The 72,089-nt window shown below is 31.4% G+C and overlaps 6 protein-coding genes and 2 non-coding genes across 9 annotated transcripts; 6 read left to right on the plus strand and 2 right to left on the minus strand.

Moving 5' to 3' along the window:
* The first annotated feature begins 6,017 nt into the window (after positions 1–6,017).
* Positions 6,018–8,933, plus strand: LOC129309382 (uncharacterized). Its single transcript, XM_054950946.1, has 3 exons — positions 6,018–6,837; positions 8,020–8,130; positions 8,367–8,933. The coding sequence occupies exons 1-3, from the start codon at positions 6,193–6,195 to the stop codon at positions 8,520–8,522; spliced, it is 912 nt and encodes a 303-aa protein (XP_054806921.1). The 5' UTR covers positions 6,018–6,192; the 3' UTR covers positions 8,523–8,933.
* Positions 8,934–15,026: 6,093 nt separating this feature from the next.
* On the plus strand, positions 15,027–20,581 carry LOC129309248 (uncharacterized). The gene is made up of 14 exons (XM_054950731.1): positions 15,027–15,262; positions 15,433–15,498; positions 15,601–15,673; positions 16,296–16,441; positions 16,829–16,930; positions 17,960–18,031; positions 18,121–18,212; positions 18,301–18,382; positions 18,464–18,556; positions 19,020–19,084; positions 19,528–19,540; positions 19,619–19,699; positions 20,012–20,120; positions 20,219–20,581. Exons 1-14 carry the CDS (start codon positions 15,131–15,133, stop codon positions 20,335–20,337), a joined length of 1,245 nt encoding a protein of 414 aa, XP_054806706.1. The 5' UTR covers positions 15,027–15,130; the 3' UTR covers positions 20,338–20,581.
* Positions 20,582–28,025: 7,444 nt separating this feature from the next.
* On the plus strand, positions 28,026–32,656 carry LOC129308029 (linamarin synthase 2-like). Of its 2 annotated transcripts, none has more exons than XM_054948993.1 (3): positions 28,026–28,736; positions 31,419–32,161; positions 32,239–32,382. In XM_054948993.1, exons 1-3 carry the CDS (start codon positions 28,235–28,237, stop codon positions 32,245–32,247), a joined length of 1,254 nt encoding a protein of 417 aa, XP_054804968.1. In that variant the 5' UTR covers positions 28,026–28,234; the 3' UTR covers positions 32,248–32,382. The 2 variants fall into 2 exon arrangements, with proteins under 2 accessions (XP_054804968.1, XP_054804967.1); XM_054948992.1 differs by having other exon boundaries at positions 28,027–28,736; positions 32,244–32,656.
* Positions 32,657–32,986: 330 nt separating this feature from the next.
* TRNAM-CAU (transfer RNA methionine (anticodon CAU)) lies at positions 32,987–33,072 on the plus strand. Its single transcript is given in 2 exon segments — positions 32,987–33,024; positions 33,037–33,072. It is a non-coding gene; the product is annotated as a tRNA-Met (tRNA).
* A 2,816-nt stretch (positions 33,073–35,888) lies between these two features.
* LOC129309110 (chaperone protein dnaJ A6, chloroplastic-like) lies at positions 35,889–42,564 on the minus strand. The gene is made up of 8 exons (XM_054950493.1): positions 42,312–42,564; positions 40,670–40,785; positions 39,865–40,006; positions 39,666–39,723; positions 38,994–39,036; positions 37,420–37,468; positions 37,244–37,324; positions 35,889–37,162 (listed from the first exon to the last, which is right to left on the minus strand). The coding sequence occupies exons 2-8, from the start codon at positions 40,774–40,776 to the stop codon at positions 36,317–36,319; spliced, it is 1,326 nt and encodes a 441-aa protein (XP_054806468.1). The 5' UTR covers positions 40,777–40,785; positions 42,312–42,564; the 3' UTR covers positions 35,889–36,316.
* Positions 42,565–46,876: 4,312 nt separating this feature from the next.
* Positions 46,877–46,968, plus strand: TRNAY-GUA (transfer RNA tyrosine (anticodon GUA)). Its single transcript is given in 2 exon segments — positions 46,877–46,913; positions 46,933–46,968. It is a non-coding gene; the product is annotated as a tRNA-Tyr (tRNA).
* A 3,806-nt stretch (positions 46,969–50,774) lies between these two features.
* Positions 50,775–52,698, plus strand: LOC129309963 (wall-associated receptor kinase-like 20). Its single transcript, XM_054951757.1, has 2 exons — positions 50,775–51,678; positions 52,330–52,698. The coding sequence occupies exons 1-2, from the start codon at positions 50,802–50,804 to the stop codon at positions 52,401–52,403; spliced, it is 951 nt and encodes a 316-aa protein (XP_054807732.1). The 5' UTR covers positions 50,775–50,801; the 3' UTR covers positions 52,404–52,698.
* Positions 52,699–56,668: 3,970 nt separating this feature from the next.
* LOC129309353 (uncharacterized) lies at positions 56,669–59,600 on the minus strand. The gene is made up of 4 exons (XM_054950916.1): positions 58,764–59,600; positions 57,653–57,745; positions 57,478–57,545; positions 56,669–57,150 (listed from the first exon to the last, which is right to left on the minus strand). Exons 1-4 carry the CDS (start codon positions 59,385–59,387, stop codon positions 56,988–56,990), a joined length of 948 nt encoding a protein of 315 aa, XP_054806891.1. The 5' UTR covers positions 59,388–59,600; the 3' UTR covers positions 56,669–56,987.
* Positions 59,601–72,089: the final 12,489 nt, after the last annotated feature.

The raw sequence follows: 72,089 nt of genomic DNA on the forward strand, positions 1-72,089 counted from the left end.
TACAATCTACAAATAACATATTATTTATAAATATTAGTTTCAATTTTTGAAACTAATAAAATAATTCTAATAATAGAATTAAAAATATAACATAATTCCTAATCTCAATCTTAATACAAATCTAGAGTCAACACTATTAAGTAAAATTTTTAACTCCTCTTTTAATTATCAATAAACATTAATAATCTAAAAATCAGCTTCTAAACTAATTTCTATTATCAAAATTTTCTTTTTATTTCATAAATTCGTACATAAAATACTCAAAAATTAAAAATTGAGTCTCTAGCTTAGAATCATAATCCTATAGCCATAATAATTCATTTCTCATCCCAAATAATCATCTAAATCTCAATAAATCAACATATATTTTTAGATCTAGTTTAGAATTTGATCCATAAGCCACAAATTCAAAGATCATCAATAAATTTATACTCTAGAACATTTATTATACTACTGACAACCTCAAAAATCATATTTATTCAACATAAATTCATCCCTCTTCCAGATCCTAAATTTTCTACCACCATAAAATCAGAAACCAAAGAGGAAGGATGACTAAAAAAATTTTTTAGAACACTTACTTAGTCTTGAAAAGCTTAAAATCACACCCTAAATATCCTATTAAAAACTCTTACCTTAAAAATTCAGATCTTCCGCACCGGCGACTCACGCTCACAGACGCTCTCTCTGATCGCACACGAAAGAGGAAGGAAATGAAGGAAAATGAGAAGAGAACAGTGGCTTTTAAAAACGAATGTGGGTCCCACAAAATTTTTTTTATTTTTCCCTTTCCTCTCTCTTCTTTCCTTTTCTTTTTTTATTATTTTACATGTAATCATTGCGACCGCCGAAAGCAAACTCATTTTTCTTCTTCTTCTTCCTTTTTTTTAAATACCTTTTCTTTTTTTATTATAATAATAATTTAATAATATTTTTTTTTATTATTTTTTTAATTTTTTTAATTAATTTTTTTTAAATTTTAATTTAGAATTATATCCTAAGTTAGATTTAATAATCATCTCCTACTAATTTGCTTACCTTTAAATATATTTTTTAAAAAATTTTTATTAACCCAAATTAACTATTAAAATTTAAATTGGGATGTTACAATATGAGTTAGGTATGAGTTGAGAGATTGATTTTCAGTCCATGAGAGCTTTGAGTCCAAACCTTTTGACTAAAATAGATATAATAAGAGTGGTTTAGAGTATTTTAACCCTATATTGATGATTTTGTGTATAGTTAGTTAGGTGGAGTAATTAATATCTAAAAATTGCCATTAATATGGTTGTTGGGAGAGTTAAGGCTCATTAATGATGGTTTAATGACTTAATGGTGATGATGTAGGTCAATGAAACCTAATAAACCCATTAAGTATGAATGGATAGTAAATTTTAGGATTGACTAAATAGGAAATGTGGAGTTATGGTATTAGAATTTACTATAAATGGGATAATGATGATGCCATCATTATATAATTGTAAAGAATTCATTTTTGGTACCATTAATGCTTGGGAGAAGCTTTGGAAGTAATTTACGAGAGGGATAAACCTTTGACATCTTAAATGTTTGAGGCAACCGGAAAAAACCTAATTTATATAGTTGAATATTAGTTGGTTATTTGTTAAAATTAGATTAATTTAAGTTATGATTTATATTTTAAACCCTTGATACAAATTTGACATATTTGATGATGTGACATTGTGAAAATGCTATGTGTGTTCATGTGTGTGTGTGTGTGAATAATGATGATGATTGAGAATATATGAGCATGCATTAATAGATATGTGGTGTATAATGGTGAAAAAGAGTTTTATATGCTTGATGTGATGAGAGGATTGTATTAATAACATTAATTGGCATAAGTACATAATATGTGTCAAATATGCATCTAATGATCATTGGCGAGAGTTTGCCTAAGGAGAGGAGTAGATAGTTAAATTCACATGGTATTGACAGTGACCGTTGAAATTAGAAACTTGCCTTAGCATCGACCGTTGAAATTGGGGGATAGCCCTTGTCTCATGGTTGATTAGGGACTGTCTCAATTGTTCTATAGTGACTCAAACCTAACTAATCTCTACTAGTTTATGAGGAGGCTAGATTAAAGATATGACACCCCATGATTGTTAGTATTGGAGGAAATCAAATTACATAAGTAAGTTAACCCTAGCCTAATAGCTCCTTATAAGTAAGAGGCTAGGTTAGTCCATGAAGGATGCAACCACATGATAGCCACCAGTTTCATGTCGAAGGTAACAGAAGGGTAAAATATTGATATTTGATCATGCATATAAATCTAGGCACATGTTTATTAATATTGAGGTCCAGCATATGTTAGTGGTACATGATTAGTATTATTGTGACCCTATGTTGTTCATTATCATTTAATATGAATATATGTGCCTTTAGGCCTAGTCACATGATTGTTAATATTGTAAACTGTAGCTAAGTTCATCATATGTGTTGTAATTGTGTTTTCTTACCTATTTGCATATGTTTACAATTGATATGCAATTGTATTGATTAGATAAAACTTTGTTACTGAATAATTATACTCACCCCTCAATTCTCATTATTTTTAGGGCCTAGCTCATCGAATCTAAGTTAGGGGAAATACATAGAGGCTTAAGATTTGTAAAGTAATCCTTTTCATGCCTCTCCTTGTTGTTTTATGTGTATAAATGTTGATACAAGTGCCAATTAGGAATCACATGATATTTTTGTACTACTTGCATTATTATAGCATACAACTTGTGTATTTTGTGTCCTAAATTAGTGAGTTTTAGTTGTAAACTTGTGGATAGGACCAAAATACTTGTACAAGTAGGAATATGTGTAAATTGACTGATTTGTAATGAAAATGGTTTTGTGCAAAGTTTTCTTCCCTCTTATATTTTTTATAAAAGTTGGGGTTGATTAGTAATTTTGTGTTATATATATAAATATATATTTGGTTGTGTATGGTGCGTTGCATAAGTTCACTAGAGTCCATTGAGTGTGATCATAAGGTCAGTGTTGGCTTTTAACACCCGTGGTTGAGTTGGGACACCATTTTCATGGGATTTTTATGATAAAGTGATAAAATGAGTTTTGCTGTCATAACTTTTTATAGAAAATAAATTTGAGTTTGAAATTATGCTATTAGCTAGAGCTTGGAGAAAACTCCATGTAGACACCAAAATCACCTCAATCGAACGTTGGATGAAGATTTGGGATGTGTTTGAAGTTCGCTTTTTGTGCTGTCAAATTGATAGCTCATTACTATCATATTTGTGCAATGTACTGCGGCACATATATCTTTAGTTGCGGTACATGCCACATTTTCTGCACAAAACATAATTTTAAGTTTTAAAACTCAATGTTTTGGGGCTCAATTGATTTCATAGCTTCCGCATTGTTTTAACACTTTGATTTGAGCATAATAAGTGTTTATTAGAGATTGAAAATGTTGCATTTTGGGATCCCAATGTAATGATTTGAGAGTTGCTCCCATTTACATAATTTTACAAATTTGGTAATCCTTTGAGGGGTTTAGTCCTTTAATTATCTCGATTTTAGAGTTAATTGTGGTTTAAATAAGGGAAAACTTACAAGCATCTCTAAAATTTTGTTTTCCTCCTTAAAGGCATAATAGACTTTGAACAAATTATTAAATAAAGTACTAATGACAATATGTCTTCATAACTTATTTACATAGACATGGGCTTGCTCAACATTTGTAAGGGGTTTGGTTTCAGTTAGTACAATAACAATGTTATGCATGTCAAGGACAACAAAAATTCACTCCTGCCATCTCTTGAAGTTCTTCCAATCAAATACCTAAATCTTTGAGATATTTAATAACAACTTGGGAAGTGGCATTACAATTGGGATATAGGTACCAATACCAATGCCTACACTAGAACCAATAGCAATAGTAATACCCTTGAGAATTATAACATGATTTGTGTATGGTTCTATCACTCTTAAAATTGTTAGTAGTAGTGATATAGAATTTAATGTGAATTGTGCTCAAGAACGATGTCCTTAAGAGCTATTTTATCACATCAGTAGAATGTGGCAGCTACCAAGATTAAACAAACCCATCCTACAAATGTACATGAAATAGACCAACAAAAATAACAAGCGAGGAAAAATGTAACTCGAGAGCATAACATAAGAGATAGAGAGAGATGTTCAAAAACTCAAAGGCAACGTACTATTGCACTAGACTCATTCAGGCACCACTATATATATGTTATGAATCAAACAAAGTCATTGTCCAAGTTAAATACCATTAAGCCATTAGTTCAACAAAAATAATTCACCATTAAGATAAACATTATTTAACGTTGGGAAACATTTGAGCAATTTAACGAAGGCATTTTTTTTTATCATCCTTTAATATAAGGATCAAAATTAAAAGCCCAACATTTCATATTTTATGATGTGTTTCAAATTAAAACTAGCTAGTTCAATCAAAACTTTTCTAGTAAGCTTTTTTAAATTAAGAATTTTGATTTATAGCTAAAATATTTTTGCGAAAAGCGCCCAACACTGGATTTCCTTCACAAGTAGAGGAAAAATTAAGTTGTTAGATTTTAACTAAAGTGGCTGATTTTGGCCTACTATTGTGCTTGTGTGACCTCTCCTCTCCTTGGCCTATGTACTAGCCCATTTCACTCTTTAGTATTTATATATTTGAAATTCCTCTCACTTAAGCAATGTGAGACTTGTTCTTTTGACACTTCTATACAAAACCAACATTAACAAATGGAAGTACCAACAACTTAACTATTTGAATCTTGACAAGCCAGTTCCTTAAGAAATAAACTTCAAGGATTTTGATCACAATGACTGAAGCTACAACTACTAAAATTTTATTTTCTTTCAATTCATGTTCATAAAGTTGCATAAAAGTTTTTGACTGTAATACCATAATTTTTTCAATTTATACTCAACTTTTATTATAAATCTCTACACTTTTTTCAGTGTTCATATTTCTATACTTTTTTTCATGTACAACATTAATCTCTATAATTTTAAAGGGACATTGATGTGGTACAAATGATGTTAATATTGTTGACGTGTCCACAAACTATAGGGACCAATGTTGTAGATAGAGTAAAGCATAAGGACCTAACATAATAAAAAAAAAGTGCAAGGATATATAATAAAATTATATCAAAATATAGGGATAAAAATAATATTTTCTCAAATTAAAATAAAATATTTATTCCCAAGATTAAAATGGAAAGGTTACTCTATATATATATATATATATTATTAAAAGAAGTTTAGGTAAGTTAGGTTCTATGACTCATTAATGTTATGACATGCCTCCAAGCTCATAGCACTTATATAGATACTTGCAAATTGCCCACTAATAATTTTCTCATATCTATAGTGATAATTAATTCTATGACTTTGTGTGTTCGTGCAATATTATATGGACTCAACTGCAATTAGTCTACTAGTAGTCAACTACGACTTTCATCATCGTATTATTCAATCTTAATTATAATACAAAATCAATTAATTTCACAGTTTTTAGAGAGCAGTAATTGATATTTTAAACTTGTAGAAAAATATGTGATTTTTTGATTTTATCCTTCACTAAAATTAAAGACTATAATAAAGTGCAGTATATGGTTAAACTTGTTATAATTAAGGAGGGGTAAGGTTAGACAAAAAATTAACTATCACATCCTAAATGTAGGGCAAAGAATCCAGATTAAAATTGATCATGGATTTTAGAAAATTACCCAAATGGTACAACATAATCACTTATATGGGTTCAAACGAGAATATATAGGATTTCACTTCTAAACCAAACACGCATTTATATGTTGGATCAAGTAAAGTTTTAAAATTTTTATCCTCTAATTAGGACTGCATGGAGTATTAACTATGAATTAACTAACGATTAACGATTAACTAATCAATATCTAATTTAACCGAAGACGACAAGAAAAGGAGAAAGGGTAAAAAAAGGAGTTGGCGAAACGAACGTCAACATGGTTTACTCACGGGAGCCACGAAATTGAATGTTTTCGGGAAGTGTAGCCAAGGCGGATTTGGATATCACCCGCGCGACCCCTCGAGCCCATCGCCTTCAAATTGGCCGAAATGCTCGAAACCTAAACATAATTCTAATATGCTTCCTTCTTCCTCCACCTCTCTCAATCTGTATCTCTGATTCTCTTCACAATGTTACTCACTTCTCAACGCCTCTTCGCAGATTCACCTTCCATCCTTTCTTTCTCCAATCTTTACTTCACTAGAAACTCAGCCCTATCCCTCTCGATAACCGTACGCCACCACCTCTCCAATCCCGCTCATCTTCGGATTCTGAAGCTTGGATCATTTAAACCTTACAATTTCAATTCCTTCAGGACTTCCGCTGACCCTTTCCTTCTTAGAGCCTATGATTCCGAAGGTTCTGTGCAGAAGGATGTTGTCGGGGATTTCAATTTGGACTCTCTGCTTGCTCTGGCTGAATTCTTGTGTCTGCTTTCGTCGGCAGTTTTATCCGTTGGTTACGCGGTGAACAGTGTGATTGTTAGCTCAAAGAAGGAGTTCTTGGCAATGGGGAATAAGGCTATTGTTTGGGGTGTTTTGATGTTGGTTGGTGGAGTTGTGATTGGTGCGTGGATTCGGAGACGACAATGGAGGCGAATTTGTAGGGAGACGCACAAGGAAGGCTTGGAGGTTAATTTGCTCCACCGGATTGAGAAATTGGAGGAGGATTTGAAGAGCTCAGTGACTATTGCCAGGGTTTTGTCAAGACAGCTGGAGAAGTTGGGAATAAGATTTCGGGTGACCCGGAAGGGGTTGAAGGAACCCTTAAACGAGGTGAATAGTTCTTTCTTCTTTCTTTTCTTACCTTGCAAGATTACTTTGGATACTGATATTGAACCTTGTAGCTTAGTTTATAATAGTATCTTAATATGTGGAAGATAGAGTAGAAGAGGGATTTTTTTTTTTAATCTGCAGTTAATGTACAAAATATAAATTTTGCTGATACCATCCGGACCCTGGAGACTAATTACGTCATAAGGAAGTTTTTGAGGTTATTGGGGATAGAGAAAATTATTTCACGTAATGAGTAATTATATATATATATATATATATATAATGCATGCTGAAGGTAGTGTATTTTTGTCTTTTCAAATAAGGGAGCTTTATGGAGACATGGCACTTGTAAACTTAATAAACAGAGTTATGTGGGGAGGACGTAAGATGCACAATTTATTAATTGAGGCCATACAAATCATTGTAGCTGTATTTTGATTTTATAGTTGGGTGGTGTCAGTTTATGACTACAGACGCTGAGTTGAGATAACATTTTTGGAAAGTTGCGTAGCTGCATGCTTTTCATTAGGCTTGTTTTAGTTTATACGAAAAGAAAGCAATCTATGAGAATGGGCATATTAGTTATTTGAATTAGAGAAGTGTTTAACGTGTTGGAACCAAATAAAGAGTTATTGTCATTTTCTGATAGGAGTTGATGGTTAATTACTTTTCACTTGAACGTGTAACATGGGGATGTTTTCTTTGTAAGTGCAGAGTTTAATTTTCAGAGTTATTTGGCCAAAATTTGTGAAGTAAAGCTTCATTACTCTTATATTTCTGTTGGATTGCAAGACATGTTTACACCAAAAGGAGATTGTCTTGATGTGGCGTTGTGGTTTTAATTTGGTGGCTATATTCTAGGAGTAGCAATATTTCTTTTCAAAGAAGTTTGAAGTATCTTATTCTCAAGTCTGAGCAGACTGGCTGGTAACTGAAACCTGTATCATGTTAGGTCAATGACCATTGCTCCTGATCTCAATCAATAATCACAAGATGGTACCTGTTTGTCAATGAGACAATGTAGGGATCAAGTTATCATGGAAGTAAACATAATGAGGATTTTTCTTTTCTTCAAATGCAAATACACGTTAATTAATCATTTAGAGCACCTTATTCTCATTTTGAATGACTTGTTATCCAACAAAGGAATTAAAAAACTAATTATACATTGATTTCTTAAAGACTGCAGCTCTGGCACAGAAGAATTCTGAGGCCACAAGAGCATTAGTAGTTCGGTCAGACATTTTGGAGAAGGAGCTAGGTGAAATTCAAAAGGTTTTGTTGGCGATGCAGGTAATAATCATTTCTTAAATAGATTATTTAAACTCTGAAGAGCCAGCATCATGTCCGAGATAAGTTTCATGGTCGTGGTTTGTGTATCTTTGACATTGTAACTGTGTTCTATCTGCTCCCTTAGTCATCAATGTATACTCTAGAGGCTCTAGGCTGGTACATTTTTTGGACCATGTTGCTTGCTTAGTCCACCACGTTTGAGTGGTCTCTTAACTGCGTTTGACTGTTATATGTAGGAACAACAGCAAAAACAACTTGATCTAATTCTTGCCATTGGGAAGACCACAAAACTATGGGAAGGCAGACGGGAAACTAGTGAGGTACAGAGCAAATTGGTAGTATCTAAGTCAGACGAGGATGAGGTAAATAAGAAGGAAATTCACCAAATTTGAATCTAGGGTAGAATTAAGGGAGGAAAAATCTGGGATTTTCGATGAAGAAAATCTGTTGTTATTACAACATTCTTCCTTTCACGCTGTGTATACTGAACCATCAATCATGACACATTGAAATTCCTGGAATTCTGTCCGCACGGAATCATGGTGTCTCATTTTTCATTGTCTCGAGTTTGCTGAGAACGTTGTTACTGACGAAGTGAAGTTGCTCAAGACAAACTAATCCGGGATCATTCATATGCAGAAGTATGTTTGTTTCAACTCATAATTATATCAGTAAATGGTTCATTATGCTAGAGCTCATTCCTTTGATTCAAGTTTGTAATTTTCTCGTAATCCATTTACTTCATGATCTAATGGTTGCGCAATTGATCGACTCTATTGAATAAAATTCCATTTTCACTTGTTTTTTCGCTCTTAAGTCTTTCTGATTTGATCTTCGTACCAAAATATATTTTCCTTAGGTACGTGAAATTTTTGCATACAACCCTTTTTATATATACATTTTCTGACACCCAGAAAACATGCCTTGTGAAAGAAAATGGGCAGGATGATCATATATTTTTTTCAATGGAAGTCTGTACTGTTTGGGTCAATATCCAAACAAAATGGCAAGTACATTTGAATTGTATGTAAAACTTGGAGTTCTTGGAGCTCAACTTACTTAAATTTTTCTCTACAAAGGAAAAAAAAATAAAAAAGAATTTGACAGATCGACTGGTTTGACTATTGTTTATTTTAATAGACAGCTTGTTTTATGTTAAAAACCATTTTGACGGTTGAATTGTTTTGGACTAGGGATTAAACAGGAACCGAGACAGTTTTACGAGCACTTTCATATCATTTTCTTTCGTCGTCTTCTTTTTTTTTTTTTTCCTTTCTTGCCAACAACTTTCCTATCTATTTCATAATAAAAAATCCAAATTCATGTGAGGATAATCTAAAATTCTATAAGAAGTTCTTGAAGTCTTTTACCAGAAACAGAAATAGTTGTGGCCTTTGCTCGTTCCGGACAATACAGTTTATTAGTCTTTTATACTTGCTCTGTTTTTGGGACAGAATTCGTACATTAACTTTAAAAATTTATGACTCATTCTACAGAATTGCTTTTGATCTGATTCTTGACGTATTTTAAACCTTGACAACTCCTCTATAAGAGAAAAATAAGAAACATGACTTTAATTGAGCCAAGTGATATAGTAAATACATTTCCTAAAGTTGCTTTGTTTCCAACATTAAATGTCTGAATTAAATCCTTCACTTAAAAAGTTAATAACTCAAGCTACAGAGTACCAATTGATTCCGTTGCTAAACAGACTTTTCCTACCACTTCCATAATAAAAAATGCTTGTCCTCTCTGCCAAAAAATGTCCTTTCTCTCTCTTATTCCTTTTTCTCAACTGATTGGTTCTCATATCACTCATTTCTTAATATGATTACGAGTTTTAAAATTTTAACATCATTAACAGGCATTTTTACAATTTTTCAGCGCTCTAATATGATAAAAAATTTATCTCATTTTCCTTAAGTACTAATAGAAATATTTGAGTTTATTTCATGTTAACTAACAATTTGATATTTTATTTTTTTATACATATATTGTTGTATAAAATACTATTTTTTAATTTAATTATTATATCATTGATCAAACCGATTAAACTATTAAACTAGTGATTGATCAAATCGATTGAACTATTAAACTAGTGGCATAGCAATATTTTTAGTTTGATGTTCAGTTTAAGTTTTAAAACATTAAACAGGTTGGGTACTTTCCCAAGGATATCTTTGATTTGTTCCGGTTCATATGCTTCCTATAGTTTTGCATTTTTAACATAATTTTTAAATTGTTTTGGAGACAACTACAACTGAATACAAACCCACACATGTACACCTTCCCCCTACGAAATAATTTTCCTTTATTTTTTTCTATGAATAATGGTACGTTTGGAATGAACAAGTTTAACATTTTGCATTCTTAATATTTAATTAGAGGAGTTTATAAGGGCTTTGAGGCTTTTTTAATTAGAATTTTGCATTTAATCTTTTATTGAGAAAGATAGTTAAAGATTGTTGTTGTTGTTGTTATTCGATAGGTGAAGTGTTTAAATAATCTCAAGAGAAGGTAAATTGGACTAATTAAAAAATTAAAATAAATTTGCAAAAATAAAGAGAAAAGTGTAGAAATGATATCACTAAACATAGGAGATGATAGAGAAGAGCTTTATACAAATGATTTATCCTAATTCGAGTCCTAATACCTAAGTCTACATTCATTCCTCAGGAACCTCTTAAGATTTTTAATTATATCGCCAAGATTAAATTGGGCTCTTGATTGCTTCAGTACATTAACAGACTTCTCAATAAGTCTGAGTCTCTTCCTCTTACAAAAGTAATGCCAATTCTCCTTAAGCTTCCCGAGCTTAGATTCCTCTGTTTTGATGAAGTAAAATATGGATAAATAAAATAAGTTCAAGAATGAACTACTGCTATTATAAACTCTCTTTGAGAGTAGACATGTAATCAATGAAGCTCACAAACGATAATGTTTCATAAGAAGTTGGTAAAAATTGAATTCACAATAATGATAGAATTTCATTCTTATTATCTCTTCGGTTCCCTTCCTTGTTCTTTATAAATGACTCTATTTATAGTTGAGAGTTATAAATGATCCGTTAAACTTATAAATCTTTCCATTGAAAGTTAGTTACACTTCATCTTCTGCTTTTATCTAAGCTTTTTTGGATATCCAAGCTTTTTTGAGTTTTTCCCATGATTGAAGTAATGTAACAATACTTTACGGTGAATGTTTCACTTTACACAAGGTAACAGCTACAGACATTAAATGCTCTGACAGAAATAGGTGAAGGTTTTATATCGATGTAGCATTTTAGCACGAGTGTTATGAATAAAAAAAGAATCACAAAAAGATTGATCCAAATAATAATTGTGTTTAGAACGATTTTAGAAAAATAATAGAGTGAACACAATTGGTTACAGATGAAAAGAATAGTAAATGAATTAGTTTCGAAGAGTTTAGGATTGACAACATAAAACAAAGCATGAAATAACAATTTATACCGATGATATGGAGGTTAGTACTGGTGCTGTAATGAACAATAATGATATCTCAAATGAAAATAGTACAAGTGTTATTTTGATAGTACTAGTATAAAGTTTTTTGAAAATGACAATGATCATTTTCAATTTATGGAGATAAAGAGATTTTCTCCAAGAAGGATCGCTAGTACAGGTGCTACAAAACAGCATAGGCATTAATGAGCTGTTTGAAAGAGAATACAGAGATACATCACTAGTGCTATCAAATAGCACAGGTGTTAAAATGGCTTAGAAGAACTCTTTCAAAGTGCAAACAATACATGTGTTGAATAATAGTACCGATGCTATCAAACAGCACAAGTGTTAAACAAGGAAGCCTTGGACACAAGACAATGATAGGTTTTGAAGAAATTGGAATAGCTTAGGTGTTGAAAGATAACATAGGTGCTAACACAAACATAGCACGGTGCTAAAAGAACTGTATTGAATCCATAAGCACTTGAGTGAAAAACCAGAAAACGAGTTTAGACAAGATAGACATATAGCATCGATGTTAAGAGCACAATACCAATGCTAAAGACACTTGGACAAAAACTGAAATTCCAGAAAGTGAAATTTGACAAGAACAAAGCTGAAAATCTTTCACAAGGATTTTTAAGGATCCAAAATGCACATAGTTAAGTCAAATACTTAATTAAATCAAAAATTTACAAAGAATAAGTATTTTAGAGACAGGAGGACAAAAAAGATTGAGTATATGATTCAAGGGTAGAAGTGCTAAGGTATTTAGGTCAAATTCATGTGGAATGCTTGGCCAATTATCTTATTCTTATATAATCATGATTAATTAATCTATAAAATATAAACTTTTCTTTATTTTATAATCATCAAAACTAAGGTTCAACAAAGTGCCCTATTATTATATTCTCTCCGTTCTAGTTACAATGCCAAACTAATTGAATTTAAATAAAGTTTGATATATTTAATTGAATTTTGTTGGATTTATACAATATTAATTTATTTTTTTTATTAGGTTAAATAAATGAGCAACTTCTAAGATTGAGGAAGAGAATTTTATGTGACAATGGATGTGAATAAGTGTTCTTACCTATTATAGTTTTTAGCTAAACAGGTAGCCACCTGCCTATGCCCACATGTACTCATTTTCACCCATTCTATAACAATTTAAAATGGGTCTAGGAGGATATGGGCGAGTTTTGGCTACCAATTTAGCTTGTAGCACCTTTTTTTAATAAAAAAATAAAAAGAAATTCATCTCATTCCAACTAGCACCATGCATATATAGAATGATTCTAAAAGTTTAGACCTATAAATAATATGAGGATAAATAATTTAACCCATTGTACACCAACAAATGATAATAAAATAATACTAAATCACCAACTAAACAATAAATAAATAGGATCAATAATTTCATACAGTAATAATCTTGGTGCATTAGCTTTATCATTTAATCATTCCTCACACTACAACCCATCAAGCCGACAAATCTAGAAATTCAAAGAGCACTATAACTTCATGAGTAAGATCATTCTAAAAGTTTAAACACTAATACTAAGTTCCAACTTCAAATAAGTTTGAAATTGAAACTGCATTATAAAAGTTAAGAAACATAATGAAGTTTAAATAGCACAATAATATCCAAGCACATACAAACATAAAAGATTAGTGATTGGTATATACGGGTGGGTACAAGCCATTTGTAGCCTTATCCATTACCTGCCCGTATTTAATGCCTACCCATCGCTTTACCTATGACCTATTTCCCCCTTCTAATATGGATATGGGTTGACTTGTTTGGCAATAGGCTGGGCAAGCATGAGTAAGTTAGTGAGAAAAATGCTTACCCTTAAATGTGAATTAATTACAAATCATGACTAAATAAATATGAAAATGCTTTGCAGGCTATTGAGATTAACATGACAAAAATTTTATAAGGCAAATGATTAAAGTATCCTTAATAGAAATGAAGAAAGATAATGTGAATCACTGCCTAACATGATTTGTTAAGTTTTTTATATTAATTGATGAATTTTGAACATTTCTCGTAAATTTATTTGGCCCCAATTAAATCTTTAACTCATTAAATCATTTTCTTAATTTGTATTTGTTAAAAACGTTACATTACCTTATTAATACCCCCACATTACTTGATATTAACATGACAAAAATTTTATAAGGCATTTTCTTAATTTGTAAATTACTTGATTTTGAACATTACTTGTAAATTCATTTGGCCCCAATTAAATCTTTAACTCATTAAATCATTTTCTTAATTTGTATTTGTCAAAAACGTTACATTACCTTATTGAGATTAACATGACAAAAATTTTATAAGGAAAATGATTAAAGTATCCTTAATAGAAATGAAGAAAGATAATGTGAATCACTGCCTAACATAATTTGTTAAGTTCTTTATATTACTTGATAAATTTTGAACATTACTTGTAAATTTATTTGGCCCCAATTAAATCGTTAACTCATTAAATCATTTTCTTAATTTGTATTTGTTAAAAACGTTACATTACCTTATTAATCCCCCTACGTTACTTGATTGTTAATTATATTGATTGTTAATTATCTAATTTGTGTTAAATCTATTACAGACTTGTTAAATTATTAATTTGTAAAATCCATTATGTTACTTGTTAAAAAATACTCCTTCCATTTAAAAATACAAGGCATTTTTTAAGAAATTAAATGTTAAAAATTATAAGATATTTTTAGTCTTTTGAGGTATAATCATTACTCTTTTTTCAAAAATGACCCTACTGATAATGATTTTATATTTATTATAGAGTGTTTAATAGGAATAAATATGAAAAGATAAAATTAGTTTGAAAGTATGTAACTACTTTATTGAGGGATAAGATTTAATTGAAAATATTTTATATTTTTTAATGGAAGGAGCATAGCATTGCATTATGTTGCAAAAATAGCATTATATGAGTAGTCAAGAATTTATCAAGTAATGTAAAGGATTTAACTAATCATGTTATGCATTCAACAAATCATATTAAGCAATATTAAGCCATGATTCATATTCTATTTCCATATTTTTATTAAGGGTACTTTAATAATTTGTTTTACAAAATTATTTTCATTTCAGTCTCAACAGCCTACATATTTTCAAATTTTTTGGTCTTGATTTTTAATTAAATTACATTCATGCTCTTAATATGAAATTCTCCCTTTTTTATAAATGAATAAAATAAATTACTAAAATTCATGCACGTGGAAAAAGGATTACTTATTTAGTTCTGTTCATAATATGAGCATGATGATAATAGGCTTAGAGTTCTGGCTTGATCATTAACAGGTTTTGGTTAACAACCCAGAATTTCAACCCGGAAGCCCAGAACTTAAAAAAAAAAAAAAGTAAAAAGGGGTTTGCTGCTTCGCGTTTTGTGGAGTTTGTACTGCTTTGAGCTCGTGAATAAAAATGAGGTGTCCATGAATGTTCATGAGAAGAAGAGCATGAGCAGCGAAGCAGGGCGATAGGCCAAGTCGGACTCTTCGTAGTTGCAATGGATGAATTAATGCAACTAGAACAAGTACAGAGTATGCTAGATTTTATGGGATCTCGGGGCTTAGCGAAATGCCCAACCAGCTCCGATCACCCGTCAAATCGCTTCCTCGCTAATCTCATGATCTTCTTGGTAAATGCTCCTTAGAGATGGGAACAAAGTTCCCTATCGTATTTCACCCAATTATGTTCTGATAATAATGCTTCTTCGTCGACAATAATAAGCTTTACTACGTGTTCGTGTAGTATTGTTATTGTTATTATTAATTTGCCTTTTGTGCTTGGAAATGGTATGGGAATTAGATACAACCTTGTGGAAAGCTTGACTTGGACGAGAAATGCAGCTTGGTTTGTGAGTTTGTGCCTAGAGTGAGTTACAGAAGCTGATTTCTTTGCTTTCTTATCTCTGCATGGCATCACTGTATCAGTAGTCACTGGATGATATTTGATTCTAGTTCTATCCTTTTGTAGCTCTCAGCTACTCTTTTGGAGGAGGCGTCTCTTTGGCTTTGTCGAGGTGGTGCTATGAAAGAAGAAAATAGCGGTAAAGGCCATAATCTTTGCGCTCCTTTAGGTCTATACTTTCTTGATATCTTGACTATTTAATTTCTTGCTACTCATTATTGGCGTGCTCATCTCATGGATTTTTGACTTCTCTGGTATTTGGTTTCTTGAAAAGGAGGGAAGAGAAAGAAAATTGCTGCCAAAAAAAAAAGAAAGAAAAAAAAGGAGTTGGCATATAAATCATTTGAAAAATTTTAGGGTTAAATAAATGTAACTACAGGCACCATGTTTGTCCTGTTCTCTTTCATGTTATAAGGAGCAAACCACTACAACTAGAAGCAATTTTCTTCTTTCTCATCCCGTGTTGTTTCCAAAAACCAGGATGCTAGATAAAATTGGCACTATGTAGTATAATGGTAAGCATCTGCAGTGATAGGCTAGAATTATATATCTTCCATATCATGGAGTTTCATATCTGCTGAAGTTTAGTAACAGCTTCAAGATGTTGAGAACCTTGTGAATGATGTTTACAAGTATTTCTCTTACCATGTTTCTAACGTTTTTCTTTTATTTACCCCCTTGATATGCTTTGTTGCTTCTCGATTTGACTTTGAACTTATATATTTTTCAGGATTGTTCTTGAACTTTAGCTGTTTTTGCAGGTTGTCAACAAAATCTATTTGGAAAGTCCTTGCAGCTTAGTTGTGATCAGATGACATATGATAATCTGTTGCAAAATGATGATAAAAACCTGGCCATGGTTAGGCTGGATTCTATGCAAGATGCTAATTCCACTCTTGAGGATTTTGTAAGCACTGTATTCAGAAAATTTTCTCTGCTAATCCTGCTGTATTGATTTATGTTTTAGATTTACTACTTGTTGATTGATTGAGCAAATGCCCAAAAAGTTGCTTACTCTTACTCTTATTGGAAAACTTTAGTGGATTTAACCATTGTCAGAAATATCAGGTTTGCACTGTCAATTGTCATATTGTTTAGTGGATGAAAAATGCCAAATATATGGTATTCTAAGTTTCTTCCTAGCTTTCTTCGAACAAAACTTTGACACAGATCACTTTTGACAGAAAAGGATTAATATGTGTGCCTGGCTTTCTGAAATCTTGAGTCTGTGATTTTTACTATTAGTATATTCATTGCTAATAGGGAAATCAACGGCAATAACTTGTTTTTGCAGTGCAGATCTTATTTTATGTTTCATGGGTTGGATGTCAGGAAGCCACAATCCATATTCAAGTACTTACCAATACTTTCATTCACAGAGAGTTACATTTATCAGGTAAACTCTAGATTAGTTTGATTAAGTTCAGCCATTCATTTATTCATCATTGCCAAGTATGCGGCATAAGTTCCAGTCGACTAGGCACAAAATATGCTCAGCATATTGGTACTGGCACTTCTTTTGTTGACCATGAGTACAGGCACTTTATTTAGTTCCTCTAGGAAGCATAATTTTTCTATTGACAAGTCTTGATTCTTATCCAGCTTGTATTCCTTGCTTCTAGGACAGAGTCTCGTTTGTAAGAACTAATGATATTTTTGGTATGATAGAAAATTTTTTCAAAGGTATGGGATGGGTATAGAAAAAGTATAGTTTGGTTTGCATGAAAAATGAAAGGAAATATCCAAATGATGTCCAGTTTGATACAAGTAGAAAAGGAAGGGAAATAAATAAAATGAAAATAACCAAAATAACCTGATTAAAATTATCAAGGAAAAAAGACAAAAGATGTTTATCCGTGCAGCTGTAGCCTCTTGCATCGAGAGAAGATTGGTCCAGAAGGTGTGGAGCACTTTGGAAATTTTACATCCATTTCATTTGCAAACAGCACCATTCCATCAAAAGAATGTTGAATTAAAATTTGGCTGTTGGTATCCTTAGGGAATGGGAGATGGAAAGCAATTCAAGCCAATTAAACCAGTCCCTTTCCTTTACATGCTATTCCCTTAAACCAACCATAACGTCGGAAGAAAAGGAAAGGAAAAAAAGTGAAAACAGAGTTTGTTGGAAGTGACTACTAATAATGTGGTTATATTACAACTGATGGTTGGGTTGAGTGGAATAGATTTATGGTCTTGGTTAAAAAGTCTTGTTGATGGAGAAAACACTAAGAGAGCTACCCCAAATTTGAAACCTGACAATGCTTGAATTTGAATTAGTGGGCAGTATTAAATACTTGATGGTTATCACTTGAAAGAATGTGGTTTTATTTGTTATTCTTTAGGGATTAGTGATGCATTGTTCAAATAATGAGTATTTGATCTGTAAAAGCCAATGTGCTGAGAATTTGCTGTTATGATGATGCAGCTGGATAGGATGAATGAGAAGCTATTGCAAACACCAACCAATGGGGAGTCTGTTTTTGGAGGAATATATGACGTAATCTTACTTGGGACTTGCACAATGATGATTTGAATCTTGTTTTGAGTATCCATCTAACCAGCTAGAGTTAATTTATCTGTATGTAGAAAGATACGCAATTGTTGATTTCTTGCATCTCGAAGAATCCATTTAGACCACTTATGACTCTTCTTGAACTCAAAGGCCTTTCAACACACAGGTATCATTTATGCCTTCCGTACCAAACAATTCTTGGGGCATAGTAAGGGCTGAACTTATTATTTCTCTGTTCTTATGGATGGGTTAAGAATAAGAGAAGAACTTAGACAAGGAGAAGAGTATTGGGCTCTTGAAAGGAAGCTCTGTCATGCACTGGTAAATAAAGAGGAGGTATACAAACAATATTCTACTTGCACCTTTGAAAGAAATATAAGTGCCTGTTTCAAACCTAACTAACACTATGCTACTCAGATACTAGTTGAAGATGTGATGAAGGCTATTCATCTAAAATCTTTTGATTATCGAGTGATGAATCTTCTTCTGTACAAGCTGCGGGGTGAGAAGGTAAAACTGATCACCATAAAATATTCTGCTGAATATTAAGTTATTTTATACTGTTAGGATTTTGGACGTGCATCTGTGTGCATGTGAGTTTTGTTGCTGCCCCTCGGTCAAACATCACTTCATTTTTTTGCTCGGCATGTAATTTAGATAATGCTGATTGTGTTATATAATACTTTTGCTCTGGTATCCTGATTACTGGAAGAGTAATTTACACATCTGATATTTTGTACAAAAAGTAAAATGAATCTGATTTTTTAATGAGGACTTTGATATTTGGTAATTATATTCTGATTGTATTCTGTCGAATCTCACATCCACCTAGTGGGATAAGATTTGTTATTGTTGTATTCTAAGTAATGTTTGTGACATAATTATATTCTGACATAAATTTTTAATGAGGACATAATTTTTTGAAAAATAATAGTCAATTGGTTAATTTTGTTCTCCTGAAGCCGTTTTGAAGGTTGAGGAGTTGCATATGGAGTTTCTTTCAGTTTCAGAGTTCTTAGTGGAAGTTGCTGATGATTTGTAAGTGCTATCTTTTTTTTGTTTGTGCTTCATTGCATGACCACACATACATTTACATCCGGCTTTGGGCGGAGTTTGCTTTTTGCCTTTGCGTCTGCTTTTCTTTTACTGAATTATCTTCCTTCACCCTCCACAACCCAAAATAAAGAAAAAAAGAAGAGAAAAACAAAGAAAGAAAGAAAGGGGGAAAAAAATCCGAAGAATCAAAGGTTTTAGGCATCATAATCTCATTAATCATTACAATTTAAGATTTTTTTTAAGAGGGATAATAAAAAGAATTGAAAATATAAAAACAGTATGGCCACAGCGTTCTAGTCCAGTACGTGAATGGCTTCTAGCAAATTTCTTCAAACATCAAATATCTTAAGAAAGCAACTGTTATTTCATAGTTATGTCTGCATTTATCAGTTTCAATTAACAGAATTAATCTGGCAATGATGCAGGTATGACTATGAGGCAAGTTCACAAATCTTAACTCCATGATTACCACTTATATACGACACTATCTGAATTGACTAAAAGAAAGTTGTGCAGGATGATGTGTTAGAGAACAATTTTAATGTGTTGCGCATGTTTGTCAGAATATATGGAGCTTCAACAGCCCCAGCTATGCTGGTGAGTATGCGAAGCAGATTACCATCATTGTTGCTAATTTATAATTAGCTTTAGTATGCATACACAAATTTGTTGGCTAGCTGGTTCCTGTTACAGTTTTTGAAATATTGAACCACAAATTTGTTATATAGTTGGGGGAATTATTGTCCACTTTCAATTTTTAGATTAGTGCACCTTTTTTTGGCCGCTATAGACCGACGGGACAGTTTGATTCCTATTTATTAGAAACCCTTGTAGGTCATGGTCATATGAAAACTTACCATGTTTTTTGTGACCACTAAGATATCTGCCGTGTATAATTATAAATTGTAGGCCAAGTGCATCAGTGAAGCTGAAGACAAGTATGACAGTTTACTAAAGTCGCTGGATCCATGTCTATCATTGAGCTATCAGAAAAGATGTGAAGAAGCTACTAAGGAAGGTAAATTGCAACTAATAAGGCCTTTCTGAATTTATGATACTGTAATTAGACCTTCTCATATAGACTTCCATGATCTTATTGGCAACTGAACTTTTCAGGTGGAATGATATCTGGTCACGCTCATGGCACGTGGAATATACCAACAGTGATAATAGATGAGGAACTGTATAGATCAAAGTGGAAGTCTAATTCGTCTGGGTCTTGGCTGCCTCCTTGATAGTAGAATCTGAAAGAAATCTCACGTTGTAAGTTATTCTGAGCATTTCTGAATGGAAAAATCTCACAAATTTGTAGCAAGAATCTGTTGACAGAAAAGTGCTACTTCAACTTATGAACCCGTCAGCCCAGCTTTCTGTATTTCTAAGTCTGCATTGCAAGGCCTCGATCAATTTTCAAAAGTTCAATTATTTACTTAATGATAAGGGTAAACGAATGATAGTTCATGATAATTCAAAATCTTATGATGTGTTATCTCAAAAAAATAATAGTAAGCGAAATAGCCTTGCAAGTTCAAATAAAATTCAAAACTTTATCAAAATTCATCATCTTCTCTCAATTCAATTGAGAGGTATTTATAAGAAAATCCTAATGGAAACTTAAGCCCAAGAACTCATCATAGGCTATTAGGAAAACATCAACTTAAAAAAAACTTAATCAAAAAAAAGGTGCGAAAATACATTGGAAATAGAAAAACTGAAACGCAATTAACATAAATGGATTATAATTGGACTAATTGGATTGTTTTTTATGTAATGTCTTTCATAGGCCCATTTAAGACCTTTTTAAATTAAAACTGGAGCTATACATGAACAAAAACTAACAAAATTACAAGGCCACAAAACTAAACAGCCAAACAACATAGCACTTTCCATCATCCACCTCTTCTAGAGTTTAAAAAGGTTGATGATTAAAGGAAGCATAAGAATCAGCACTAACAGACCCGATAGTTAAAAGAGAATTAAGGTAACTATTATCATTAAGGCATAAATAAAAGAGAAACACCAATCCCGTAGCATGATCTCCCTAATGTCGGTTAAGATTGACGGACAAGGTCAATGAACTTCAGAAAATCTAGTAATCATGTCGTAACTTTAAGCACAATGAACTCTTGCTTTAATAGCATGGTACCCCTTGGCCCAGCAGAGTTGCAAACCTAGCAACAATGCATTAAGGACAATAACTTCACTAGAACCGTACAAGTCATTGTTGAAAAAACCCACCTCCCATGCCTCAGCACTATTCCAAATGATGCTCACACCAGTACCTCGACCTCCACTTGTGATTTCTCCAAGTACATCAAGCCTATAAGCACTTGTTACTCTCTGATCTAGCAGCAAGTGAGGGGAAGTATTTCCTTCTCGTACATAAAGCCTCTCCAAAAAGTTTCTCATCTTGGACCGCTTTGTGTACACAGGTTTTGGCAATATGTTGCACATCATATACATCATTTCCTAAAAACTGAATTACACCTATTTACCCATAGTTCCTAGCGGACATAAGTAAATAGAAGTCTCCATGGTATGCTTTTTATTTGGGGTTCGCCAGATTCATTCACCAAATTCCATTTGAGCCATTGATGAATATTCCCATTGTTGAAATTTATCCACTGCTCATTGTCAACTAATTGTTCTTAAGTAGTCTTCACTGCTTCACATTCTCTAAACAGATGGATTTCATCTTCTATGTATGCACAACCTTGATGACACATGTCTAATTCAGCAAGTCTCTTATGATGTCTCAGTTTTGAAGTATGCATAGCTTGATGAGCTGTAAGCCATAAAAACATTCTTTTTTTTTTTTTGGTACTTTAAAGCTCTAGATTAAACTCCAATCGGATGTTGCATCCCTTGACAAACCTGCATTTGAAAAAGGGTAGGTAGATCTAATAGAAAAATAATCATCATCAGCAAGCTTCCAAATGAAATACTCTCTCTCACTCAAGTTAACTCTTGGAGTAGTGCAAGTCAGTGTGTTCACAACATTATGAGGGAGCAGAACATTCAGCTTTGACTTGTCCTAGTCCCTCGACAGCAGAATGTAATCAGTCATCTTCTCCTCCAAATCCACTAGCCCCGTAAGGTTTGGAGTGGAAGCTATTAAACTGGTATTAACACTAGACCAAACATCATCCAAAATAAGGTATTTTTGTCACAACCTTTCTAGTTCCAAGGCCTGCTCTGAAGTTATCCAAGACCATAACAACACTTCTCTAGGTCAAAGAAGTTTTTCTTTCTTTCACCACTCAAGGGATCCTTTCATTACCAGAGTTATATTTTTCCTTAAGTGCTTGAACCCAAAGTTTATGAGGTTGAGTCACTAAAGACCAGCACAACTTCAAAACGTAAGCTTCACATTGTCTTCTTAGCCTTTTAACTCCCAGGCCACCATCAACCTTCTTGTTAACAATTTATCCCAAGCAAGGAGGTGTATTTTTTGCTCTTTTCCGTATCATATAAATCCTCTGCTGAGCTTTTCAATGTCAACTAGTACTTTCTTAGAAATAAGCATACTTTGCATATAGCAGCTTGGCATGGTAGAAATAATAGCTTTGAGCAAGGTGGTACGTCCAGCCTAGTTCAGAAATCTCCCTTTCCACCCCATAATTGTTTCTTTGTCTTTGCTGATAAAGGATTAAAGTCACTTGAAGATGCTCTTTTTATGAAAAAGGGAATGCCTAGATACTTCCATGTAAGTCTTCATTATGCCCATTAAGACTCTTTCCAGTACTATTCACGCTCATGAATTCCCATGGCAAATTAGGGTATGCGTATTTGGGCTTAAATGTGCAAGTTTATTACCCAATTTACCTCCTCCAAGTGTATACTTATGTGTTAGGCCTTTAATATGGTGATTTGGGCTTCCACAACACATTATAACCTCTTGATTACGAATATCTTCCCTTGAGTTTCCTCTACTTGGATGACTTGCCTGTAGGTGACTAGATGACATAGCATGCCACCTAAGACATGGTTGCCATGTAGGATTTGATTGCCACATATATTGTCATCTAGGACTTCTTTGCCACATAGGACGCCAATTTGAATGCCACCTAGGATGATAAGTTGGATGCCAACTAAGTCGCCACATAGGATCACATCACTTAAAGTTTCATTCGGAGCCATATTGTATCAGTTAGAATTTGGGATGCCTGATGTCCTCTTTGCTGCTCCCTCAATTGCTCAAAATCTCAACCTTTTATTTGAGGGAATTGGATGAAATTTCTCTAACTATTAACTAAAATGAAGGGCTGAGATCTTGGGAATTAGAAGTAGCAGCAAAGAGGGCAATAAACACCCGAAATCCGTAATGAATTTGGGATGTCTGTGTCCTCTAGGGCATTAAAGGAGTATGCAAACACCCAAAAACAGTCATACATGATGCCAATCTAGAGTGTACCTGATAAATGTTTTTCGTAAATTTAAGTTTGATAAATATGATGCTTTGTGAATGAAAGTATAGGTCCGAATGTATATATTGAATGTGGTGTACTCATATCCAAAGTCTTCGGTCTCTTGGTCGATTTTTATGCATAAACTTGAGTTCTTACATGCAAGATTTTGTCTTTAATTATGTTAATTCCAGTTTTTGGCCAAAAGAAAAGGTTATGTTAATTCCAATCTGAAGTGCCCCCCCCCCAAAAAAAAAATATTTGTATCATTAGATCTTACTTCAAGATTTTTAATCCAATTTTGCTAGTAAAATAAATATCTTGTAACAAATTTAAAACTACTATTAATAGGATATGTATTTGGTAGCAAGGGAGTCCAGGCTACATATTACATCTATATTATATGATTAATCCGGCAAGAGCACCTATAGTTTGACTATGAGACATCCAGATGAGGTTTTCCAATTAACTAACAGCCATGGTCATTAGTAATAATGAAACCCTAGTTAACCAGTCTTAAAACAATATGCTTTTTCAAGAGAAAAAAAAAATTATTCAAATTGATTTTCAAATTTGTGCTTCAATAATCTTACTTATTTTATATTAAAGATTAAATTTTAAATGTTTGAAGGTATGATTAAATTATGAAAATTTTATATTCATTAATACAACTGTGATGCTATAAATTGAATTATTTTACAAATATAAGCTGTTTTAAATGAGATATTTTCATTCGTGGCCCAAAAATGTGAAAGTTTTAATCAAATAATATACATAAATTAGTTCATTCAAAACAAATTTAATTACTCCCTTTATTTAAAAATGTAAGATATTTTTAATTGGATATCACTCCTTTAACAAAGTAGTTGCTTATTTTTTAAATTATTTATATCTTTCTATATTTATCCCTATTTAATAAAGTGTTTCACCTTAAAAAAAATAAAATAATCTATTCAATAGGGCATTTAAAAAAAAAAGATAATGATTACACATTAAAAGACTCAAAATATTTTACATTTTTGAACATCTAATCTCTTAAAAAATGTTTTACATTTTTAAACAAAGGGAGTAACTCTTTTTTTTTTAGCCAAAATATGAAATATATTTTTCTCTTATCTGATTTTACTTTGAATTCATTAATAAAAAAATATAACAAGATAAATAAAAATTATTTTGAAATACAAAACAATTTTTTAATATTTTTATTTAAAAGCATAAAAAATATAATAAACATAAAAAAGATGTTGATGAAATAAAAAATGAAGAGCTTCCGTGAGGATTTACATGAACGATATGAATCATCTCCACACATTCTCTCTGTTTCTCTCTGCTGGTCTCAGGACATGTAATGAATGTATCCATAATTTTGTTCATTTTTAAGGTTCCACGAGCGGATTACACAGGAAAATTTTAATAGCTAATAATGCATTTTGAAGTAAAATTAAAAATAAGAGTTGAGCTTAGATGATCAACCTAAAAATCTTATTTAAATAAGAGTTCGAGCTGAAAAAATATGAGGTTTTTAGGGTAACCAAACTTTTAAATCTAACCTAATAAGTCTTGAAAAAAAAAGACTTGGACCCAAGCAACCATTCAAACCTTGTTCAATTTTTTCCCTTGTTTCTTGAAACGCGCCATTTGGTAAATGAAAAAAAAAATCCTAAATATTAAATCATTTCAAATTCTCCAACTCTCTTTGTCTCTCAACTCGATCTCTCTCTCACCCTCTCCTTTTATCTAGTTATCTTGCCTCTCTCTCTCATCGCTCCGCCAGCCCTCTAACTCTCTTAGTCTCTCGACTCACTTTTTTCTCTCATCTCTTAACTCAGTGTCTCTAAAATTGACATCTCTCTCTCAGTATCCAATTGCTTTAGTTTTTTTTACTCTTTTACTCTCAAGTAATTTTTCTTCTTGCATAGACCTTTTTTTAGGTCATGGTTGTTTGAAATTTTAATTTGATACTTGCTTATAAGATTTCAACTTGATTTGAAAATTTTAATTTCTCATCTTATCCTGTGATGATTATATCAATATGGCTCATTTATTTTGTTTCTTAAACTTTGTTGTGAATTATGATAGCACCAACTAATATGTATTTAAGCTTTTAAATCTTTTATTTATTTTTTAGTTGATATGAACCTTGATTTAGTTTATGTTAAATTTTAAAATGAAATTATGATGTTGAATTAAATTATTTTTTAAAAAATAACATTAAATTATAATATTAATTTTTTTATTTTTTTTAAACCAGCTTCTAAGCTTAATCTTGAATCCCATCAATAAGAGTCATGCCTCAAAATACTATTAATTTTTTTTTTAATACAAAGTCACAGCAAGCTGTGCAGAAAAAAAATTAAGTCAAATCAAGTCCCATAAAAATACGGCACCCTAAGGGTGAAATATCAAAAATTAAAATGTTAGTACTATTGTTCGTAGCATGTCGAATAAGTCAGTCTATACATTTGTTGAATTTTTTAAATGCATGATTGAAGGTGATAATCCAATCCTTCATGACGAGGCATCTGATCTTTTTTATTGTGTCATTAAGAAGATGGTTCAGATTGTATTCAGATTAGATTAGCGCCAAAAATTTTAATGAATCAGTATGAACATTAACTTTTTTAAAATTGCTCCTCCAACAGTACTATTAAAATTTAGAAAATCAGGTTTCAAAACTCAAGCCTTTAAGGGCGGGCTCATAAGGATTAGGCACTAAAAAGCCGGGTCTATCAGCATTTTCATCTCTGCTCTGAAGCATGGCGTGGCTAAGGAAGGATTTAGATGGTGTTAATGACGCTGATGGCGGTGGCCAGCACTAAGCAAAAATTGCCGGAAGTTCCTTGCTATTGTGGCGTTTACTCCGTACTGCTGTATCACACGCTTTGTATCGTGTAGGGTCTTCATCCATACGATCATCAATGTTTTTTTTCCCCCCTTTTGTGTCCGCATTCCTTCAATAATACAGATATTATAATGTGCAGAAGTATTTAGATGTGACTCAACCCTTAATTAATCAAGCCGCCTCATTTTCAAAAAATGAATAGTGATGTGGCTCTCTAGTCAAGAGAAAAGACAAACAACGATGCGGCCTCTCCAGATTGAAAAATGGGGTGGGCATGTTTTTCAAAATTAATTTTGTATTCTCTCACTTTCAAACTATAAATCTCAAGTTTAAATATATGAATTAAGAAATGTATTTAATATATTAAAATATCATTACACTTGTCTCTAATTATTATGTCGAATAAATTAAAGTTATTAGAATAAATATATAATAAAGAAAATATTAATTGATATTGTTTTAAACTTCTAAAAAGACATATATAATAAAATAAAATATTTCCTCATCAAGATTGTAATTTTTTTATTACCAAAAATTTAGGTGAGTCAAGTCCTTAAGGCTCATCAGGGTCAAAGGATGTCTCTAGGCTTAAATAGTATTTATAGAAATTTTTACATATTATTCACTAATAAAATCCTTATATCAATAATAGGACTTAATCTTATATCCTTATATATTATGAATCAATTTTTTACCAACTAGACAAACCTTTGTTGGTTCATCAAGATTATATTTTGAATCAAAGGGAATAATTATTAAATATTTGTTATCCTCTCTTGTGAACCGGATGACTGAACTAAAAGAATTAGTTAAGTTAGTTCTTTAATTTGCAAAAAAATGTGTGTTGATGTCTTTTATCCCTCCTTTCAATCGTTTATATTGGAAACTATCCTATTGATTATTCGGTTGTCTAGAAGATAATTTCTTGGTTTTAAATATAAGTTACTCCCTCCAAACTACAATAAAAAGCATTTTTTAAAAGTATTGCTTGATCTAAAATATAGAGTATTAGATAACTTTTATAATTATTTTTTAACTATATTTCTATGTTATATTTTCTCTTTTTGAAAAAAGAATGCATTAAAATTTTAATTATCATTATCAAAGCACTTATATATGGTATTTAATGAAATAAAATTAAAAAGATGTAAATTTTTTTAAAAAAATTAAAGTTTCAACAAACATTTTTTTTAGAACCATAAATTAGTTTTTAATATCCTATATTTTGGTCTGTAGGGAGTACATTCTCCAGTTATTAATGAACATTTTTTTAATTTTACCCTTAGCAAATTAATAAAAAGAGACTTAATTTTAATTTAGTGATTCTATGTAGCTCCTTGAATGTTGTGTTTTTCTTTTTCTTCAATAGAGGCAAAGATGAAATATTTTTAAAATTTTAAGATAAATTTAATAAGTTAACCATATTTTCGTAGTTTATAAGATATGATTGGAAATGATTTATAATAAAGATTAGAGGATGCATTGCACACGTTGCAATCAAAATGGATTGAGAGAAAAATAATAAATACGAAAAACAAATGAGATTGAAATATTATCAAAGCAAACTCTCCAACCAGCTGCAACATTTAAAATCAGAAGGATTACTATATGGAGTCAAAATCAAAATTGTAGTTAGCTGCGAATTTTTTTTTTTTTTTCCATTCATGATGTCTGAACTCTCCATCTTGCCTATTAAAAATTAGGTGACTCCCGCTTAATCCAACCATCTTTATCACTGGTTCCATATTTTCATCTATTTAGACATTGATCTTCATCATAGTCATAGAGATACAGATACTATACATCAAAGACAAGATCAGCATACATAGATATAGTTTCATCTTTCTTGATTCTTTCCTTGAAAATATAAAATCAAGCCAGAAAATGAGTGCCGGGAAGCCACATGCAGTCTGTGTTCCGTTCTCGGCGCAAGGCCACGTAAGCCCTTTTATGCAACTGGTCAAACTCCTCCATTGGAAGGGTTTCAACATAACCATGGTGGACACGGCGTCGTATCACATGCGCCTCGTCCGGTCCTTAGGACCCGACTTCGCAAAAGCCTTGCGGGGTTTTCGGGTAGAGACGATACCCGACGGGCTTCCTCGGTCGGGTCGGGACGTGAACCCGGACGTGACGGAGCTGTGTGAGGCGATGAGGAAGAACTGCTCGAAGCCGTTCAAGGAGCTGGTGAAGAGGATGCAGAAGGAAGGAGGAGGATTCGGTGCGGTGAGGTGCATCATAGCAGATGGGGTGATGAGCTTTGCGATCGAAGTTGCGGAAGAATTAGGAATACCAGAAGTTCAGTTTTGGACTGCCTCTGCTTGTGGCTTCATGGCCTATCTCCAATTCGATGCTCCTATTCACAGAGGCATTGTTCCTTTCAGAGGTACTTCTTTTACTTTCCTTCTTCAAGACACGTCCCTTGCTAGATGGCAGTTGGGTACATATTACATAGAATTTGATGATAAATGAGTTTTATTGTTCTACTTCCAAAATTTTCCCAGAACTGTAATTAATGTTCTAAAGTAATCACAAACATAATGTCGTCCGACATTTTTAGAAATAGTACAAAACATTAATAGATTCGGATGTTATGTTGGCAGCCACATGTCAGTTTTTTTTTTTTTTTTAAGCTGTCTTTCATGGCTATTTTAAAAAAATTAAAAAAAAAAAGTGTTCATTGTTTGGCTGTCCTCTTCATCCGATCATAGCGTCGAAGGATCTTTGACAGACCATGGCTTCCTCGTCTTCTCTCTTCCTCTTCGTCACTGCTTTGCCTGAGCTTCTTCTTCTGCCCCTCACTTGTCCGATTTCTAAACACTGTGGCTGTCCCAAGTCAAAGGATTCAGAAAAGAACCTGTGAACATTCAGAAATTCACAGAAGAGCAGAACAAGCGAAAGATATCAATTGCATTTCTTAAAAAAAAAAAACAAAACAAAACAAAAATTAAATTTATACTCTAACCCATTATTAATATACATTGTAGATTTCATATATGTCCATAATTTATTTTTATTTTATTTTTTATAATTTATGAAAATAATATACTCGCATCGAACATCTTCTAAAATCTTAGTCTAAATTATCAAATATTAGATAATTTTTATAATTATTTTTTTAAAATATACCTATACTTCATTTCTTTTTATTTTTGGAAAAAAAAGATGTATCTAAGTTTTAATTTTCATTATTAATATACTTACATAATATATTTAATGAAAGTATAATTATTAAAATATCATTTTTTTAAAGAGATTAAGGTTCTTAACATTTTTTTAAAACTATAAAGTGGTTACAAATACCTTTAATTGTGGTACAAACTACAAAGGAGTATATTATTGTGAATATAAGGATGAAGTCTTTATAGTTTTATCTAGGATAATTAGAATCAAGTTGGATATAAAAAAATTAATTATTTATTTAGTCAATCATATTTAATGTTTAAAAATGAAATTTTAGTATTTACATGCGGCTGGGACTTGTGCGTAATTCATTTTTTATTAGGGAAATGAATGTAATTTTTATTTTTATTTAATTTTGGATTTCATTTTTGTAAGTAAAATGTTTTAATTAAATCAATATGAATTTTGTTTTATTTATTTATTTTGAGGAGATCCTTTGCTGTCCAATTTTTAAGTCTCAATTCAATCCTGTGTTGAAATTTTGTTCATATTCCTGTCCTGTCTTGACTTCTCATCCTCTCTTCACGTCGATTCTGTTACAAGGAAACGGATTTTTTTTTTTTTTTCCGTCCACAGTCCACACAGACACATATTCAAGTTTACAAGAAACACTGCACGCACAGAGATCAGATTACATATGGACTAGAGGGTATGAAAATTTCATAATCTTGTGTATAATATATAATATTCTTTTTCATTAATTATGAAAATTCATACTTCCCCTCAGACTCAAATATAAGATACTCTTTATCTACATTACATTGAAAACAAGCTGAATTCACTGCAAAATTAATTAAAATATTAGATAGGGACCTAATGTATGTGCGTGATAATAAACTAAACAACATATAAATTAGAATTGCGCATCTGATCGGACTGTAATTGCTAAGTCATATTGAGCTAGTCAACATAGGTCTTCCTCTCTATACCCTTTCAGAGTTATACGGTTTTTTGTAGGAAAGTACGCATTGAGTTTGGGTTTTAAAGAGGACCTAATAACCTATTTAATAATTCTTACTTTCTATCAAAAAATAATAATAATAATAATTCTTACTGGCCTCGCCCTCAAGAGGCTTAAGATTAATGGCCCAGACTTCACTTGCTAATCAAGTACAATGGATAATGTATTTAGTCCAACAAGTATATGATACATAAAACTATAGGGATGTAATTTTTTTCTTTTTTATGAATAAAAGAAACATATTGAAATAGAAGTTCAACATTAAAATCAACCACAAAAAACTTAACGTTGGCCCAAAAAAAAAAACCACAAACAAACATTAAAAAAAAAAAATAGTCTAAGAAATCCTCTCATCATCCACCACCTTGGTGATGGATGATCAAAAGTCCAACAAGGATAGTCTAAATCATGAGAAGCTCTATCTAAGAAATTTGCATATTTATGGGCTCTCTAATATTAATACAAAAAATAACTAGCCAATCTCAAAAGTAAGTTTCTAATGTCTAGAATCTCACCATGGAAAGGATGGTCAGCAACATTACCACGCAAAATCAGATTCAAAGCTTCTATAGTACCACTGCCCACTTCAATCTTTCTTAGAGCTTGATTCCAACATAGGTCCAACCCAAGCTTGATTCCAAACAACTCTGCTGTAGTAGGAGGGCTGGGATTATTCCTGCTGCAAAAACCTTTCAACCAATCACCTTTATGATTTCTAATTACTCCACCACAAGCACTGCTTTTGGTCCCTTCTAACAAAAGCATCAGTGTTAAGCTTAACAAAACCTTCTCCTGGAGGGGGCCAGGGATGTAATATTTTAGGAACCACTAGTTAACCCATCTTAGCAAATCAATAAAACAATCTTGTGAACCCATACAGAAAATTCCAACATTCACAAGTAGCAATTTCTCATCTTGTTGTAGACCCTGAATCCATTACCGAAAGCGCACTGGACTTGCCTGTAGATTGGATTCCTGGGATGACAAACATGAGACTCAAGGACATGCCAAGTTTTATCAGAACCACCGACATTAACGAGACAATGTTCGACTTCCTACGAGCAGAAACACAAAACTGCTTGAAATCTCCTTCAATCATCATCAACACTTTCCACGACCTGGAATCTCAAGTCCTCGAAGCTATCAGAGCCAAGTTTCGTCCCGACATATACACCATCGGCCCTCTTCCATTGTTACTCAGACATGTTCCTGAAAACCACCTGACCTCCATACGACCAAACTTGAGGAAAGAAGACTCGGAGTGTCTGAACTGGCTTGAGAAATGGGAACCCGGTTCGGTGTTGTACGTAAATTATGGAAGTTGGACCGTCATGTCAGAGAATCACTTGAAGGAATTTGCTTGGGGCTTAGCAAACAGCAAGCGTCCATTTTTGTGGATAATAAGGTCTGATGTGCTGATGGGTGAATCAGCGATTTTGCCGAAGCAGTTCTGTGATGAGATTAAGGAAAGAGGTTACATCACAAGCTGGTGTCGTCAGGAGAAGGTTCTTACTCATCCATCAATTGGACTGTTCTTGACGCATTGTGGATGGAACTCGATGACGGAAGCTTTATGTGGAGGCGTTCCTATGATTTGCTGGCCATTTTTTGCTGAGCAACAGACAAATTGCAGATATGCTTGTACACATTGGAAGATAGGAATGGAGGTAATTATGATAAATCCATAAAATCATGAGCTTTTGTTATGGATATGTCCAATCAAAATAGTGTTGTCCTTTTTAAGTTCAGGTGAAGGAAGATGTGAAAAGGGAGGAAGTTGCAGGGCTGGTGAGGGAGATGATGGAGGGAGTGAAAGGAAGGGAAGCGAAGGAGAGAGCAGTGGAGTGGAGGAAGAAGGCAATGGAAGCTACTGATACTGGAGGATCTTCCTTTCATGATTTCAATACCTTCATCAAAAAGGCTCTTCTTCATTGTTGATGAGCTTTAGTTTTGGCATGTATGTCCAGAATCTTTCTTGTGTTAACGAGAAGGCTAGGCTCTAATATAGAGTTTCCTAATTAAAGCTGTAATGGTCCAAAAACTGATAAACTCTATTGCTGTTATAGTTTTGTCCTTTTGCATTGTTCATGGTTTTCTCCTTTGCTAAGGAAATTTAAACGAAAGTTGAGTATGAATTATTTAATTTTGTTGTGTTTGGCTTAGGTTAATGGGAATTTAGATCTAAATTTGAGTTAAATTTTTCATAGGTTAATGGGAATTTAGATTTAGATTTGAGTTAAATTTTTCATAATAATTTAAATTCTTTTATGTTGAAATTTTCCAATGTAAATGCACCATGAAAAGTTGAAAAACGATAATTTAACTGAAGAAAGTTAACAACTGAAGCGGAAAACACATACATATGCATGCGCTTGAACAGAATCTTAGGCAAAGGAGACTCTGGACTGGAGGTGAACTGTCGTTTTGGCAAATGAACTTCTGAATATGCATATGTCTAGTAGTATTCATACAGATCATAACAAATCAACAGCGGGGTGGTGGCGCAGTTGGCTAGCGCGTAGGTCTCATAGCTTTCTGAGTAATCCTGAGGTCGAGAGTTCGAGCCTCTCTCACCCCAACTTTTTCATTTCCGCTGCTCCAACAAGCAAATTTGTTACAGTCAGTCATCAACGTGCACTTTGCAGACAATCAGATAAACATCTCTCTGGTGCGACCAAACGAAACAAGACTAGATCCATCAGGTTCTTACATAATCTAGAGGAAACATCAACAGGATGGAATGCTTTCTTGCAAAGGACATTAGAATGTGTGGACATAGAATACCATTTTCGAACCACAATATATATGTAGTTTTTTAAAAGCTCTTAATCTAAAATATGGGGGTATTAGGTAAATTTTACATTTGTTTTTTCATTTATACCCTTCTTTTGTTTTATTTATATATTCATTGTCTTTAAATGCTTTATATTTAAAAACTTTGCACATGTTACTATAAACTCTTAAAAATTACAAATGAAAAGATGTAAATATTTTTAAGAAGTTAGTATTTTAACTGGGAGGAGGTGTCCCAAGAGAAAGAGATGAAGATTTGTTTACACCAAAAATATAAATTTTGAGGTTAAAATCCAACTCAATTTAAAAGACCTTCAAAATAATTAAAAGGATAATAATTAAGAAAATTCTAAAAGCTTTATTTACTAGGTCAAAACCACTACTCAAAATACAGGGAAGTGGCCAACATGGGGAGATACTTCCTAAAAACAAAAGAATTGGGCAAGTGAAGTAACTTGAACACCAAGTCAACAAGGGAGACTCCCTCCAATCTATTATCATCATCAATCATGATGAACATGCATCAATTATAATACTCAACAGTGCTCTTAAACATAGTGTTGTGCTTTTTATTTCTAACTTGACTTTAGCTTTTATCTTTCATTTTTTTTTTTAAATTTTTTTAACCTATCTAACCCTTTTCTTGTAAAGAAAGGAGTTCCACACCTATGTAACACTCACCCTTCCAACACGTAGTACACAGCACTTCTAATTAACTCTCACGCACAACTATTTAATTTAATTCCCACCCATTTTTAAGCCCACAGGAGATAGAACCTACAACGCATTGATTCAGAGTGAAAAGCTTATGCCGTTGAACCCAGTGATTTTTGACAACTTTTATCTTTTTTATTTACTAGCAATCCATTAGCCTTTACATCCTAGTTGTAGCCAATATTAAATCGTGCACCCTTTTTATTTAATGCAATTTATCTTTCCATTGTATTTAACTTCCATCTTAGCATCCGGAAAAATTGTAATGAAGGACCCTAAAAGCCCATTTTCCATTAATAGAAGTCTTCTCAACGGCTTTGAGACTGTTTGAATCTCTAGCATGCCTAGCACCAACTAAACGATTTTTTTCACCAACAAAATTATTCGGACAAAGCGGAAAATACCCGAAACAGGTTGGTGCAAACTTAATACAGATGACCTAAGAATTCAGGACGGATTAGCTGGATGTGGAGAAGTGATTAGAGGAGATAATGGGGAGTGTCTGAGAGGCTTCTCTCATAATATGGGCATGTGTGGAAGTATAATGGCTGAAGCTTGAGGTATATTGGATGGACTGCAACTTTGCTGGGACATTGGCTTTAGAAAGTTGGGAGGTTGAATGTGATGCAAAACAAATTATTGAGGCACTACAGAGGAAGAACAACATTGACGGATGCTTTATGATTTCAATGAAGATTCTAAAACTGATGAATCAATTTGACCATGTGTATAGAGAAGGCAATCGCTGTGCTCACACACTTACTAAAATGAGTCTCTACAGCGGGAATACTGGATATCATCAAGGAAGATTGAATAGGACCTGTATTCCTCATAGATTACTCTGTGGTGTAAATTGTAATGTGCTTCTACCCCTTGTTTTCATAATAATAATAATCCCTCCATTTCAAATTATAAGACATTTTTAAACAAAATTTCACATATCAATAAATCTCATTAAATGCACTTAATAATCTTATCTTTTCAAAACTAAAATATAAACTTTTAAAAATACCTATTATTTAATACATTAAAAAAAGAAGGGATAGAAATTAATTATAGAGATAGAAAAAGTAATATTGAAATTAGAACATTTTGATGAAACATTAATCTACCCAAACTGTCTTATATTTTGAGACGGAAAAACTCCTTCAAAAATGGCCTATAGTTTGGAACGGAAAGAGTAATAAATAAACATTCCTCTACAAACAATAGGCATAATTCAATGCTCAACTATATTTTAAATAAGATTGTCTCTAATAAGATAATACCTATGCACAATTAAAACAAGAAAAAGAAAGAATGTTAGCTCCAATGAAAAAATTAAAAGTGAAATTTTCTTCCACCCAGACGCACCATCTGATGGATTTTCCATTGGCCAATTTTCCACATACCAAACGGACTCTAAAACTTCAATATTAATTTTCCATACGAGAATACACGTTTCAAACAAAGGCACTAAGTATGAATGAATGACAGCAAACAGGTGGCAAGTTATGTATGTGCTCCATTGGTCCTATTTATAGGACAACAAGAGAAGATTAATTTTAATCATATTTATAAGATATTTCACTATTTTTTATATTTATTTTTACGTTTTTGCATTTATTAAATACTAAAAAAATTATTAAGGGGTACAAATGGATATTTGTTGAATATTAAGGCAGAATTAATGTTATTTAAAATTTTTCTTAATTTCAATAAAATATGTTAAAAGTAATTTATAAACAGGACAAAAAGAAATATTTGATAACACAACGTGGTGCGATCCTCTACCCCAAATGCTCACAAATATGTTCTTCTCCTGACATGAACAAAAAAATTAGTTTATTCCTGCAAGCATGACCGCGAAGATTGAGATGAGGTTCCGATAAAAACGGGAAAATAATATCCATTCGAGAAAGTGTTTATTTGATTCAAAATTATCAAAGAACATCACAAATTTAATCTAGACATGACAATGCATCCCAGATATGACTTATAACCCAAAGAAAGAAGACAACTAAAAGAAGCCTACAATGTTCCAAACCTTTCCAATGAACCATTAGAAACCTAGTTTCTACTCTACAACCTCGGCCTCCGTCTAACAAGAACTATACGGCTATGCCTACACTACCAACACATGTTTCACGAACCCACAATTCTTTTTTCTTTTCTTTTGTTTTTCTTTCTTATTCCCAGCACAACTCTACATTTCAAACATCTACGAACAAGTCCACCACGGGAAGTGTCACTGTGAATAAAGTTGCATGCACCAGGAGAATCATATTTATGGGGTTAAGAATACATCATATGGAAATATAGGTCCCCACAGCATATTATCTCCTAGTTGCGGCAGCCTTGCCTTTGCTTAAATCAGCAAGCTCCTCAATAAGCTTCCTCTCTTCACTGTTCAGTCTCTTAGGTATTTCAACTTGCACACGAACCAATTGATCACCCCTCATATTGCTTTTATTCAGAAAGGGAACACCTTTCTTTGCCATGACGAGGGTCGTGTTGGGTTGGGTCCCAGCTGGGATTTTTAAATCAACCGTTCCATCTACGGTAGGAACCTTGATTATCGTTCCCAATATAGCATCAGTGTATGACACCTTGCAAGTGTATAGGATGTTAGTGTCATCACGCTTAAGGACAGGATCTGGAATGACTTCAATGACAACAAAGAGGTCACCCGGAGAACCACCTCGTCTTCCAGCATTCCCTTCATTTCGGACCCTTAAACGGCTACCAGAGTCCACACCAGCTGGGACTTTCAGACTAATCCGCTTTGTTCTCCTCACTCGGCCATCCCCAGAACATGCATTGCAAGGTGTTGAAATTTCTCCAGTTCCATTACATGCAGAGCATGTCATTGACTGCTGGAAAATACCCAAGGGTGTCCTGGTTGATGAGACAACCCGGCCTTGGCCTCCACAGGTGCTACATCTGGTTGGCGAGGTCCCTGGCTTAGCCCCGGTACCATTGCAAGCTCCACAATTCTCTAGGCGGCTTGTCTCCATCTCTTTTTCTACTCCAAAAACTGCTTCTTTAAAGTTCAAGACAAGACTGTAGTACTCATCTTCACCATCAACAGCTCCATTCCAAGAGCCTCTGTTGTTCATGCCACGATTCATGCCCATGCCCTCAAACAGCGTCTCAAACAGATCAAAAGGATTACTGAAATCCTGTCACAACAGAATAAACCATTCTTGAGAAGCAGGAATATAAAAAACACAAAATTCCCACAAAAATATTCAGTAACTTACTCCCATGCCCATTCCAGAACCTTTAAGCCCAGCCTCTCCGTATGTGTCATATATGGATCTCTTCTCATCATCTGATAAGACCTGCAACAAAATTAAACTCACATGAGGCCACTTAACACCAGACACACATAAGGACTATCAGAGTTCAATCCAGTAACATGAACGTGTATTTGTACCTCATATGCATTGCTGATTTCCTTAAATTTCTGTTCTGCTCCAGCTTCTCTGCAGCACAAACAAAAGTGAATGATGTTTACCAACCAAACAAAAGTGTTTGAACTTGCAGAACTGTCATTCACATTAATCCCAATTCAATTTGAACTTGAGGTGTTTGCAAGGAAGTGCTTCGACAGAAGGACAAACGTCACAGTGAAAATTCCTGAGTCGCACATAAGAGCCATCTCTAATAGATTAAAGCTCCATACTGCTATACTTATTAATAGGGCATAGTAAACTTATAGCCTAAGATAAATAAACCAATTCCTATTCATCGAATGCAAAATCATAATAGTAATCATCATTATGCAATTCTTCAATTTCCTCTGCATCTTGAGGTTCCCATTTGTTCATAAACCACATCAAGAGCGTAAGAAAACATTGCCCCTTCTCATGCTCCTGATATGGATGAAAAGTACCGAATCTTTCAATACTGATTGTCCAAGGATGGGTAAAGAATCTTCAGCTATCATCTTTGCAAAATCACTTAAATCAGGGTTGTTTTCACCTTATTCATATGCAGGGCCAGCCAGTTACCTGAGCCACAGCATCGCACAAGTAGCTCCCAGAATGAAGTTAAATGAAAGTTGCAATGCTACCCATGTTGTGAGAAACCATTGCACTGAGCTACATCTATAACCTGCCCTATTAATAACAAGCAAATTGCCCTGCAAATGATACCAACATAGGCCATCTTTACCAACAATCCCATAGCCTAGACCCCCAATTCCATTTCAGGACACATTTCATCTAAAGCATAAGCGTTATTTGAAGAGAAAGTCATACATGAATGACCATTTATACGCTGAATTGCAAGATATCAAAAGTTGTGTAATTTGAAATTTGAATATTAACTGACAATGAATCTAATCAGTCATGATCATAGAGAGAGATATATGGAATAGGTTTTCAGATCTTTACTAGGCAAGAGAAGAAAGGGATGAAATTAGAACCTCGTTGTTTGTAGAATCTATATTAAAAGCAACAGCTAAAGGGGGCTAACAAGCTGCTACATTTCTAAAGCAGCAATGAAGTCATAAAATGGAAGATTTTAATAGCTAGAATGAATGTCATTTTATGATTTCAGAAGGCATAGGAAAAAGAACCTAGATCTGTTAAGCGTCCATCAACAGTACCAAGATGGGATATCAACATGTGGATGCACATATGCTCACAAAGAAAGAAGCCAAGCTCAGGGCATCATTAGATTTGAAAGTTAACACTTAATACCATTAAAAGCTTGAAGGATTGTCCATCAAAAATTAAACAAAGGAGCATTTCTAAGGCATCATTAAAACCATTTTCCTTGTTCTTTAAATTCATCTGATAGAAGATGGCCAATAAGGCAAAGACCCTTATCTATCAGTAGCATAGTTGTATTCAATGAATCAAGGATCCTAATTTCAGAGTCAAGAGGCTAAGATTCATCATAGAAACATAAAAGGGGGAATACAAACAAAAGAAAATAAGAGGAAGGAACAAGGTACAGGAGGCCATGAAGATATGTACAAAGTAAAGAAGAAGATAAACTAACTTGTTCACGTCTGGGTGATAATTCCGAGCAAGTTTACGATAAGCTGTAATGTCAAAAATATACCAAAAACACTAAGTAAATATTGGTTATGTACAAAAGCATCACCATACAATAAAATAGAAGAAATCAAGGTATCAACATTGCAATTAATTTCACTTTTGAGATCTTTGATATGGAAAATCACACCCGTACGTTATTTGGTATTGGGATATGCAGCAGCATCAAGTCTTATCCCACTTGGTGGGTATTAGGATAAATAGCAATTTGAAAATTTAAGATGTGCTAAGCAAGCATTATTTATTCTTATATGTATTCAGCACAATTAGACCCCATCTAACAGGATAAGGCTTGCTGCTGCTGTTGTTGTATATTCACTCAGCACAATTAGACCTTCCATCAATATTCACCATCTGATTGATATCATTACTCTAGTTCTCAGCTTATAAAAGGGGAAAAATAATTTATTTGTGAACAGAAAAAAGAGTGAAGCCCACTGTGGTAATTTAGTTTCCTTCACATAGAAACCACTGCAATACTAAAATGGTGATCAATGAAATCAGTGGATAACTAATAACAAAGAAATAAAATGTACTTAAGCAGATCATTTGACATTGGAAAATGATTAAGATATAATCATGTAGTCTGAAAATAGAGGAGCTAATGTGAATATACCACTCTTAATTTCAGATTTACTGGCATTTCTTGACACCCCAAGGAGAGAATAGTAATCCTGCAATTTTTAGACGTAGTAAATACTCAGTCTAGCCTATAGGAGTCATGCACTTCAAAGGAAAAGAAATATTTTCATAATGTGCAAGCACATAGGAAAGCCCTAGAAAAACTCATTGTTGTCTAAGTAGCTGGTACTTACTGTATCTGCTCTAACTATCAACCTTGATCCCTTGTGTCGATGTAATGTTTGAGATGAACCCAGGCCAAATAGGAGGTGCAAGGAACCCCCAGACAAAAACTTTGAACTCACAGAAGCCATAAAACTAACCCTGCTTGAAACACTGCAAACATGATGACTCACAAAAATTACACTTCAGCTCAATGAACTATGCTACATTATTGGAGGCATCTATTAAGGTATTAGCAAAAGGTTAACATAGACAGGATAGATAACAGTCCCTGCTTCTTACTGACTCCACAACAGAACAATGTAACTACCATTACTCACAACTTAAATTGCACGTAGATTATGGTTATATCACTGCAGCTCATACAACAACAACAACAACAACAACAACAAGCCTTTATCCCACTAGGTGGGGTCGGTTACATGGATTGCAAGACGCCATTGTGCTCTATCATTTATTAAGCTTTTAGAAATATTATTAATTAAGAGATCACGTTCAACAACTTCCAAGAGTGTTCTCTTAGGCCTTCCTCTACCTCTCTTAATCGAACTCAAAGTTATATGTTCCACTCTTCTCACTGCAGCTCATATGATAGAGAAAATAAGTTAAAGTAGTCACAATTCTCCAAAGTGTCACAGGAGAGCATCAACCTAAAGCATGCATAAGACCTGAATAACTCGGTGTATCATTACATGTAAAAGCAACATCACATTAATATACATTCATGTCAACAGTAATCCAAACCAGCTGGACTACCAACCACATACAATTTATTACTTGCATTCTACCAATGAAATATGCAACCAAATGACTCACTTGTATCTAGATGACACACCATTGCCAGTCAAACAGGATCTCAAGAAAAATTGAGGACGAACTCCCCATTGTGCAACAGATGTACTTCCGAGAGGTGTAACAGCCATCCAATATACCTTCAACAAGGGGATAAGTTGATCAATAAGCATTGTTCATAATCTTCAGCTCGCTGTATAACTATTGGACTGAAATTTAATGTGCTACATATTTTTCAAAAAAAAAAAAAAGGACTGAAAATATATGAACAACAATGGAAGGAAAATAGCTTTAGAGTTTTAGTGCACGGCTTAAAAGGAGAGAAGCAGTTCAGTGTGCCACACAAAACAATAAGATGGAAACATGAATAATTTAAAAATCATTTAATTAAAACAAAACAGTGAAATTAGGTCAAAAGATTTCACAATCCAAAAGACTTGCTCTGAAATACATAAATGGCAGTCCAATCATCATAAATATGAGGTGGTAGATATGCAGAAATTGATAAAGGCCCCTCTCAAGTCATTCTCCTCACCCTTTGTATCTTATTAACGCTACCACTTCCTAAACAAGATGTAGGCAGATACGTTTGAATATGAAATATAATATCTTGGGCACATGTTTCGTTCAAATTCAGATTTTTTAACTTCCCATTTAATGATCCATTTTAAAGGGAAAGCGCAACAAATATTATCCTTTATTATGGGCACCTCACACTTTAATTTTCCATGAACATTGACTCAATAATACATGCATGCAAGCATAAATAAATAAATGCAAGTGTGCGTGCGCGTTCAAATACATACATTTTTTGTATTATTCATCTCCAATAAAAACAATTAGCTAATAACTTTTTTATAGAAATAACCAATTCCAAATTCGTTTCCGATTTTTGTGTCAATTTAGTGGTAGATGGTTATAAAAAATTCTCAATGTGAATCACATTAGCTATTGCAGTCTAAATTGTTAGTAGAATTAGTCATTTGGAAGCCGTGGCCAGCAGGAGATTCAGTACCAAATATTAAGTCGCAAACATCAACAGCCAGCCTAATATATGACCTAAGACGCCTGAAAAGGAAGAGGATGGAAATGCCTTGAAAAAAAAAAAAAAAAAACAATGCCGTTTTTCGATTTATAACATACTCATGTTTACTTCATAGGTCAGCTAATTCAATGAACAATTTGGATGGTGTTAGTAAATTAGGAAGACAACGATAATGTAGGGAAAAATGGACACAAGGCACGTGGCCTGGAATTGAAACTGGCCCCAAATTTAAGTGACAAAAGAAGTACTTTTGTCAAAATCTTACAGGCTTCCGCAACTAGCCAACAATACAAGAGTACAGAACAAACCGAATAGGAAACATAACTGAAACTCTCATTGATAGTACCTTTGCAGTTGTAGCATAAAAATAGGTTTTATAATTGCTGGTTGAACCAACAGATGACTTACAAGCAAGTAAAATTCCAAAAGAAGAAGAAGAAGAAGAAGAGAGAAAAAGAGAAACGAATGAAACAACTACTTACTTCTAATCACATCCATGTGTTCTAAACAATAAAAATTACGACTAAAAATGGTAATTGTCCGATTTACGAAAACCTAGAATACGTAATAATCCACAAAAAATTCTTTAAGAAATGACAAGTTAGGAATACATAGACAAACCTGTTAGTGCTCGACTTTCCCTTAACCTGGGCCGCTTCGCTCTCTCCGACAGTAAAGAGAGGGGAAGGGCAGGGAAAGATAAGCAGGAATGAAGGACGAAAGTAAAAGAGTGAATGAAGAGTAAGTATATCGTGGAAGATAAAGGCTCGAGGAGAGCGTCAGAGCAATAGGAGGATGAGGTTAGAGAAATTGGAAATTGGAATTCTCGAATTGGTGGAGGTCGAAACAAATTTGGTGGTCTGAGTTTTCTTTACAAAGGAATAATATGATAATAATATATGAATACGGTAATGAAGTTGCGATTCTTGCTTCTCGGTCCAAAAAACGAAATGAAGGTGTGATTCGCTGTTTCTAGAACCGAGTGATAGGATGTTCCCAGCCGTCTATCTCACTGGTTATTGTTATGATCTCGCCTGGGCTAAACAATAGCCCAAAGAGAACTACTATAACGCATAGACAACAAAACAAAAATTCAACTAATGCAACTTAAATTTAGCAGAAACGGCTACTTTCTCATAATATGGTGGATCAGGTTCAAATCACTGCCAGAAGAAGTGCTCATATTTGATACACGACAGCAACTCAAAAAGAATTATATATAATAAGAAGATACATGTGAAAAACTAAAAACAAATTAGAAATTACAAGGGGCTTGTTTGTTTTTTTTAGAATAGAAAAGCAAGAGGGGGAAAAAAACCTACATGGTGAGGTGTTTTTGGTAAGATATTCTGAAAGACAAGAAAAATCAAATTGTGTTATGGAGAGTAAAAAAATGAGAACTTCTATGAGATATTTTGGATTTATTATCCTAAAGAATAATAGAGGAGGCAAGGAATAATAGATTTCATTAATGGCACTATGGTAAATAACTCAAACCAAAACAATCCTCCTATCTCCTGAACTCTCTCTCTCTCTCTCTGTCCTCATTCTTTTTTCTTTCTCAAATCAATATTTGTGAAGCTTTTAGAATTTGTTCTTCAAACCACCTAGAATGTGTTCTCTATAGTTATGATAATTTTTTTAAGTTAGACTCACTTTCTTACACTTATTCTTCAAGCCACCTGGGATTTGTTCTTTGAATATGATCAAATAGAACTTTTTGATTCAATGCATTCCATGCATATTGACTAGACCATGATTGATCAGTTGAGCATATACAATGATATGGGTTGAAATTAGTGGAAGTTTTGGTGTTTTTTATAGAATGGAATGCTAGAGCCATGTTTTGAAAGTAAAGTTTTGAATGATGCATACGAAGTATTCACATATTTTCTATAACTTGGAGGAATCCGTATAGCATATATATTTGTTTTTTGTTGCTTTGGTGTCTGAATGGATGCATTGTGTAGAAAGTAGACACTTGAATTCAAGATTAGAGAAGAAAGTAGCATTGTATAGAAAAATGATGAAGAGATTAACAATGGCTATACTAACAATATTTTAAAGGATTTTTTATTTTTACTAAGTAATAATTATAGAGGCAATCCACTACTCTACATGTAGTTGCGGGACTAGAGGTGTATTGTTCTAAGACTATTGTGTTGTATGCAATTCAACTTTGTTACTTGAAGGGCCATAAGCACAGTTGAAATGGTCCTTTTATTATTTGATGATGATGGCATTTAAATAATTTTAGTCATTATATTTCTTGATATGAGCCCCTTTTATTAGAGAATTTTCTCAGCATTATTTAATTACAATGGTACTTAGATGTTAAATAATTATAAAAATCATATCAATATTAATTATACAAAACAAGTTAATCAAACAAGTTTTTTCCTTTTATTCTCAAAACATATTATGAGAACAATTTGTCAAACAAGTTTTTATATTTTTTTTAGTCTTTAGATATAATTTTTCAAAGCAATGATTCAAACAAGTTTTTTTTTTCTCAAAACACATTTTACAAAATATCAATTCTCATAATAATAAAACAAAAATAGTTCTACACCAGTCGAATGTTTTCTTTTTTATATTTTTTATAGACAAAAAATTAGATGAGTTGAGTTTTAAAAACTTATTAATGTTAAAGCATGTCACCAAAAAATGCTTAAAGAAATATTCATAATTTCTCATCAACAAAATTTTCACATCAACTAACATGGTTTAAATTTATAACCTTATGATTTTGGGATTAAATTCTTACTAACTAAATCAATTTTTATTAGTAAATTTACTAGACTTTTCCCTCGAACACATAAGAATCATATTTGGTTTAAAGAAAACTCTAATGGAAAGGAAAAGTGCAATGGAATCTTTGATAAGTTGGAGTGTCAAGGACTGAGTTCCTTACCCTATGCCAAAGAAAAATCACCAATTTCAATGCCCCATTTACCCTGGTTGGAAAGCTCCTCGTGACTAGATGTTTGCTTCTATTTGTGGGGAAGCAAAAGAATTTAGCTTTCCTCGTCGGAAATTACCTTCTCCATCTAGAAAAATATGTTGGAAATTACCTTCTCCATCCATAAAAAGATGTTTAAGTACTCTCAAATATTTTTCATAAAATATCGATAACTACTTCATGATTTTAAAAAAAATTAGATGAAACTTTAATTTCTTAAAAAATTGTATATGTTTTTAATTATATTCTCATTAAATATCTCATATAAATATCTTAATAATAACTTCAATATGTCATACTTTTTCCCAAAAAAAATAATGTTGGGATATACTTGAAAAAAATCATAAAAACTATATAATTTTATATATTTTGAATCAAACAATGTTTTTAAAAGATATCATATAGTGTTATTCGAAAGGAATAAACTAGACTCATATGGATAGGATTACTGAAAGAATAAGGAAAACCTCTCGTAACATTCCATTTTGTGGCTTGCAAGGAATTATTATTTGAAGGTTCATGAAAATACTTAAATTCATATTTTACAATCATTGAAGCAAAGATTGGCAAAATTCTTGAAGGTCCCAGAATTTGATGGAAGGAAAAAAAAAAATGTTTTCACCAAGTAAGTAGTGGTGGGTAGTGATTTGACTAAATTCTGGCAAAAAAAAAAATGACCAAATCAATATGCAAGCGACAAGACCCTACTCATTCAATGAATGTAGCATCTCATGCATAATGCTAAGCAAAATATTAAAAATATTGTACATCCGGCTTGTTAGTTGTCAGAAAGTCAACAAATTTACATAAACTGACTAGCCATATAGAATTCGGACATAAATGTTAACTTTTAGTCTTTCACTGAGCCTCTTTAGATTGTAGGAGGTTAGTATATAATTAGACAAAGAAACAATCAAACGAGGTCTTAAGTCTCTTCTTGTATGCAGTTTGTCATAAATTTTTTATTCGAAAAAAGATAAAATAAATAAATAAAGTGCCTTCATCAAAATGGCAAAAGTTGAGTTCCATTAAATGAAAGTAAAATAATTTTGCACACGCTGACTTGTGGAAAAATAATTCATCACAAAATTTAGGGATTCGCATTCCTTGCTCTCTGCCATGCTCATCACCTACATGGATGATCTTGACCCTTTATTTTATTTTAAAATAATTTCTGCCATTTATTTTTAATTAATTTTTAAATATCTTAAATATTATATTTTTGAAAATAAAAATTAAAAAAAGATAAAAATATTATTAAATTTGAAATATTAAAAATATATAAAGATAGCCAATTTGTAAAAATTATAAAAAAATTAATATTAAATTAGATTGTTTATATTATATATGTACTATCCAGAATATATTTGGATAATCAATTTATAAAAGCTATAAAAAATTTATATTAAATTAAAATGTTCAAATTAAATATGTATTATAAGATTAATGATCAATGGATTTATTAAAAATTTAATCTTTTTTATAAATTTGTATTTTGATAAATATAAAATAAAAATAAAAATTTAAATCTAAATTATCTAAATTCTATTAGGAGTGATGTGTACTATAGTACTCATCATCTAATGAGCATTGAAGGCAGTCTACATTTAATAATAAAAATTATTATAATTTTTATTTTTACAAATAAAATATTTAAAAATTAATTTAAAATTAGTAATAGAGATTATTTTAAAATAAAATAAAAGGTCAGAATCAGTCGTGTGGATGATGAGCGCGTCGTGCTCATCAGTGGATCCCAAACTTTAGCGACACACGCTACTGTTTGAAATGGAGTGCAATGCGAAAAATAAGAAATATGTTAAGAAAACATATAATTTTATTTAGTTTTAGAATTCGTATGTATTCATTTATGCATTTCATCTGCGGACACCTTTTATTTCCGGGGGTCATTTGTTAATTATGAATTCTTCTGTCAAACTACAAACAAATGTCTGGCCAAAACAAAAACTACAAATAGATGAGTGAGATGGATGTTACATGCTTCGTCTATTAAAAAATATAATATATTTTTTAAAAAATTAAATATTATAAAATATAAAATATTTTTAATCTTTTTAGATGTAATCATTATATTTATTTTATAAATATTATTATTGAATAAATTATTTTTTATTTATTTTAGAGTAAAATAATCTATTAAATAAAGAGTTTTTTTTAACAAAAGAATTAGGTAATAATAAGTCAGCGACAGCAATGTCATCTCCCGACCTTAGCTCAGTTGGTAGAGCGGAGGACTGTAGTGGGCTTATCCTAGCTGTCATCCTTAGGTCGCTGGTTCGAATCCGGCAGGTCGGAACTTTTATTTTATGTAGTATCACAACTTCACTCTATCTTATAAGTTGGATTGAATTTTATTCATTTGCGGATTATTGTTGAAAAATGATTATATTCTTAGTTTTGCAAGGTTCAATTATTAATAATATTCATGAAATTAGAGGAATTAGTTGAATGTGGTAAATCTCAACAACTTTCAAAGACAAACCTTTGATTGGCATAGTTAATTAGGAGAAGAGAGAAAAGAAGGATGTCAAAGCCAACAATAAAAAAAATAAGGTTACTTTTTATAATTTAAGGTTAAAGTTTAATATTATCCTTATAGTGTTGGATATTTTATATTCTTAAATAGAAAAATTTTCCTCCTAAAATATATTTTTGAGGTCTAAAAAAGCCCTTCTATTAGGAGGTTGTTAATTTTACCCTTTTTTACAAATATGGCATGTGCGTGAGGCTCATGTGTAGTAATAGGTGAAACTTTAATTATATTATTTAGTGTTAATTTACTCCTAAACTCTTTTTTTTTCAACGCTAGGTACTCTAAAGTCTTTTTCTAAGAGCATTGGATACCTTAAAGTATTATTAAAATAAAATTTAATAAATATTGCTAAAATATTAAATATTTTCATATTTAATAATTTAAATATTATTATTTATAAATATTCATTCATATTTATAGATTACTTTTTAAATATTAATAACTCAAACTAGCATTTTATAAATTTATATATGACTTTTTAATTTTTTATATATCAATTTTTAATCTTCTCTTTAAGATAATGCCCAAACTGTTATGCCTTTTGTGCTTATCAAAACTTACTTATATTTTTAATATTGGTTAATTTTCTTAAATTTTTAGGTCATTTTTTATAATTTTATTGGTCAACCAACAATCTTTCTCCAAAATATTACACTACCTAAATTTAATACTTTCTATAAATTACAGTATTAGGAGTAAAATTAGAAACATAACAAATCATGACCAACAATATGTCAACAAAAATATTTATTTCAAAGACATCACTTATTATATTAATGTGCTGTAAAAAAAGTTACTCAACAAGAAAAAATAGAGAAATAAAAAGAAAAAAATCTCTTCATTAATTTAGAGGTTCATTACTTTTATTTTTGAAATAAAATTGCAAAAAATAAAAAATATTAAATTAGGTAGCGTAATGTTTTAAATAATGATATTTAAATTATTAAATATTAAATACTTAATATTTTAATAATATTTGTTAAATTTTATTTTAACAAGATTTTAGGATGTTCAGCGCTTTTAGAAAAAATGTTAGGATGCTCAGCACTCTTAAAAAAAGAGTTCAGGAAAAAATTGATATTAAATGACATGATCAAAGTATTACATGTCACTATGTGTGGGTCCCACACACATGTCATGTCTGCAAAAAATAAAAAAATTAACAATTAATTAACAAAAAGATTTTTTGCTCCTTGAAAAAAAATAATTCAAAGATAAAATTGCTCCACTTAAGAGTATAAGGTACCTAGCATTTTTTAAAAAATAGATACATAAACAAAATTAGACCTTAACCCTAAAATTTATTACAAATATTTCATTAAATTTTGCAAATGATGTTGTTTTTTTTTTTTTTTTTTGCCTGAGGAATAAGGAAACAATAGATAGTGCTTCCTTCAGGAAAAAATATAAGAATTTTTTTTAGTTAATCTTAGTTCAAAATATAAACAACCAAATATATGTAAAAAAAACTTTCATTTTATCTGTTGTATTTATTAAACTTAAATTTTAGTATAAATGTATCTCTCATTTTTGGAAATTGATAATTTGAGCTGAAGGTAAAAAGAAAAAACAATATATACTTTTTAAGAGAATGAGGACTTGATCGGTATATATATTTTCAAAACAACTACTTATATTTTGAATTAGAGGAAGTAACTTACAACAAATAGGATAATATAGTTTACTCACTATATAGGGCCTTCTAGAAGCTCTAATTTGTCCAAAATATAAAACATTAAGTGGGTTTTATAATTATTTTTTTTACTATATCTATACCTTATTTATTACGTTTTTTGAAAAAATATACATTGAAATTTCAATTATCATTATTAAAGTACATATAGAGGATATAATTGAAAAAATATGCACTTTTTACATATTAAGATTTTACCTAATTTTTTTGGGACAATAAAACTCCAGGTCTTTATAGTTTTTCTCAATTTTAAATTCGGTCCCTATAATTTATTTTATTTTAATCAAGCCTTTATAATTTGATCAATTAAATATATCAATCCTTAAATGTTAAAATTATTAATGAACAACTAACTTTTCAAAAAATAAAATCAAGGGAAATTATAAGCACCTATAAAAATTAATTCTCCATTTTTTTAGAATGCTAATTAGGTATTGATATATTATATTGTGGTTTAGAGAAAAAACATAACTTCACTCTAAACACTTGGTTCAACTAGTCAAAGTTGAGTTAGCTCAGCTTGGGTCTTGAGTTAGAGTATTGAACTATACATTTGTGTTAAGTAAATGTCTCGAATGTATTCTCGAGATATTTATGAGGCTAGAATTGATAATCATGATCCCACATAACGATGGTTTGGATTAGTTCAGGTAGGAGGTGGTAATACCTTCAAATTTCTCAAGACACTAAATGAAGGAATAAAAAAAAAAACTTCATTGCTATGTAATTTTGTTTTTTTATTGCTAACACGTTTCCTTCTATTAAAGGTAACTAACGTTTACTTCCCCCATGCAATGCATGAGAAGTAGTACAAAAACTGATTAATGTAACGTAAGCTTATGATAAAATACCTACTCCTACAATAATTAGAATTGCGAGCTATCAAATTTAGCAAATTCTTAATTTAAGCAAGATAAAAAATAATTAAGGTAAGGAACTAGCCACGGTCAAATAATAACTACTAAATAGTACATGTTAAGAAACATACAACAACAAACCTTCATGTCAAATTATGAAATAGAATATACCACATTTGCAGTTGCATTTCCTTTGTTGTAACTATCATCATTCAAGAGTACTTTTAGTTTGTCAACTCCTTTAACTTTAGAAAGAGCAACATAAAGTTGACCATGTGTAAAAATTAGCTTTGTCAAATACAATCTCACAAAATCTAATGATTGATCTTGACTCTTGTTTATCATCATGGCAAATAATAGACTAATAAAAAATTGTCTTCTTTTTATTTAAAATGACAATCTACTTTTTGATGGATTTATGTTCGTTCCATGAATTAGAACCTTTTGTTCAGATGTTTGCTTTGATAATTAACTTACCAAGGCTTGTGATTCTTAGTTTAGTTCCATTACATAGACTTGCTATGTTTGATCAACATTTCTCAAAAGATAATTTTATTTGAAACATGGTTAGATATAAATGCAGACACTTCTTTTAATAAGTATTCAAGCATTGATTTATGATATTGTAGATAACTAATCCCATCCTTCTGCTAGATCCAACCTATTGTTGTACTCTATAATTTTGGTGGTTCCAAGTAACTTGCAAGTCAGATTATATTTGTGAGCTTCTCCCACCCTAACCTTCTCTTTTCTCTTCCATTTGACGTCTTTATTAACTTGGAAGTCTTTCTTAGTTACAACCTCAATTCTGATCAACTACATAAAAATCTTTATTCGCCAATTTTAATTTTCTCACTTGTTTTTTCAATTTCTTTTCCTCCATGTCTATTTAGAATGTCACCCCTTTAGCCTTGAGGTTATATTATTATTTACTAAAGAAGCGTCAAGTGTCCGTAGATGCCTCCCATATAAGAGAGTAGTAGCTAATTAAAAACATTATTAAAACCAAAAACCCCACCAAGTCTCCAATAAAACACACCGCCAAATGACACCTCCTTCTTCGATCCCCCTCATCAAACTCTTCCTCCTTTTCTTATCATCGCCAACGATAGCCACCGGTGGCGCCGTCTCCTGCCGTGACACTTGCGGGTCCACGCCGGTAAAGTACCCATTCGGCACCGGCCCTGGCTGCGGCTCTCCTCTGTTCCATCCGTACATAACATGCGCACCCAACACCACCGGCGGCGACCAGCTCTACCTCACTACTCAATCCGGCTCGTACCCTATCACCTCCATATCCTACACCACCTCCACCTTAACCATCGCACCACCGTGCATGTCCACATGCACCTTCATGCAAACCTCACCCACCAATTTCGGCCTTGACTGGACCACACCGTTCCAGATCGGTTCTTCCACCTTCATCCTCCTATCCTGCGAACCACCCACGTCTTCCCTCACCGTCAAATCCACGCCCATCTGCGACCTCTCGTACGACCACCTTTGTGCTGCGTTGTACTCTTGTCCTTCCGTCGTGTCCCTTGGTCTTCCTCTCTTCGGTCCGACCAATACTTGTTGTGTGTACTCGCCGGCGAACCTTGACGATAAAGGAGAGTTGAACTTGAGGTCACTTAAGTGCCAGGCTTATTCTTCGGTGATGTCACTGGGGGATAACCCGACTGACCCGACCCGGTGGGAGTACGGTGTTGCCGTGAAGTATTCGTATGGGAATTTGGATAACAGCGTTGTGAGTAGCAAGTGTAACAGTTGCGAGATGAGTGGGGGGATTTGCGGGTATGGTTTACCCGGTAATTCGTTTGTGTGTGTTTGTAAAGGCGGGTTCAACACCAGCTTAGATTGCTCGAATCGAAGTCAGAATCCGGATTTCATTTGGGGCTCCGATTCTGCTCCTTTTTCGACCCGTAAGTTTTTCTCTGTCTTCCTTGCTATGGTGTGTTTTTCAATCTTCTTTACCTTTCCTGATTCTCGCATATGGAAAGTGCTATAGGATGAGAATCGGATGCTTGAACGTGGTTTAACCACTAATGGAATCGTTTTTTTTAATCTTTTTTATGTGGGATTAGGGATTTATAATAAAACTTTAAGTCTTATCTTAGGTATAATTCGATCTTTATTATTTTATTCGTTATTTTTTTTTAATTATCATGTTAGTCTTTTAATTTTTATGGTGAAATAGTCTTTTAAATTTTACTCCAATCTGTAAAATTTTACTTTACATTTTGTTTTTTTTTTACTTTTTAAAATTTGTTAGTTTTTTTCTTTATTTAAATAATTATACTTTTATTTGTTAATCTATATGGCTATGATCAATATTTTATTATTTATATTAGTAAAATTTAACAATGTTATTTCTTTTTAAACAATAATAACAAAATTGATAATTAAGTTAAACTTAATGAACCAAATTGATAATTGATATTTGAAGAATTAAAAGTTTCATTATCTTTTAAATTATGACAAATTATATTTATATTGAATATGTCTATCTATGTGCTATTTTTTAAAAGACGATTATATTTTTGATGATAATGGGAATAAATTTGCATTTGCAGGTGGTGTTTGGAGTTGGATTTTGGCAGGGGTTGTTTGTTGCCTAGTAATGACGCTCAAGGGGGTGTTTGTCTGAATTTAATTAGCAATTGGCAGGTCATTACTGAGACTGTGGAGGGGGAACCCCGTAATGCCTTTTTTATCTGTAAAAAATGAAGCCAAAGAGAAAAAGAAGAGAATAAAGATAAATATGCACGTGGTTAATCTCTGTAATGTAGGCTTGGACATTGCAAACATGCCTCTCCAGTTAGTGATTCTTAAAAAAAAAAAAAAAAAAAAATCTGATCGCTACTGTGTTTCTTCCTTGTTTGTTATTTGGTCTTTGCCTGTTTCAAGTTTGAACTTCTAAACTCTTTTGACTTGATTATTGAAATTTGGAGGTAAGCTACTCTAGAAAATGATTCTTTTTTTTTTCTCAAAAGAAAAGTGTAAACTAATGCTTGGAAAATGAATTTGGCATTAGCATTCTGATCAAGTCTGTTAAAATTTAAAAAATAAATTATTTTTCCTGTTAACATGATTGAAAAATAAATAAATTTATTTTTTTGATTAAAATTTTTAAAATAATTGTAAATTTATTACAATAAAATTAAAAAATTGATAGTTAAACTTGTAAATTTTTAAAATTTAATATTTTACAATTAGTTGAAATTTAATTTAAATTCATTGATCCCCTTAAAATATATCCACCGTTCACCCTTGAATTTTGTAGCTATAAGCGTGGAATCCATAGTAATTCTATAGAATTATTTTTTAAGACACTTTTATCCTCGCGAGAAATTTGGCAAGACAAATTTGCTCCATAGTCATATAAGCCTATGCCCGATTCAAGTTCGACTATTACTTTGCATTAGAAAATGTCGGAGACCTGATTGCTTATCGTCTTCTTTTTTTTAAAAAAAAATTGAATTAAAAGGAATGAAGAGTCCACATTAAAAAAAAAATTGGGGGAACTAACTAGAACAATTAATCCACTCCTTTCTTTCATATGCCAATTTACTTCCATTTTGATTATTAGTTATGTTTTGACCTTGCCAAGGGAGCGCATCTGCATCCTTCCCTTTCTAGGAAATTAACTCATCTAGTTAAACTTCAAAGCCAGTTACATCCAACCGAATCAACATAAATCAATTGAAACCAATTATAAATGAGATTTAGTTTAGGTTTTTTGTTAAAAGAAATCGATAGGTTTGGTTTGATTCAAATTTTTATCTCTTAAAAATTTGAACCAAACTGAATCAAGACTTCATAACTATTTTATATATTTTTATAAGGGTAAAAGGGTAAAAATATTCACAAAATAGTTAATGACAGGCACCCAGTATCTTAAAGTGATGAAAAGGGCAAAAATATATAACATTATATGTATGGGTGTAAAAGTAATCAAACCATTAACTTTAACTTAACACTGTTAATTTTAACCGTTAAATACTGACTGTGCATGCCACGTGTCAATCTTTATTGACGTGGACTAAAAAAGGGGCAAAAATACCTATAACGTTATATGGATGGGCATAAAAGTAACCAAACTATTAATTTTGACTTAATAATATTAATTTTGATCGTTAAATACTGACTGTACATGCCACATGTCAATCTTTACTGACGTGGACTAAAAAAGGGGATAAAAATACCAACAAAGTTATCGGCCAAGAGCAAAAATACCCATAACATTACCAGAATTGGTGCAAAAGTGACCAATACATCTAATTCCTTAAATGTTGACCATTTAATTGACACCTAAACAAAAATTAACTATTTTTTTCACTAATGTAGACAAAAAATATTCCTAAATAAAATTTTTTACAAGTTAATCGGTTATTATATGAATATCATATGAGAAAATATCATTTTAACTAAATATCAAATTAAATTACTTGTTTTTTTTACAATAGTGGCGAAAATCATTTGAAAATTTCAAATATATGGTGAATGCAATTGCTTAAGGTTGTAACAATGTTCTTAAGTTAGATGTGCTCAGTCTTGATCTTTGATTTTGAACAACCTATCTCACTATATTAAATCTCAAGTTTTACAAACAAAAAAAATGAGTGGATAGGGAGAAAAGAAAGGGGCGAGATACGTGGTGATGGAAAGAAATTATATGGCATTGATTTTAATAAATTAGTCAATATTGCACCTATTAAAGTAACATTATAGGTATCATATAATGATCAAACAACATTCATAAAAATTTATTTTGGAATATTTTTTATCTACATCAGCAAAAAATAATTAACTTCTGCTTAAGTGTCAATTAGACAGTCAACATTTAAGGGATTAAATGTATTGGTCACTTTTGAACCAATTCTGATAATGTTATGGGTATTTTTGTTCCTGACTGATGACTTTATGAGTATTTTTGCCCTTTTTTTAGTCCACGTCAGCAAAGACTGACACGTGGCATGCACAGTTAACATTTAACGGTCAAAGTTAACAATATTAAGTCAAAATTAATGGTTTAATTACTTTTGCACCTATCCATATAATATTATGGATATTTTTGTTCTTTTCGTCACTTTAGAATATTGGGAATCCATCGTTGACTATTTTGTGAGTATTTTTGCCCCTTTACCTTTTTTATAAGTTTGTTTTAATTTTTTTAAAATTTAATTATGGGTAAGTCATTAGTCAAAATATGTTGCAATTAGTTAAATATTATCTATAATTATTTATGATTATTTTTAAATTTTATAATCAAGTGTTTTAAAAGTAACATATCAGTTTTTAATAGTTAAATGTACTAAATAATTGTTAAAAATATGTTTTATTTTCAAGAATTTTTTTTTCATTAAAACTAATTAATAGTTAAAAATTATTAGTTAAAATGCGTGCATACATTTTGATTGTGAAAAATATTTAAAAAAAAACTCAAACTTAATTCATCTTTAAACCTAATCGATCAAAAACCAAACTAAAAATAAGTTACACGCTTATCAATATATCTAAGAAATCTATTGTCACTTTAATGAATAAAGAAAAAGTTGATTCATTTTTTTTTATTTCCCTCTATTCTTTCAATTCCTTCAAGTTTCAAAATTTTAAAATAAAAACTTATTCTTTTTCATTTTATTTTGTTTTGTTTAAATTTCAAAATTTAAAATGGACTAGGCTCATTCTCTCTCTCATCTTCACACTCATCCTTTCTTAATCCCTTGTCTCTTTTTCTAGACCATGTGTTCTCTAACTTCTCTCTACCTCCAACCTTACCTCTCTCTACCTCTGTCCGCAATCCATCACCAGTCTTCCTGCATCCTTTCCTTTGTTTCCTTTCCTCCTCTTGCCTTCTTCCTTTTCCATATAATTGAGATTGTGGATGCAAATATCAAAAAGTATTCAATGACAACTAAATTTTTTCGGATAATTATAAATACTGATTTAATTTTTTATAAGCCATTTTTATTAATTTGTAATTAAAATTCTTATATTTGCAATTGCAACTGTTTAAACTAGAGATAATAAAATTTTTAATCCCTTAAGTTTGCCTAATTTATCAATTTGATCTCTCAAGTTTAATTTTTATTAATTTCATCTCTTATGTTTTCTTGAACTATTATATGAGTTCTTTAAGTTTCAAACTACAAATTAATTTTTAAAATAATCTAGTTATTAAACATGATGATGACTTAGCATGTATATGTAGCTAAATGAAAATAAAGAGAAATTCTTAGGTAGACCGATGCATTGCGTCAGTTGTAATCTATTCAATAAAGACATAACATTTAAGTTATGTTAAATATAAATTGAATTTAATATTAATGATGGTAGAAAGAGCAAGAAGTTAAATTTGTATTTTGTTATAAGAATAAAATCAATTAAAAAAATGTCATACAAAATTTTATTTAAATTACTTGTAACATTTTAATTAGACAGACTACAATAATATGATACATTCAATCTATTTGAGTATTTTTTTGAGAACAAATTAAACTTCAAATTAATTTAATTTTTATTAATATAATTCATTTTACTGTATTTTGTTCTCTTGTTTTTTAAAATTTCAAATTCTGTTTTTTCCTACCTAAAGAATTATCCTTTTTTCACTAATGTATATGGCTACAATCAATATTCTATTATCCATTCAACAGATTTTAACAATGTAACCTTGTTTTAAACAATAAAGATCAAACTGATAATTAAAGTAAACGTACAGAATTGAATCAATAAAAACTAAACTTGACAGGTTAAATTAATATACGAGACAAATTTGATAGACTAAAAATTACATCATCCCTTTAAACTAATATTTACAACTCATAGTCAAACAAAACTTTTTGGGACCTACCTGTTATTAAATTTATCTTCTGAAACCTATATGCCATTCTCCCATACTCGTATATATTGATGATGCAGGTACTTATGCAAATAAATAGATAAGTTTCAACTGGAAAACAAACCAGTTACATATATCACACGTACACACTTCTACTCAACAATTGAAGCTAAAATATGTAGACGTAACATGTTACATATCTCACACATACATATCTCAATTTACATTCTAAAATATGATTGGTTACCTGTTTCCTTAAGAATGGTTACAATTCAAGCTTTCCCCAAAACAAATACCCTCATGGCTCATCATCGGTGTAAAGAAATAGATAAACAATCACATCTACAATGCCCGTCTCCGCATTTCTGATCTCTGAACTTTCTATTTCTAGTACTCCGTGTGACCATTAATGTGGTTTTCTTGCTTTGTTGGAACCGAGGACTCGATTAGAATGGATTTTAAATACTTATACAGCTCCTTGGGCTTCTCTATATTGAGAGCATGTCCTGCGTTCTTAATGACAAATAGTTGTGCATTATCTCCTAGATGCCTACACAGCAACAACAAGCAGCCTTATTTGTGGATAACCAAGAAGAAGCAAGAATATGTAGAAAAAAGAACAATGTAATCCGTTTATTAAGCAGAAAGGTGAGTGGAAATACAAAAGGCAATTTCCGATGTTATGTAGATAGGTGGATGAAGATTATTTCATTTGGTATTCTTCCTAATTCCTACAACATCAGGGTAACCAAGAAGGAACTGGTTTGTTTGTGTGAAAACTAATAACTTCCACATAATCGTGAGCCTGAATTCAAGAAAAATTAGTCTATACAAGATATTGTGATTAATAGGGAATACTCAGATGGCTTCAAATTACCGTTTCAGTCTGTGTGCTAATTCAATTGGGAATACCAAGTCCTTTTCTCCCCAGATAATATATGCAGGCTGCAGAAGCAGAAAGTTAAATGTCTTTTAAGATGATACAGGGCAAGAGCAAGACTTAAAAAATGCGGAGGAAGCAATTCAGATAAAGCCAGGAGCCAAAACGGAACCTGAGTAATCTTAGGAAGATCAGATAGTTTTCTGCCCTTGTGCAATGCATAGATTAGTTCTTTTCTCTCTTGGCGGTTTTCTGTGCACATCACCTGCCAGCAGACAAGTCTTGGTCGTAAAACAATGTCATGATTGTAATCTTTACATGACTGGATACACTATATACAAGCAATCACAGATTACATTCATTCTTCAGTTTAAAAAGAAAATGGGAAAAACAGAAAAGCATATAAATGTCGAAAAACTAATCAGATAATGCAACTAGTGACTATTAACCAAGCATTTCCTAAATAATCAGGTGATTAAGGACATGCAAGACAGGGTTTTGTCCGATAACAATTATATGGCACGGCAGAGATAAGCTCCATTTCTTCATCATTCCTCATGTCTTCATCTTCCATGATTCCTCCATTTATGTTTTTTTTTTTTTTTAAATGAAAGAACAATGTCATTCCTGGCATCACAACAGACAACTTGACATTTTCAATATCTACTTTAGAGTACTCCATAAAAGATCCCTCTAGACGACTTGTCGTCCTGCTATTACATGCTATAAAACCAGATAAAATTTTCCACACTATCTGGTGAAACCTAACATCACCAAGAGCGTCTCAAAACATTACTGTAGAGCATTATAGAAGAGTGCTGTTACGAAGAGAGAAGGGAAAATATATGTGGTAGTTTTTAGCGTGTTAATGCTTCTATTTCTCGGCAACCATATGAATCAAGACCATAAGTACCGAGGGTTTCTTCAAAATAATATAAGAATCAAAGCTTCACGGACTCACTAATCTGCCAGGCGCCAAATTGCCACTACATGTTATTTCACTTAAACAGAAGAAAGTAAATATATAATGTTGGGGGCAAATCAAAATTGATCATATTCCAACCAGATCAATCTATGAAGTAACACGAAGTCCTATAGGCTATCCTCCTCCTTTGTAGTTCATCTTGGATGTAATAATTATCCAAAGTCTCGAACAATTGGAACCAGTCTATGACACAATTGAAGCAACCCTCATCAAAGGACCAAAAATAAGAAATACAAGTATAGCAAAGCAACCATAGAGGGGACAATCAGGCTTAATGAGTGGAATCAGCATCACTTACATCAATGTAATCATTTAGAAAGCAAGAAGGCAGAACTTTCATAGGTTTCACAAACGTCAGCTGAATCAGTTTCTTCATATTCTCCGGAGTCTGTGGCAGCAAAATACTCACAGCCTCTTCCACACTTTTTACCTGAAACATCCCTTCATCCATATCTTTCTCTTCCAAGGTCACTCCAGCACAACAAAGCACCACCTTTTCCACCTTTTCTGGAAATTGTGCCGCCATGCTATAGGCCACAAAGCCACCGTAACTTACGCCGACCACGTTCAGTTTCCTCACACCGTAAGCCTCCATGAGGCTCATCACGCACCTAGCTTGGAACGATTCAGACCTATCGGGTCGGGTCGTGCAGGAGTCGCCGAAGAAAACTAAGTCTGGGACATAAACATTGAAGCGACGGATTAGTGGAGAAATGAAGTCGTTCCATTGCCACATTGCGTTGGCTCCGATTCCGTGGATGAGAAGCAGAGTAGGCTTGGACTCCTTGTGCGTTCCAGGGACCCAGCAATGCATGATAGTACCGTCGCCGAGATCGGCCGTGGCCGATTTGAGGCCGGCGTTGGAGAAGGAGTAGCGGTAGCACCGGTCACGCGAAGCAGTGAAGCTGCAACATCCAGCCATAATTTCTTGAAATTAACACTGCAGCTGAAATCTTTTCGGAACGAGAGGAAATTATATATTTTCTGATGCAGACGATGATAGATAATAGGTCACTTTTCGACGAACCAGTGAAGCTCAGAGTTCTGACTTCAGAGTCCAAAGCTTCCAAAGCAATGTTGTTGCCCACTGGAGGATGTCGAGAAGATCCGACCAGAGAGTTACTCCGTTTAGCTTTTTCCGTTTTTTTTTTTTTTTTAATTCTCCTTCCTTTTCCTTTGTTCCCGAACCCTAAAAAACAAAAAAAAAAAAAGAAAATGGCATTAAATGCTTTAAAAATTATAATTTAAGTTTAAATGAATCTGATATTACTTTTCAGGCCTTAGGGTTCTTATTGTCAATTTTTTTAAGATTAAAAATATAATTTTGTTCTTTATTTGATTTGAATTTAGAACTTGCATAAACTCTTAAAACAACAAAATAGATTATGTACGATATAACATTTACTATACACAAGACAATGTCCACGCATTTCAATAAAAAGTTTTCATGTATTTCAAGTATTTTACTAGCTTTGGTTTTAGCAAAAATGACTAGGTAGACCATGCACGACACAATATCCACTATGTATAATACGATGTTCACGTGTGCTGAATAAAAAAATCATACATTTTCAATATTTCACTAGCTTAGACTATAAAAAATGATGTTAGGCAAACCACGCACGACACAACATTCATTGTGCACAAAATGATGTCCACACATGCTCAACAGAAAGTCTATGTATTTTCAATATTAAGAAGAATAATTACATCATATATGAATAATCTCATGCTGGTATTAGCCTAGGTACTAAAACAAGTATCCACATAAAGTTTGACACAATATTTTAAGTCTGATATATACAAAAAGTTAGCTACTATATTCAAAATATCTAATAGTTACTTCTACATATACAAACAAAAAATATTTGTGATTCCCACTTACCCAAAAATTATTATTTGAAAATGCTTTTATATACATAATTATAGTTGCTTGTGTACACTAAAAAAATTCAATGTAACCACTTCTCATGCTGCGTTAGGATTCATGCATGTCTTACGACTGTGTCCAGCCCTCCCATATTTTGAACAATGATAAATCTTCTTATCTTAAAAGACTTTATCCTCCTTATTCGTAGCCTCCTGGGAGGACGGCTAGTTAAAGACAGTTGTAAGAAAAAAAAAGTTTGTGATATATTTTCACCTGAAAATTCATGTGATTCTAATTTATCATTATATCAGGCTTAACAAAATATTGAAGTTAGGCAAATAATGCATGATACAATATTTATTATGCACAATATAAAGTTCATTTGTTCTCAATTAAAAGTCCATAAGATTCTACTTTATCAGTAGGCTAAGTTTGACAAAATACACAAGTAAGCAAACAATACACAACACAATGTTCACTATGCACAATATAAAGTTCATATATTCTCAATTAAAAGTTCATACGACTTTAATTTATCAATTTTAAAAGTGCTCCTATTGATAATCACTTTATATTTATTATAGAGTGTTTAATAATGATAAATATGGAAAGATAGAGTTAGTTTAAAAGTAGGTAATTACTTTATTAAGAGGTGAGATTTGATTAAAAATGCCTTATATTTTTTAACAAAAGAAGTATCAAAAGTCGGCAAGACCTAATTTAATTTTATGTGACACATAAACTTGTCCAAATTTTTGCGATTTTAGCCCTTTAATAGTGACAGTAAATTTTTTAAAAAAGAGAATCGATTATAGTTATGTGTCCGATAATTTTTTTTTAAAATAATAACTTGTCAATATTCATTTAAATAATTAAAAAAATTAAGAATTTTAATTACAAATGAAATATTTAAATTTTTAATATAGCTCACAGTTTTTGGTTGGGATTCTTGTTTGTAATTGTGTGAATCAATATTTATAACTTACTTTTTAAAAAAATTCATAAGGGATCTAATTATTATAAATTCCTTCTTTTGAAATTTTATTAACATTCCGTCTGAATTATTTAATTCATGTATCAACACATTTTACTTTTTACTAGACAGAGGATTCCATGTAAGACACTATCAGGTAATTGTTTTATCACCAGCTTTTAATTCAATCAACGTCTAAAGTGTGCACCACAAAAATTATATAATAGAAAATAAGTCTAATATAGTCTAATATACATGAATAATCGATTAATCAATAATTTGATCTAATCTAATAGTTTAATATTTTCCAATAACGAATTGATGAATTTGGAATATGAGAAATGAAAAATATTTACAATATGAAAAGGACTAATGAGGAAAAATTAGTAAAGCAGGCAAAAACGTAGCCATAGTGGCATACACACGGATACATGCCACGTGTTGAAGTGTGGTTATATTGTATTGGTGAGCATAAAGAAATTGGCGATTAACAACTGTTCACTCATTCTCTTGAAAATGAAAGATGGGGATGCAGGCACCAAATATTAAAATTAATATTTCTAAAAAAATTTCTAGGGAGAATGAGGTTAAACAATCAAAAGGTTGAATTAAACTTAAATAAAAATTAAAATACTTGGAAATCTAAAATAAAGATTAAATATTTTTCAATGAATTGATTAAAATTTTTGTTACTTTCATTCCATAATTTGCAATCCTCAAAATAAAAATTTATATGTAATATTTTTTAATTTGTAAAAAAATTTATTAAATGCAACATTACTTGAAAAATCATTTTCATTTACGAATCAACGTTTTTTTTTTTTTTGCAACAAAGGATATATGAGTAGCAAATAGTGGGAAATTTTGACATATTTCATAATTTTTTTCTTTATAAATTAGTGAATTTCATTTGTCAGTGACTGAATTCTTGTTGTCAGCAAATCATGGAACGTAAGTACTAAATTTTTAAACCAATTTACTAAAGGATTTTTTTTGTCTTTATCTTGAATTTTCAAATATTTTAGTCTCTATTTAAATTTAATTCAATCTTTTGATGCTTTAATGTCATTTCCCCAATTAATAATTATTAAAATTTTTAAATATATTAAAAATAAAATGTTATCACTCTTTTGTTTAGGAAAACTATATTGAAAAGGAACATTTGTATCCCCAATTAAAATTAAAATGAATAAATAAATCGTAATAATATTATAGTAAATTTGTAAAAATATTACATAAAATTATCATCAATGAACGGGTTTATGTGAAAAATAAATTTATCATTTAATATTTTTAATATTGGACTAGTTTCTAAATAAGATATAAAAATTAACTCATTTTGGGTTATTCTTTCACATCGGGCCACCGGGTGCTACCAACCTACCTTCCAACCAAACTGTGCTGTTGGGTATGAAAAGTTTAAAAGAGGAGCCTATCATGTGACATGTGTCATGTAGAGGTGCTATGTTGCATTTGAATTATCTAAATTAAAATATAGATGGTTCTGATTTTATGACCCTAACCCAAGACAAACCATATACTCAGACAGTCAGACTGGTCCTATACAATACAATTTATTTTGGTTCTATTAATTATATATTTTATAATTTTTGTTTATTTTTATTCATTTATTTCTATTAAATGCTATTAAATATTAGATTATTTTATTTTTAAAAAATATATATTGATAAGTTAGAGTGTGTGTATTTAATTTTCATAATTTTTTTATTTTTATTCATTTATTTATATTAAATGTTGGAAAATTTATTAAATATTATATTATTTTTAAAATATATATTTTAATAATTTAGAATATGTGTGTGTGTGTGTGTGTGTGTGTGTGTGTGTTTAATAGGGTAAAATTATAAGTTTATTAAATTTTTTAACAAAAATAATGATATTTAAGATTTTCTTTTAATTTTGATGAAATGTTGAGAGTGATTTATAATATTTTGATATTTTATTCCCTACAGTTTGAAATTATAATATTTTAAATTTTTACCCAAATATGGTTTTATTTAGAACATAATTACTAGTTATACTATTTTTTTACCTCAGTTACTAATTTTTATTGTTTGGTGTACGCATATTCATTTTGTTTTCTCATACAACAAATAACAAAAATGTATTGGCCAAAAAATATATGTTACGTTATTAAAAATAGAAAATGTAGAATAACATAGATGCAATGAATAATAAAACTATAGTAAAGGGAGGGAAATGAAATGGAAACAATAGGAAAAATTCTTTTGTAAAAATAACCTCTATCTATAGACACATGTTGAAAGTTAAAGTGTATAATGTGTGTGTATTCTTTATTTGGGCCTGCGTGCCAATAGGGCTTACGTACCAGTCTGGATACTAGTAATGTTGTAGTGTCTTGTTTTTATTTTGGCCTAGTTGCATTTGGTTGTTTATTTTGGCTATTTAAAGCCTACTGGATTTTTTGTTAGAAATTGATTGACCAAAAATGATGAATATTCATTCAATTTGAGAGCAAAGTTCCAAAAATGCATTGTTTTAGTTCAGTTTTGTTTTTTCCAACATGGTACCAGAGTAAGATCGGTTTATCGACCCAATCCAATTTCGCTTCGTAACCATGAACCTAATTTCTCCCCATTCTTGATTCTTCGTCCCCTTTTTTGCCGCATCGTCACTCTGCATCTCCATCATCGCATTTGGCATAACCATTCATCTCTACCAAAATCATCGATCCTTACTTCGACTTTTCTCTTAAGTTTCATCATGGGAGACTTTGACTACACACGATCCTTTGCTTCCACCATCGACATGAACTACCCCTTTTATCTTCATCCCTTAGACACCCAAGCCTCAACCTTAGTTCCTTAGCCGCTTATCGATCATACTAATTACACCGTTTGTAGTCATGCCATCAGAATGACTCTTAGAGCAAAGAATAAGATCAGACTTATCAATTGGTCTTACAAGAAAGAATCACAGAATGTGCTTCTTCAAGGCCAATGGGATCGGTGCAATGTTGTCATGCTATCTTGGTTAATCATTTCAGTCTTTAAGGAAATAGCAGCTAGTATAACCTTCTCCAAAAATGCTCAAGATGTCTGGAATGATCTTCTTGAGTGATTTGATGTAACTGATAGAACTAAAATCTATAGTCTATATCGATTCATCAACACAATTACTCAAGGAGGTACGAGTGTCTTAAGTTATTTTACAAAACTAAAAGGATTATGGGAAGAATTTCCACCATTATTCCACTGCCCACATGCAAATGTCCTTCTTCGATTGAATACATGAAGAACATTCAACAGCAAAAGCTGTTCTAGTTTTTCATAGGCCTTAAAGATTCCTACCAATCTACTAGAAACCAAATTTTACTTATGAAACCCTTACCATTAGTCAATCAAGCGTACTTGATGGTCTTAAGAGGAAGCACAACAGTCTATCACATCTTCGCTTCCAACATCTAACTATTCTACTTCTATAACTACAAGGGGTTGTGAAAGGTTTGGAAGGAGCAGAGGCAGGAGCAACTCATCTAATGAGTGCTCTTATTGCTATCGAAAGGGCTACACAAGGGACAATTGCTTCCACATCATCGAATTCCCTACCAACTTTCAAGGAGGAAAAGGATGAGGGAGCCTACTTAGTCGAGTGAATCAAGTTGAAAGTTTCAGTTCACATAACTCATGCAAACCTCAAGAAGAGCCTTTGTTCGATCGCCAACTCTTATCCTTGAAGGATTATGAGAAGATAATTGACAATTTAAAGAAAGAAATTCAATTTCTCTTAACTAAGTCACTGCCAGTAGGGGGAGTAGATACCAATGATTCAAATAAACCCTCAAGTTTGGAATTCTATTTAATTTCTTACATTTTTATACTTAATTCACAACCACACTGGTTATTAGATTCAGTAGCTTCTTGCCACATTGTGAGTAAATTGTCTTATTTTGACACATATCATGACTATAATAGACAACCACTTAAAATAAAAATTCTAAATGCTAATAAACTCACTATTACACATATTAGTAGTGTTAGAATATTTGATAGTATTGTTTTCAAAAATGTTCTATGTGCACTTGGAATCTCTTATGATTGATATCCAACTCTCAGTTAATAAAAGACCAATATTATGTCGTTTCCTTTTTCCTTGATATATGTTTGTTACAAGATCTCTCCAGTGGCAGAACCAAGATGATTGGTAAAGTTAAGTATAGTCTATATTTGGTTGATAAGGGTTCTAGTTCATTATCTAGTATTCATACCAGGAACACTGTTTCTAATAATAATATTTCGCATTTAAGATTTGGGCATTCCTCATATTCTATTCTTACACATGTTATTCCTTTGCAAGACAAATTGTCTTCTATTAATTCCTCTAGTTGTGACATTTGCTTTAAAGCAAAACAAACTCACTTGTCATTTCCTTCTAGCCAAATAAAAACTTCTTTTTGATTTGATTTGCTTTACATCAATGTTTGGGGTCCTTATAAACACTCTACTCGTTAAGGTTACAAGTTTTTCCTTACTAAAGTCGATGATTTTTCTCAAACTACTTGGATCTATTTTATGCATAATAAACATGAGACATTCTATTATCTAAAATAATTTGTTTGTCTTATAACAAATCAATTCTCTACCAAGATTAAATGAATTTGAACTGATAGTGGGATAGAATTTGTAAATCGTGATACCTCTGCATATTTTGTTAAAAATGGAATTATTCACGAAACCTCTTGTATTCGTACTCCACAGCAAAATGAGGTTGTAGAAAGAAAACATCAACATATATTAGAGGTCTCTCATAGTTTAATATTTCATGCCCATATGTCAATTCAGTTTTGGGGGGATGCTGTTAGAAGTGCTGCTTATATTATTTAGAATCCCTTCAAAAGTGCTGGATTATAAGACATCTTTTAAAATATTATATAAGAAGCAGCCTGACATTTCAAATATAAAATTTTTTGGTTGCTTAGCATATGCTAAAATCCTTGGGAGGTTAGAGAAATTTCAAGCTAGATATATTAAATGTGTTTTCTTAGGATATCTAAACAATCAAAAGGGATACATTCTTTAAATATTGAGAATGATGATATATTTGTTAACCATGATGTTGTTTTCCTTAAAAATGAATTCCCTTTTTCAAAACAATCATGCACTGACAATTAACAGGAACAGGTACATTCACAAGATCCCTTTATATTTGATGATATTCCTAATCCTATTATTTCATCTGATTATGTCTTACATCCAAATAATGAACCCCTGATTAAATTTGATAACAATAACAGCATGCCTAATAATGATACTGATTTAGGTAGTGAAATTAATGATAACTTAGATAATCACAGACTTGTTAGAGAAAGAAAAGTTCCCAGTTGGCTTAGAGATTATGAATGTTCAAATATAGATTTTATCAATAAAATAGACAAGAAAGGAAATAAAAAAGTTCAGTATCCTATGCAACATAGTGTTAGTTATGCAAATATTTCTGAACCATATAAGGAATTCATAGCTTTAACAGATGACATTAGTGAACTTGATACTTTTAAGGAAGCAATCAAATATCAGAGATGGATTAAGGCAATGCAAGATGAGATAAGTGCTTTGAAAAATAACAAAACATGAGAAATAGCAAATTTAACCCTCGAAAAGAAACTAAGTGGGTTTTCAAAAAGAAATATAATGCTGATAGGACCCTAAATAAGTTAAAAGCCAAGTTAGTGGCTAAAGGTTTTAGTCAAAAGGAATGAATAGATTATACTAAAACCTTTTCTCCAGTTGTCAAAATGACAACTGTTTGTTCAGTCTTAACCCTTGCGGCACATCATAATTAGGATATAGTTCAAATAGATGTTGATAATGCTTTTCTTCAAGGAGACTTAGATGAAGAAATCTATATGAAAATCCCATTAGGATTTAGCAAACAGGGGGAGAAAAGGGTTTGTAAATTGACTAAATTTCTTTATGGCTTAAAATAGGTAGCTAGGCAATGGAACATAAAATTGTGTGAAGCTTTGATTTCTAGAGGTTTTGTTCAAAGTAAATATAATTATTCATTATTTACTAAGCAAAATAAAGATGAGTTTATTATTATTTTGGCCTATGTTGACGATCTTGTAATCACTAGAAACAGCCAAAAAGGAATAAAGAAAACTAAGGAATTCATGCACACCAATTTTAAAATGAAGGACTTAGGTCTATTAAAATATTTTCTTGGTATTGAGGTTGCTAAGTCAAATAAAGGATTAGTACTCAATCAAAGGAAATGTACTTTAGACTTGATAGTTGATACTATTTTAGGAGCCTTAAAATCAAGAAATGTTCTTATAAATCCTAGTTTGAAACTCTATAATGAATCTAAAAAGGAGGAGAAAGATGATCTATTAAATGGTCCCACCAGATACAGATGCCTAATTGAAAAACTACTATATTTAACCAATAATAGGCTTGATATAAGCTAGAAAATCCAGCTCTTGAGTCAGTTCATGAGCAATCCAAGAAAATCACATCTCAAGGTAGCATTAAATATTATAAAATATCTTAAAAAGGATCCTGGTAGAGGTCTTTTGTTTCCTTCCTCAGGAAACATGGTACTGAAAGGATTTTGTGATTCAGATTAGGCCTCATGCCCAGAATCTCATAAATTAGTTACAGGATACTTAGTTAAATTAGGTAGGGCTATTATTTCCTAGAAATCTAAAAAGCAAACTACAGTTTCAAGATCATCTGGTGAGGCAAAATACTAGGCTATGGGTAGTGTTGTGTTCGAAGTTGTATGGCTCACTGGTTTGCTTAAAGATTTGCATGTTTATGACTTAACACTTGTGTGCATTCATTTTGATAGTAAAGCTACAATTCAAATTGCTTTAAACCCTATTTATCATGAAAGAACAAAGCATATTGAGATCGATTGCTACTTTGTATGAGAAAAACTATAGAATGGACTAATCAATTTAAAACATGTCATGACTGGAGAACATCAAGCAAACATTTTAACCAAAGCTCTTGGTTGAAAAACACATTAACAGATGCTTAGCAAGTTAGGCACCTTTAACCTCTTCAGGTCTAACTTGAGGGGGAGTATTGAAAGTTAAACTGTATAATGTGTATATATATTCTTTATTTAGGCCTGCATGCTAATAGGGCTTGTGTACCAGTCTGGACACCAATAATGTTGTAGTGTCTTGTTTTGTTTTGGCCCAGTTGCATCTGGTTGTTTATTTTGGCTATTTAAAGCCTATTGAATTTTTTGTCAGAAACCAATTAACCAGAAATGATGAATATTCATTCAATTCGAGAGTAGAGTTCTAGAAATGTATTGTTTTAGTTTAGTTTTAATTTTTCCAACAACATAGATTTACAATTTCAACCTAATTAAAAAATTTGGCAAAAAACCTAATTTAAAAATATATTAGGATAAACATGAGATAATTGGAGATAATGGTAGATAATACACACTTATATTGATATATATTCATAGCAGGTTACATCCCCTCACAAAGAGAGAGAGAGAGAGAGAGAGAGAGATAAGCTCCTCTTTTTGCATCTAGATATGAAGGGTGAACGTACAAAGAGTCATTAATGAAAGTTTCATATTTAAATATATAATATTATAAATTATAAGATACTTTTAAGAAAAGTTTGATGTCCTAAAATATAAAATACTTTGAGAAGATTAATGTTTTATTAAATAAGTTTATTCTAATATTAACCTTTCTCTCACTACAATTAATTTCTATCCCTTCTCTTTTTAATATATTAAATTATGAGTATTTTTAAAATTTTATATTTTTATTTTGAAAACATAAAATTGTTGAGTGTATTAATAAAGTTTATTGATATATAAAATTTTATCTAAAAATATCTTATAATTTAAAATGAGGGGAGTACTATTAATTTTAATGCAAAATATAAACTTTGACTATTTATAAACAATAATAATGTTATTATATTATGCTTGATTCTTTAATTTTTTTTTAAATAGACTGAAAAAAGAGATGGTCTTAAAGTAAGTGTGTTCAACTTGTACCCATTTCAATTGGTTTGATATTATCCTAATCATATCAGGACAGGTTTCATCCTGACTCGAAAACAATTGAGATGAGACTTTGTTAAATAGGATATAAAAGGGGTTGGGGATAGGACGGGATATGGAATTACCATCGGGAAGTCCCGTCCCGAATATTACATATATTATTTTTTATTTTAAAAATAAACATTAAATATATTAATTATATTAATATAATTTATACTTATATTAATTATATCAATTATAATTTTAATACTTACAATTCTTATATAAAACTAAAATTTTTATATTGATAATTTTAATGATGCAAAGTAAACAAAGTGATATCTTTCTTTATAATATATTAATAATTTTTATTCTTATATCTATGTATTTAATAACTATTATTTATATTATATTTCTTATTTTATTTTTAAAAGATTAATTAACTTAGTACATTTCAAGTAAAGTAGAAAAATAATAATTTGATATTATATTTAGCTTATCCATTATTGCTGCTTTTATAACATAGAGATAACTTATAATTGTTATCATAATATATAGTTGTGATTAATGTAATTTAACAATTAATTTTAAATTATTATAATTTATATACTTATATTGTTTTAATTTTAAACTTAATAAATTATATGATTTATAATTTTAATTAATGTAGTTGAAGGCAATTCCAAGAGCACATTACATATATTTTTGGTCAACAACCAAGCCACATTTTGACCCGTGCGTTTCAGTGGGGTCGCGCTTGTCACATCAATTTAAATATTTAATATATATTTGAAATATTTTGCTTGTATCAACTATCAAGTCGGCAAGACCAAATAAAATAAAATACTTGTTCAAATTTTTGTAATTTTAGCACCTTAATAGTGACATTGAATTTTTAAAAAGAGAATCAATTATAGTTACGTCTCTGATAAATTTTTTTAAATAATAATTTCTAAATATTAATTTAACTAATTAAAAATTTAAGAATTGTAATTATAAATGTGATATTTAAATTTTCAATGTAACTCACAGTTTTTAGTGAAGATTATAAATGTGTAAATTAATATTTATAACTTACTTTTTAAAAAATTTATAAGGGATCTAATTATTATAAATTTCTGCTTTTGAAATTTTATCAACATTCTGTCTTAATTATTTAATTCATGAATCAACACATTTTACTAGACATAGGATTCCATGTAAAACACTATCAGCTAATGGTTTTATCACCAGCTTTTAATTCAATCAACTTCTAAGGTGCGCACCACAAAAATTATATAATAGAAAATAAGTCTGATATACATGAATAATCGATTAGTCAATAATTTGATCTAATCTAATAGTTTAATATTTTTCGAATAACGAATTGACGAATCTGGAATGTGAGAAATGACAAATATTTATGATATGAAAAGGACTGATGAAAATTAGCAAAGCAGACAAACACATAGGCACAGTGGCATACATACAGATACATGCCACGTGTTTGAAGTCTGGCATTTTTTGTTTTTGGGGACAAAAGCTGAAGTGTCGTTATATTGTATTGATGAGCATAAAGAAATTGGCGAATAATAACTGTTCATTCATTCTCTTGAAAATGAAATATGGGGATGCAGGCACCAAATATTAAAATTAATATTTTGTAAAAATTTTCTAGAGAGAATGAGGTTAAACAATCAAAAGGTTGAATTAAACTTAAATAAAAATTAAAATATTTGGAAATCTAAAATAAAGATTAAATAGTTTTCAGTGAATTGGTTAAAAATTTTGTTACTTTCATTCCATAATTTTCAACTCTTAAAAAATAAATATTTATATGTAATATTTTCTAATTTGTAAAGAAAAAATTTATTAAATATAACATTACTTGAAAAATCATTTTCCTTTAAATTTTTTGCAACAAAGGATATATGAGTAGAAAATAGAGGGAAATTTTTTATATATTTGATGAGTTTTTCCTTTACAAATCATTTTAATTTCATTTGTGAATGACTGAATTCTTGTTGTGACGATTGCAAATCATGAAATGTGAGTAATAAAATTTTAAACCAATTTATTAAAAGATTTTTTGATAAATTTCCAAATCTTTTAGTCTCTATTTAGATATAATTCAATCTTTTGATGCTTTAATATCATTTCTCAATTAATAATTATGAAAATTTTGACATAAAATAAAAATAAAAATTTATCACTCTTTTATTTAAAAAACTATATTGAAAAAGGAACATATGTATCTCTAACTAAAATTAAAATAAATAAATATTAATAATATTATAGTAAACTTGTATGAATATTACATAAAATTATCATCAATGGGGTTATGTAAAAAAATAAATTTATAATTTGATCTTTTTAATATTGGAATAATTTTTAAATAAGGTGCTTCCTCCGTTCAAATGCAAGGCGTTTTTTAAAAAATTAGATATTAAAAATGTAAAATATTTTTAATCTTTTAAGGTGTAATCCTTATTTTTTTTTCAAAAGTGCTTCTGTTAATAATAACTTTATATTTATTGTAAAATATTTAATAAAAAAAAATATAAAAAGATAAAATTAACTTAAAAATAAATAAATATTTTATTAAGAATGAAATTTAATTAAAAATATTTTATATTTTTAAACTAATAAAATATAAAAATTAACTCATTTTGGATTGTTCTTTTACATCGGGCCACCATGCGGTACCAACCTACCTTCCTACCAAACTCCGCTATTTGGGCATGAAAAGTTCAAAAGAGGGGCTTCCCATGTGACATGTGTCTTGTACGGGTGCTTGCTAA

Source organism: Prosopis cineraria, unplaced genomic scaffold (assembly GCF_029017545.1).
Source record: "Prosopis cineraria cultivar Desert tree isolate PC_DT_omini unplaced genomic scaffold, ASM2901754v1 PC4, whole genome shotgun sequence".
NCBI lineage: Eukaryota > Viridiplantae > Streptophyta > Magnoliopsida > Fabales > Fabaceae > Prosopis > Prosopis cineraria.

Coding starts and splice junctions, on each gene's coding strand:
- LOC129309382 (XM_054950946.1), top strand. CDS start 6,193: ATGTTACTCACTTCTCAACGCCTCTTCGCAGATTCACCTTCCATCCTT. Junction 6,838..8,019: donor TGAAGGAACCCTTAAACGAG/GTGAATAGTTCT, acceptor GATTTCTTAAAG/ACTGCAGCTCTGGCACAGAA. Junction 8,131..8,366: donor AGGTTTTGTTGGCGATGCAG/GTAATAATCATT, acceptor TGTTATATGTAG/GAACAACAGCAAAAACAACT.
- LOC129308029 (XM_054948992.1), top strand. CDS start 28,235: ATGAGTGCCGGGAAGCCACATGCAGTCTGTGTTCCGTTCTCGGCGCAA. Junction 28,737..31,418: donor AGGCATTGTTCCTTTCAGAG/GTACTTCTTTTA, acceptor ATCTTGTTGTAG/ACCCTGAATCCATTACCGAA. Junction 32,162..32,243: donor ATTGGAAGATAGGAATGGAG/GTAATTATGATA, acceptor TTTTAAGTTCAG/GTGAAGGAAGATGTGAAAAG.
- LOC129309353 (XM_054950916.1), bottom strand. CDS start 59,387: ATGGCTGGATGTTGCAGCTTCACTGCTTCGCGTGACCGGTGCTACCGC. Junction 57,746..58,763: donor TTCTAAATGATTACATTGAT/GTAAGTGATGCT, acceptor GTCTGCTGGCAG/GTGATGTGCACAGAAAACCG. Junction 57,546..57,652: donor ATCTTCCTAAGATTACTCAG/GTTCCGTTTTGG, acceptor CTGCTTCTGCAG/CCTGCATATATTATCTGGGG.
- LOC129309963 (XM_054951757.1), top strand. CDS start 50,802: ATGACACCTCCTTCTTCGATCCCCCTCATCAAACTCTTCCTCCTTTTC. Junction 51,679..52,329: donor TTCTGCTCCTTTTTCGACCC/GTAAGTTTTTCT, acceptor TTGCATTTGCAG/GTGGTGTTTGGAGTTGGATT.
- LOC129309248 (XM_054950731.1), top strand. CDS start 15,131: ATGGATGAATTAATGCAACTAGAACAAGTACAGAGTATGCTAGATTTT. Junction 16,931..17,959: donor CAGAGAGTTACATTTATCAG/GTAAACTCTAGA, acceptor ATGATGATGCAG/CTGGATAGGATGAATGAGAA. Junction 18,213..18,300: donor AAAGGCCTTTCAACACACAG/GTATCATTTATG, acceptor GGATGGGTTAAG/AATAAGAGAAGAACTTAGAC.
- LOC129309110 (XM_054950493.1), bottom strand. CDS start 40,776: ATGGCTGTTACACCTCTCGGAAGTACATCTGTTGCACAATGGGGAGTT. Junction 39,037..39,665: donor TAAATCTGAAATTAAGAGTG/GTATATTCACAT, acceptor TTGACATTACAG/CTTATCGTAAACTTGCTCGG. Junction 37,325..37,419: donor AAATCAGCAATGCATATGAG/GTACAAATACAC, acceptor ATTTTGTTGCAG/GTCTTATCAGATGATGAGAA.